The sequence below is a fragment of the Lactuca serriola genome, chromosome 5 (assembly GCF_051521515.1).
Source record: "Lactuca serriola cultivar US96UC23 chromosome 5, Lser_US96UC23_V15, whole genome shotgun sequence".
NCBI lineage: Eukaryota > Viridiplantae > Streptophyta > Magnoliopsida > Asterales > Asteraceae > Lactuca > Lactuca serriola.
In genome coordinates this window covers 65,643,489-65,715,577 of record NC_136412.1, presented here as the reverse complement: position 1 = coordinate 65,715,577, position 72,089 = coordinate 65,643,489, and positions in this window count along the sequence as shown.

Sequence of the window (72,089 nt, the reverse complement as noted above, 5' to 3'; positions counted from 1 at the left end):
TAAAACCACAACCCTAGAGGCTAAACTAAGCCTTAATGATGGAGATAACTAATGGGAAAACCGAATCAACCAAAGATAATTATGTAGGGAACACCTTAACACTAAACAACCATTCATTTCAACAGACTTGATGCCATTAAATATTAGGAGTTTTGATGTGATAATCGGTATAGTTGGATTAAGCCCCCGCCGTGCTAATACTATGTGTCATGAGAGGGCCGTTTGCCTTCACCTTCCTAATCACAAAACTCTAATAATCTATGGTGATAAACATGGCACCAAATCCTCGTCCTATCTCGTGCATCAAGGCACAAAAGTGCCTGCACCATAAGAACTACGTTTTCCTCGCTCATGTTGTGGACAAGACCAAGGAAGATGTAAGCATGCAAGGTATTCCAGTAGCATACGAATTTCCAAAAGTATTTTCCCAAAGAACTTCCGGGAATGCCCCAAGAGACAGGTCGAATTTCGAGTCGACCTCATACCGGGAACCACATCAATTGCCAATTCACCCTATAGGTTGACTCCTGCCAAAATTCAGAAGTTATCCAGTCAATTAAGAAAAATTTTGAGCAAAGGATCCATCGGACCAAGCTTTTCACCTTGGGAAGCTCCCGTCTTGATTCATCAAGATGACGGATCCTTCAGATTGTGCATCGATTCATGGGAATTGAATAAACTCACTATCAAAAAAATGATACCCACTCCCTCGGATTAACGACCTATTTGACCAGCTCCAAGGAGCTAGTTACTTATCTAAAATAGATCTAAGAACCGGTAATCATCAACTTCGAGTCCGAGAAGAGGACATTCCAAAAATTGCTTTCCGAACTCGTCGCGACCGTTTCAAATTCGTTGTGATACCCTTCGGTCTAACGAATGCTACCACAGTATTCATGGACCCTACGAACCAAGTTTTCTCAACCACTCCTAGTCATCCTTTTCATTATTTTCATCGATAGCATACTCATCTACTCACGAAGCAAGAACAAAACACTGTAAACATCTACGACCAGCCTTGAAAGCATCAAAGTCGGAGAATATTGCGAAGAAAACACTACGTGGATGGATAAAACTCTTGGAGTTGAAAGACGAAGCTTATAGGTATGCGAGTTGAATTGGGCGTTATCTGGGTGATCGTCGATAGGTTAACCCAATCTGCCCATTTCCTGTTAATACAGAAATCAAACAAGACGGAAAGATTAACATGGACCTATATCAAGGAGATCGTGAGACTCCATGAAATATCGATATCTACTATCTTGGATCGAGATAACGAGATTACTTCAAGACTTTGACAGTCACTTCAGAAGGCTATGGGAAAATAGCTAAATATGAGCGTTGCTTACCACCCTCAAACCAATAGTCAAAGCGAACGGACCATTCAACCACTCGAAGTCATGCTCCAAGCCTGGGTGTCTGAATCCAGCAAGCCATGGGATACCCGGTTGCCCTTGATTGAATTCTCATGCAATAACAGGTATCGCACGAGCATCAAGGATTCTCTTTTCGAGGCTCTTTATGGTCGTAAGTGCAGACCACATGCCAATACTCTCACAAGACCAGAAACCATTCGCGAAACGACGGCGAAGATAATCCAAAAATTAGAACTCAACTTCAAGCATCATGAGATAGATCAAGTAGAAATACCCTCACCTATTCCCTCGTTCATGAACCTACATTCCGAATAAATTTCGGGACGAAATTCCCTCTAATAGGGGGATGATGTCATAATTGGCATTTTGCTCGGAAATTCTATTCCCTTGTAAACATCATCCATTATAAAAGTGTATACTCTAATCTCATTCAAATACATCTCATATGTTCAACTAAGGGTTGGAAACCTTAGAAATCCCGGTTCAATATTATTATGGACTAGGATTCTCTTATTGGGTCTAACGAACCAATAAACTTTCAACTTGGTTATTTTGGCCTAGAATGATACATCTTATTTCTAATGGGCCTTATTCGGCCATAACAACTCCAATTAACCTTAATGGACCACAGGACCCATTCTTTTATACTTTTGGGCCGTGAACTACCTTAAAGGCCCAATGGGCCGAAAATTTTATGAATTGGCCCCAAAATCCTAACTAAAGTTTAATGGGCCCAAACTATTCCATTTCCCCCTTCCTAGCCCAAACTCTCAGCCCAAAATAATAATAATAATAATAATAATAATAATAATAATAATAATAATAATAATAATAATAATAATAATTTTAATAATAATAATAATAATAATAATAATAATAATAATAAAATAATAAGTAATAGAAAAGATTGTGCATGGGGTTAAATGGTGCCACCTCAAATTTACCTTGTGGTCTTCCATGATAAATACCCTCCATATAATTAACCAATCCCATGTCTCAAGGCAACTAGCTTATCTCTTCTCCCTCTCTTCTTCTACTCTCGGCCAAACCCCTCATTCACCACCATCTTCAATTCCTTTAAACACTCTCAAGAAATATCTCAAACACTCCTCCTACCTCCTCTATATTTTTGGGACTTTGAGTGTGTTTTCAAGAGGTTCTTCTTCAAGATCATCAACTTTGGTAAGTTCTTACTTAGATCTAGGATTTAACTTCTTGATCTCTTCAAAAATCTCCTCTTGCCACCATATTTTGTGGATCATGTTCATTAGAACCATCCAAGTTCAAAAACCTCCTCAAAAGGCTTGCTGAAGTCGAGATCTCTTCATTCCTTCATCAAAATCCAAAATCTTCAAGCAAAGGTGAGTTCATACCCCCCTTGTTTTCTGTTTTTACTTGTTTTTGAGGGGAGAATACAAGTCCTATATGTAGATCTATGTATATATGCATGATTATGTGTGTTTTCTTGAAACATTTGGTGATTATGTGTTAATTACTTCACTAATCTAAAAATATGTTAAGAAACTTGAAGTGTATCACTAGGATCTTCATATGAATCTTGAGAAAAGTATGTTTTATCACATATAATACATGTAAACTTGTAGATCTGGGATTTGTATACGTGATATAGCAAAAATGAGTGTTGTGTTCAAAGATCTATAAACTAAACTCACAAAACAGCCCTTGACAGAAACGTTTTGGTCCAATCTCGGACTGTTTTGAACCTCTTAATGGAAGTATTTTTCAAAACCTTTTTACATGGATAAAGTTCAGATTTATACCTTTAAAATGACTACTCTCACGTTTTCATACGATTTTTCTACAATTTTTGGCGAATTTTACAAAACTGCCTATCAAATTTGAAATAATTTCGGACCAGCCTGTGAAGGTGGACAATTTCACATTTGTTAGAAACCATTAAAACTTATGATAAAAATTGTGAACAAAGTAGACAAAATTTCCAAAATTTCAGAATTTACAGATCCAAATTTTGACTTACGATGATTTTTTTATAAATTTTCCAAAAACTAGGTCGGAAACACCCAAAACCAGAAAAATATGTATTTCCACAAAAATCAAGCCAAAAATGATATTTTGACAAAAATGGGTTTAAAATGTTATTGTTACCACAAACTAGTCATCAACACAAGTTTTGAACAAAATGGAGACTAAAGTGTTATTCTTACAAAAATTGGGCCTTAATTCTAAATTTTTGGCTTATTGGGCCAAGAACGTCATTTTTACAAAAGTGGGCTTTTTATATCAACTTTGAAAATAGTCAAGCTAAAATAAACAAAACAATAGTAAACAGGTTAAAAACGATATTCATATCCTTATATGGCCTGGAAATAATATACATGTTTAGTGGGCCTTAGTGTCATTTTACATGTATATTGGGCTCAGGATAGACATTCATATTCCTTTTGAGCCTAGAAATAATAGACACGTATAGTGGGCCTTAGTAGTCCACTTACATGTTTATTGGGCCTAGGAATGAGTTTTATATGTGTTCTTCTTTCTTTTGATATTTTAGTGAATACCTGAACCAAAACCAACGATAAACTAATAAACGGGTTAATTTGATCATTTTCTAGGTTATTGGGCCTTAGTGGCCCATTTTTATGTGTGAGAGGTCCTGTATACAATTTATATGTTTATTGGGCCTCATTGACCCATTAACATGTGCGACGGACCTTGGATACTATTTGTGTGCTATTTGGGCCTGTAAATACCTTACATGTGAATTGGGCCTTAGTTGTCCTTTCATATATATATTTCGGGCCCATGTTATATAATCTCATTCCATTTGGGTCTTGAAATGATTTACATGTTTAGCGATGCCTTAGTGGTTCACTTACATGGATCATTGGTCCTGGAATGAGTTTATACCTTTTTTTTCTTCGCGTAAATTCGATTAAGGATCTAGTGAGTTTTTGTCGGTTGGCACCTATTAAGTGTACGATTGTAGCCTGTAGTTATAACCAGAATCTCTTGGAGGTAGAGCGGGGATTTGTGTATAGATCTATACGGGGTTGACACCCCACACCTGAGCTGTTCGCTACAGTTAGACTAACTCAGTTTAGGGTGACGAAAACCTTATAATTAAAGTCAAAACCGGCATCCAACGACGCCAAGACAGGTAAACTTGTCATTATTTAGTATGGTTATGATGGCTCACTTAGAGGAATTAACGTTATGAAGTTTATGGAAGACCATTTTTTTACAGGCAACATCGGGTTGTATGGGAACATTCTCTTTACATGCTCTTTACATTCTCTCTAGATTTCTCTTTACCATTTTAATAAAATAAACAAAAACATACATGCATTAATACAAGATCTGACACAAACATTCTAAACAATTTGCAGAAAATATCGGATTTTCTGGTGGTTTCAAAGTTATACAAATCATTTTCACAAACATGCTTATGAACTCACCAACATTTTTATGTTAACCGTTTTTCAAAATTACTTGTATTCTCAGGAAACCGTTGAAGCAGGATGAACGAAACAAACTAATGGATATTGTGTTGTATTTTGTTTCATCATACTCTTACTATTTTGGCATGTAATATTCAAATACAATACTCGATGTAAACAATGAATGTTGTTATATTATATGTGTGATGATGATGATGTTATGTTTCAATTATATTCACTGTAATGATATTTCAAGATGAAGTCACGCACAAGCCCCCGGACGTTTCCGCCGTCTGGTTCGGGGGTGTGACAGGAAGCCGTTGAAGCAGGATGAACGAAACAAACTAATGGACACTGTGTTATATTTTGCTTCATCATAATCTTACTATTTTGGATTTAATTATGGTTACATATTTTCCTTTAAGGAAGTGACTCTTGAACTTCCATAACTTGAGGACAAGTTATGGAGTCATAAAAATTATTCAATGACACAAGACTCTTCATTTTGTAACCATTGCCAACTCTTATGAATTTTATGAGTCTTTAATGTGACTCTTCATGTAACTTGAGGATAAGTTACACAAACACATTTTATACTCAACTCTTAGATTAAAATGGATTGAAAACAACTATTTCACTCAACATTTCTATTAATCTAAGCAACTCATAAGAACAAGATAATTCAAATCAAACTTTTTCATGTAATTAGTCTAAACCTTAAACTAATACAAAACATGAATCTATTGACAATTATCTTTGAAAATGGATTAGCATGAACATTACCACATCAAAAACAAGTTTATAAGTTCAAAAACAACTTAGGGTAATGTTCCTAGTCCATTTCTAGCCAAAAACGTCGAATATATGCTGTCTGGGGCTCCTACTCGGCGAGTGCATGAACCTACTCGGCGAGTAGGATGGTTTTACTCATGGACTCGGCGAGTTCATCAGTGGACTCGGTGAGTCCAGTGCCCAGAAAGCCAGAAAATCGAGTTTTTCAGCATTTTTCAGCAATTTGCATCAAGTATAAGAGAAAGCAAGCCTAGGCTCTGATACCACTGTTGGGTTTTGAGCATTCTAACACTCCTAAGTGTACATGCAACCCTAAATACCTTGGATCTAAGTTTTCTCCATTATACATGCAAATAAGAACTTCCAAGGTATTATCCTAATCTAGCATACAAAAACAATGAATGTAACAAGATAGAATACATACCTCTTGATGTAGAAAGTCTTCATGAAGCTTGAGTGCCTAGTGCCCCAAGTGTGACACCTCAAATGGAATCACAATCATCAAAACACTTAGAATAGCTTGAGAGAATTCTACACTTCATGAAATCGGCTAGCCCTCTCTAGAATAATACTAGTGACCGATTTTGCCAAGAATAATATCTTTATATAGTGTTACAATTAGGGTAAACTCTTAATTGTCATCGCTTTCCATTTCCTTGGATCCATGGGTTCAAATACACCATGGAGCATCCATGAACCATCCTATGGGTTTTAGCCCAACTTGATTATCCATGGAGCATTAGCCCACTATACAAGTATGGATGATTTACACAATCAACCCATATATTTAATTAGTCTTCTTTTGATCACTTAATTAATCCTAGATTAATTCTTGATCAATACTAATTAAATAATCTTATTGTTCTTATTATTAATATACTAGAACTTATAATATATTAATAACCATAAGTGTCTTATTTCTCTCATTATAGTCTATCCAAGTGCATGATGGTATGCAACCCAAATGGACCATGCCGGGTCGGGTCAAATCTTACCAATTATAGTTATGGACTTAGACATTAATCCAACACATTAATCCACCATAAAAGAATTGATGATTGTCATAATCAACCCTTATATATTTAATTAGTCTCACTTTGATCACCAAATTAATAGTAGATTAATACTTGATCAATACTAATTAAATAATACTATTATTAATATATTAGAACTTATAATATATTAATAATCATAAGTGCCATATTCTCTCATTTAGTCTATCCAAGTATTGCAATGCCATGCAACCCAAATGGACCATGTCGGGTCGGGTCAAGTACATACCAAATAAAGTTATGGACTTAGACACTATATCCAACAGTCTCCCACTTGGATAAGTCTAATTACTATATTTGCAAATATGAATTCAAAATCCGACTAGCAATCGTAGCTCTTTCAAAGTCTCTCGGAACTGAGATGATAACGATACGCCATTTAAGATAAGTGATCATATAATCCTCTGCTCTCATGATATCAGCCGGACAAACACATGGAACATGGTCTTACTTATTGTCCAGCATTTGTTTCTCGATCTCCGATTTGTTTCGACATAGAACTAAATTGAACACATCAATTAGGTTCTGACCGGGTCCGGTACATAGGTCAAAACCAAATCATCGAGGGGCCCAGATATCGCTTCTATTTCTAGAAGGAACAGATAAACTTCGACTGATATGCTTGTACTAACTACTTGTTGAATTACTCACAAAGGCATGTTTTATAACATCGAGTTACCAATGCGTTTTCGTACAATCAATGAATAACCAACTCATAGTCAACAACTCATATCTCTAGGTTTGAAGATTTATATGATATTACCGTCTTACTATCACTCGAGATAAATTCCATGAAGTGATGCAAGTGAGCGTGGGTTGAATCCAATACTCAGCCCTTATGAGTACTCATGAATGTTGTAGCAACCATTGCATTGTCTAAAGCACTTTAGACAAATCATACAAGCCAGATTCATGACAGTCTTGAATCAATACTTACTTCCAAAGTTTGACCGACTGTGGATGGTTTGAATAATATGATATATACCATAACATAATTATTCTGGAAGTAAAAAAATGCAAAATTGAAACACAAGAATAATACTTAATCCTATATGGCCCCAACACTTGGGTGTAAATAAAACAACTTTTATCTAAGCACCATATGGATTACTCATTATTTATGTTTCGATTTATCAACTTAATACTTGAATTAATACAATAGTCATGCCATGCTCCAAGCATGCACACTATGTTTTTCCAAACAACATTTATGTCATACTCCAAGTATGCATACTATGTTTACATGTGGTCCTCTCTTTGTGAAATAGATCAATTGACAATATTCCAATGATTCTCATTTCACAATTCCAATCCTTGTTGTAAACGCAAGAATACCAAACTTTTGTCATTTACTGTAATCTGTTAGATTCTAAACTTATATGCAATGATCCCCTTGTAATGACTATGCACAGAAGTCACAAAGACTTGGTAACAAACATTACAAAGTATTCCAATGGAAAACAATTCAATGGAAATGAAGTCTCAAATTCAAAGTACATTCCTTTGAACATCCTTCTTAGCATTAAGTTCTTTAACTTACAAAGATTCAAAGAATAACTTCCACCTATGGAGACAACTCCATACTACCATTTTGACCATCACTTCTGAACAAGAGTTGCCTCTTTTCAAAATATATCAATATGTTCCTTACTCTATACTTCTAATTGTCCATGAGCAACCAATCATTGGTAAACCTCAGATTGTCCTCGACAATTTTGCTTAATCATTTTAGTCATTTCCAGTTCTAATCCCTTTTCCCTTCTTAATGCCCTAAGCATTAGGAAAATTTAGAATGGATGAATATTATAGTACATGAAATCGATCCTATATCCGAAGCATATGTGACACGATTCATGCTATAAAAATTTTTATTTTCCATGTTCTCACAATTCGAACTATGAAGAGGTATGCCGTAATCATAATCGAATTTTGAGAACGCAACATATATAGAAATTCCTTATGTTGAACAATTCCAACATAACATTCATATATATCCTTGACTAAAGTTGATAAAACTCAATCTAAGCTGGTAGAATTGGAATGAAGTATAAAATCCTCTCCCTTAATTATAGAAAACAACTTTTCAAAGCAAATTGAAACTTCTGTTTTCTATAATTAACATTGCTAACTAGCAATACTTAACATAATCATCATGCTCCCACTAGCATAATGATTACCAGCATAATATTTTATGCTCCCACTAGCTTTGACATGTACTCAGAAATCAACTGGACTTTTAGAAATCAATACTTTATTGACTTTCTTACCAAAGTTCATATTTCTGATACTAGATTGCTTTGATAAGACTTTATAAAAAAACATACACCTTTCCTTAGATAGCTCACATGTTTGTCTAGACCTTTTGCAATTCTCACTATTTAGTGTGCCGGTTAACCACACACGCTCCACTAACTATATGAGGATGCAAATATCACAACCGCTATCTACTTAAAATCTTCTTAGTGAAAGAGTTTCCTCACCATCATTTTCATGAATCGAAGAGAAACCTTATGACACTTAGATTTTATAGTGTATTTGTTCTTTTCCATGTGAATTTTGTCAAAACCATAATCACAAGACTAGGTTAGTGACACTTCCAAATTCATATGGACTGAACTTGTGCAATCTTAATTTCTTGCCACCCGGCAGCACAAGGGCCTACCATTGCTTCCAGGTTGTTATGAAAACAGTCGAGAACTCTCAGAACTCCAATGCAAGGCCAACCTTAACTCAGATGAGCACATAATATGTCAACACGATAGGTTACAAACCTCAAGTCGTGGGCTAGTGATTAACAAATCACTTGATTAGTTCTTGAGCCTATCTTAAGATCTTTTAAGACTCCCACTGACCTCTTGACATATATGATTCTCTTTGTCAAGAACCATTCTTTGAAAAAACAAATATTCAATAGTTAGTGCAGATTCTTATAAAGTTAAACACTTCTCACTATTGGTCTTAGCTGGTCTTTGTTTTATCCAAAACATCACAACTTACCAATCTCAAATGTACAAGAATAGGAAACATCTTACTCTACATTTGACAAGTGTTATGAACTTTCTAAAGACTATGTCACTCAAGTTACAATCTTGGAGTATAACTCCACGATTTGTTTTTGGCACGAAGTATGAATTATCTTTTAATTTAACCATTTCAACAATTCACGATTCCTCTCCTCAGGCAACAAACACACTAAGGTGCCCTTAGAGGATCAATTGTGATATGGTTCCATAATCATTAAGATAATCATAAAACAAAGTACACAAGTACTCTCCCATCTCTTCAGATTGGAGAAACTTTTATCTGTCTGCCTTATTTGATTCTTTTTATTCATTCTGCCATACATTGAAACTTTTCCAATGTTTTAGAATTACACTTAAACTCATAAGCATAACCATATTTACTAAACCTTAGTAAATCATAATGAATAATCTTATCAACCTTTATGGTGGACCTGATCAGCACACAACCAAGTGTACCCAATCTTTTCGTCCTTCACTTGACTCACATGCGAATGTGAACAAGGAATTAGTCTTAATTTACCAAAGATGAAAATTCTCATTCATCACACAATACAAGTTGCATGATTCCAAATTTCTATCCAACTGAAACTTGGGTGATGAGAATCTTTGCTTATTTGGTAAATTATGACACTACCACTAATGAAAGAATCAAATCCATTTACCCATATTGCTTATCAATGGAAACATATAAGCAACAACCTTTTTCACAAAAGCCATTGTAAGGATACTTAAAATAAATAAAATCAAAACCATTTTTCTTTTATTTTAAAACTTTGCGGAAAACTTATCCTTACAATCCATATGGAAAACTTGTTGTTATCTATTCCTAAGCAATATATCTCAACTCTTAAATAACAACTCAAAATTCTGATCACCGAACCATGTGATCGAAATCCATCTTCACGATCAGAATCAACATATACTTCCTTTAAGTTTCTTCACTCTTCTTTGATTCTTAAAACATCAATATGTGACCCAGTCACCTCATGCAATAAGAATCTTAGAATAGAAACTTAATAGAGTTAGATAATGGACTTTACCCAAAGCAGAGTCAAACATTTGACTTTAATATCCTTATGGACTTTTAGGTAAATTTTGGCAGCTTCACAACCAATGCCCTTCCTTTGGCAACAGAAACATATGGACTCTTTGGAAACGGTACACGGGACTATCACAGACTTAGCCTTTCTCTTTACCATTTTGTCAACCGAGTTGACTATGGCCAATCCCTTTCAATTGGGAAGAGAAAGTATTTCTGGACTTCCGATGTCATCACTGTCAATGTCCATGGAAGTTTGGGAAGTTGATCTTCCAATCTAATTTGCTTTACCAATGCTCCAAATCATTTCTGATTCAACATCATCAAGCAAATAGATAAGATCATTTAAGGCTCACGTCGTAATCTGTCATTAGGGAGTGACCATGTCAACAGCCAGCTACCTTGAGACTTCGACACCCGACTCTCCCGGCTTGTCAATATGTGGCTTAATCTCCAAGACCTAAGCACATATAGACTTTGTTTGCCAATAGGGATTGAGTGACTTAGAACTTATTAGGTCTTGAAACTTGTGGGACAGAGAGATTTATTGGAGGAGGTGAAGGAAGTGAAGTATGATTTTCAGTCCCACTAATGCACAACAAAGGGATTGATCTTTCACCTTGATTGCCATTCGGGATATCATCTTCATTAGGAAGCTTCTTCCTAAAGATTTGGGAAGACCATAGCTGTCTAAACTAGACATCTATAATGGGAGAAATTCAAGTTAGTTGATTTAAAGTCCTTAATATAATACCCAATATGAAATATTAAGGCTAGGACCCAATAACCTATTTATAACTGGAAGAGGGATGCCGTAATCCAAATTATAAAATAGTTAAAGGTAGGTAAATGACGATTTACCAATTTCCACCATAAGAACGAAATATTTTATTATTAGGTTTTATTGGTTTTGAAACTCCTAGATCTTTTGAGATACATTGAACTTTTCAATGGCATGTTTGAATCTCGATTGTGCCCTCTCAAGTTTGTGACTGGATGTCGAGGATCACAAACAAGGTGTGAATAACCATACAAATTGACTTGGTACCCTCAACAATATTACCTTATCGATGTGCCGGTTAACCACGCACGCTCCACCGATCTATAATAAAGTCAAGTTACCTTTTGCTACTCTTACTAGTCCATGTTAGTGTGCCGGTTAACCACACATGCTCCACTAACGACTTGGTAAGGTACAAAGTGTAATTTTATGGGCTAGCACCAATTTCACATTTTCCTAAAGTAACTTAGATTGGGAATTTATAATGTATAGTTACTTTATAATTCATTATACTTTTAACGAGTATTTAAAGTCATATCCTACCCGTTCGGCTAACGACCCTCCACCGATCAAGGAAGCGGTGGGTGAGAGTGGACACCCATTAAGTCACCATTTTATAGGCAACAACCTGATACCCCCCTTATAGACCGGCTTCGTGAATGAGGCCTACTAACGGTAAGAACGACATATTCTTATACATATCTATATAATAAAATTATAATAATAGTATAAGTGTTGATTTTTAAACTTTTTAAAAATCTAAGGTTTAATTTGGAATTAAAGTATTAGAGTGTAAGACTTTTCAAATTCCAAAACTTGAGGGCAAGAATTGAAACTATTCCAAGTCTCTTCAATTTGTAACTTATGAGTTTTAATGGTTCATAAAAACTCTTCATTTTATGAAACCTCTTTAGTTCTTTAATCACAATTAAAAGAAGTGACTTTTGGTTATCCATAACTTGAGGAAAAGTTATGGACACCATCAATACAATTAAGATCAAGAATTAAACACACATGGTGGTTACACATAATTCCTATGATCTTCTAAAAACTCATAAGAACACAAATTCATGTCAAGCAATTTCAAGAATCATATTAACATATATAATACTTTGAAATTGTTAAAAGTCATGTAAAATGGATTAACATAATCATTATAATTTTGAAAAACAGATTTTACAAGTCCAAAACAGATTGGGATAATGATTCTAATCCATTTCCAGCAACAAAAACTCGAAAAATCTGCCCAGCTCGATCCTACTCGGCGAGTGTATTATCCTACTCGGCGAGTAGGATGAATTTGTTCATGGACTCGGTGAGTCCTCCCCATGGACTCAGCGAGTACAGTCGTCAGAATGCAGAATTTTCGATTTTCAAGCAGTTTTGCATCAAGTATACAGAAAACAATCCTAGGCTCTGATACCACTGATGGGTTTTGAGCATTCTAACACTTCCTAAGTGTACATGCAACCCTAATAACCTTGAATCTATGTTTTCACTATATACATGCAAATTTCTTTTTCAAGGTTATTTCCTAACTAGCATGGCATGGGGATTACATAAACATAAAAACTAGTAGAAATACATACCTTGTTGTTGCTTGGATTCCTTCAAGACTTTGTAAGCCTAGCACCCCAAATGTTGTGCCTCAAATGCTTCACACAACACCACAAAACTTGGAATAACTTGAGAGAATACTTCTACCACTCAAAATCGGTTATGCCCTCTCTAGTAACACTAGGTCATGATTTTGCTAGCCTAAGGGTTCCTTTTATAGTGGTGTCACAGTTAGGGTTTCATTAAGAAGACCCATAATTTTCATGACTCTTCATTTCTCATGACCCATGGGTTTGTAACTCCCATGTACTATCCATGGAGCTCTAAATGGTTATATCCATAACCCATAAACCATGGATCATTAATCCACCATAAAAGAATTGATGATTGTCATAATCAACCCTTATATATTTAATTAGTCTCACTTTGATCACCAAATTAATACTAGATTAGTACTTGATCAATACTAATTAAATAATACTATTATTAATATATTAGAACTTATAATATATTAATAATCATAAGTGCAATATTCTCTCATTTAGTCTATCCAAGTATTGCAATGCCATGCAACCCAAATGGACCATGTCGTGTCGAGTCAAGTACATACCAAATAAAGTTATGGACTTAGACACTATATCCAACAATAACCGGCATGGATGGGATAACCCCCACCATACTGATACTATGTGTCACGAGAAGGCCGTTTGCCTTCACCTTCCCAATCACGAAACTTTAATAATTCATGGTGATAAACCTGGCGCCAATCCTCTTCCTATCTCGTGCATCAAGGCACAAAAGTGCCTGCACCAGAAGAACTACGTTTTCCTCGCTCATGTTGTGGACAAGACCAAGGAAGAAGTAAGCATACAAGGTGTTCCAATAGCATGTGATTATCCGGATGTATTTCCCGAAGAAGTTTCAGGAATATCCCAGAGAGACAGGTCGAATTTCGGATCGACCTCATACCGGGAACCACATCAATGGCCAATTCATCCTACAGGGTAGCTCTCGCCGAAAATTCACAAGTTATCCAGTCAATTGAGAAGAATTTTTGCGCAAACGATTCATCGGACCAAGCTTCTCACCCTGGAGAGCTCCGGTCTTGTTCTTCAAGAAGACAGATCCTTCAAAATGTGCATCGATTTTAGGGAATTAAATAATCTCACTATTAAAAACCGATACCCACTTCCTCGGATTGAAGACCTATTTGGCTAGCTCAAAGGAACTAGTTGCTTCTCCAAAATAGATCTAAGATCCGGTTATCACGAGCCTCGAGTCCGAGAAGACGGCATTACAAAAACTGCTTTCCGAACTCGTCGCGACCATTTCAAATTCGTTGTGATACCCTTCGGTCTAATGAATGCCCCCACGCTATTCTTGGACCCTACGAACCGAGTTTTTCCAACCATTCTTAGTCAGCCTTTTCATTATTTTCATCAATAACATACTCGTCTGCTCAAGAAGCAAGAACAAACACTCTCAACACCAACGGCCGACTCTGGAGGCATCGAAGCCGGAGAATATCGCGAAGGAAGCACTGTGTAGGCTGGATAAAACTCTCGCAGTCAAAAAGACGAAGCTTATTTCTACAAGAATTGGATTGTGCACTATATGGGTGATAGTCGATAGGTCAACTTAATCTGCTCATTTCCTACCAATAAAAGAAATGTACAAGATGGAAAGATTAACATGGATCTATATCAAAGAGATCGTGAGACTCCATGGAGTGCCAGTGTCTATAAATCTCGGATCAGGATAGTAGATTTACTTCACAATTTTGACAATCGCTTCGGAAGTCTATAGGAATACAGCTAGTCATGAGCATTGCTTACCACCCTCAAACCAATAGTCAAAGCGAACGGACCATTCAACCACTCGAAGTCATGCTCCAAGCCTGGGTGTTTGAATTTAGCAAGTCATGGGATACCCGATTGCCCTTGATTGAATTCTCACATAATAACAGGTATCGCACGAGCATCAAGGATGCTCTTTTCGAGGCTCTTTATGGTCGAAAATGTAGATCACTCGCCAGTACTCTCACGAGACTGGAAACCATTTGCGAAACAACAGAGAAGATAATCCAAATCAAAGCTCGACTTCAATCATCGCAAGACCGACAGAAGAGCTATTCTAACAAGCGACGTAAGCCATTAGAATGTCAAGTTGGGGATCACGCGTTTTTAAAGGACTCTCCTTGGAAGGTAATGATTCGTTGTGGGAAACAAGGAAAACTGAACCCGTGATATATTGGACCATCCGAGATTCTTGTCGAATTGGTCCAGTGGCTTATAAGCTGCAGCTACCTGTTGAGCTCTGCAATGTACACCCCGTGTTCCACGTCTCAAATTTGAAATAATGCTTATATTATGAAACTCTCGACATACCTCTAGAAGAGAATCGAAATAAACAAGAATCTCCTGTTCGTCGAGGAACCGGTGGAGATAGTGGATAAAGAAGTGAAGCATACGAAGCAGAGCCGCATTCCGATTGTGAAGGTTCGATGGAACACTAAGCATGGACCGGAATTCACATGGGAACGCAAAGATCAGACAAAGCAGAAGTACGCTCACCTATTCTCTCATTCATGAACCTATCTTTTGAAAGAACTTTGGGATGAAATTCCCTCTAACCGGGGGGGGGGGGGGGATGATGCCACAACTGGCATTTTGCTAGGAAATTCTACTTTCATGCAATCATTCACCTAGTGTAATAATTTGTACTCTAAGTGAATACTATACTCTATTCTCGTTCAAATACATCACATATGTTCAAATAAGGGTTGGAAACCCTAGAAATCCCGACTTAAGTTCATTATGGGCTAGGGTTCTCTTATTGGGTCTAATGGACGTATAAATCTCCAACTTCACCATCTTGGGCCTAGGAACCCTAAATGGACTTTAGTTGGATCCACCTTCATGAAACTTAACATTTAGGGCCATAATGGGCCTAAAATAAATTTGTTTACCTTTAAGGGGCCTATTAGGCCATGACAACTCCAATTAACCCTAATGGACCATTAAACCCATCCATTTATGCCCTTTGGGCCGTGAACACACTTAAGGGCCGAATGGGCCGATATTGGGCTTCATAACTTCGAACCAAGTCAAGAAAGGAGCCCAAAACCATTCTATCATCTTGTCAAGCCCATTCTCGGCCCAACTTATAAAAAAAATGCATAAATCTAACTAATTCATACAAAGACACCTCATTATGGACTATTGGATTTCTAGGCACATTACCCACCATGTAACAAGAAATCCCATACTTCCATGCTAGCACACTTCGACAAAATATCCTTCTTTCCCTCTTCTTCATACTCTCGGCCACCACCACCATCATTTGACTTTCAAAGATCTCTTCCATTTTACTCTCAAACTCAAGGAAATTCACTCACCTTTTCCCTTCAAATTTTCGAGTAATACAAGTGTGAATCAAGAGGATCATTGCAAGTTTTTCTCTAACTTGGTAAGTTATTGTCAAACACAAGTATCTTCTTTCATCTTAACATGAAAACTCCTTCTCACATGGTTTTATTAAATGATCACACCTTAGAAGATTCATAAACTCGAGATCCATAACAAAGGTGTACTAAGACCCAAAAATCTCTTCATTTCTTCATCAAAATCCGAAATCTTCAAACAAGGTGAGTTCATACCCCCTTGTTTTTGGTTTTTACTTGTTTTTGGGGGAGAATACAAGTTGATTTGTGTAGATCTATGTGTATATGCATGACTATGTGTGTTTTCCATGAATTATTTGGTGATTATGTGTTGATTACTTCATTAATCTAAAAATATGTTAAGAACTTGAAGTTTATCACTTGGATCTTCATAAGAACCTTGAGAAAAGTATGTTTTATCACATATATTACATGTAAACTTGTAGATCTGGGAATTATACACTTAAAATAGAAAAAATGAGTGCTGCGCTCAAGGATCTATACCTTATACTCAAAAATCAGCTTTTGACAGGAAAGTTTTAGCCCAATATCGAACTGTTTTGACCCTCTTAATGGAAGTATTTTTCAAAACTGTTTTATATGGATAAAGTTCAGATTTATACCTTTAAAATGACTATGCTCACGTTTTCATACGATTTTTCTATAATTTTTGGTGAATTTTACAAAACTCCCTATCATATTTGAAATAATTTCGGACCAACCTATGAAGGTGAGTAATTTCACACTAGTTTTAGGCCATCAAAAATTATGAGAAAAATTTTGAACAAAGTAGACAAAATTTCCAAACTTCCAGAATTTACGGATCCAAATTTCGACTTACGATGATTTTTCTATAAATTTTACAACAACCAGATCGGAAAAGCTCAAAAACCAGAAAATGTGTATTTTCACAAAAATCAAGCCAATAATGATATTTTTGACAAAAATGGGTTTTAAAATGTTATTTTTACCACAAACTAGTCATCAACACAAGTTTTGAACAAAATGGAGACTAAAGTGTATTTCTTACAATAATTGGGCCTTAATTGTAAATTTTTGGCTTATTGGGCCAAGAACGTCATTTTTACAAAAAATGGGCTTTTATGCTATTTTAGTGAATACGTGAACCAATACCAACGATAACTAACAAACGGATTAATTTGATCATTTTTCAAGGTTATTGGGCCTTAGTGGCCCATTTTTATGTGTGATAGGTCCTGTATACTATTTATATGTTTATTGGGCCTCATTGACCCATTAACATGTGCGACGGACCTTGGATACTATTTGTGTGCTATTTAGGCCTGTAAATACCTTACATGTGAATTGGGCCTTAGTTTTCCTTTCATATATATATTTCGGGCCCATGTTATATAATTTCATTCCAATTTGGGCCTTTAAATGATTTATATGTTAACGATGCCTTAGTGGTTCACTTACATGGTTCATTGGGCCTGGAATGAGATTATACCTTTCTTCGGGTAAATTTGGTTAAGGATCTAGTGAGTTTTGTCGGTTGCAACCTATTAAGTGTATGATCATAGCCTGTAGTTATAACCAGAGTCTCTTGGAGGGAGAAGGGGTTTGTGTATAGATCTATACGGGGATGACACCCCACACCTAAGATGTTCGCTACAGTTAGCCTAACTCTGTCTAGGGTAAGGAAAACCTTATAATCAAAAATCAAAAATCAATGCCGGCGTCCAACAATGCCAAGACAGACGAAATTGTCATTATTTAGTATGGTTATGACGGCTCACTTAGAGGAATTAACGTTATGAAGTTTACGGAAGACCCTTCTCTTTTCTTTTATATTACTCGGAAACATTCTTATACTGGTACTCAACCTCGGGGGTTGGTATGGCCGCTTTCTCTTTTACAGACAACATCGGGTTGTCTGGGAACATTCTCTTTACATGCTCTTTACATTCTCTCTACATTTCTCTTTACCCTTTTAATCAAATAAACAAAAACATACATGCATTAATACAAGATCTGACACAAACATTCTAAACAGTTTGCAGAAAATATCGGATTTTCTGGTGGTTTCAAAGTTATACAAATCATTTTCACAAACATGCTTATGAACTCACCAACATTTTTATGTTGACCGTTTTTCAAAATAATTTGTATTCTCAGGAAGCCGTTGAAGCAGGATGAACGAAACAAACTAATGGATACTGTGTTATATTTTGCTTCATCATAATCTTACTATTTTGGCATGTAATATTCAAATACAATACTCGAAGTAAACAATGAATGTTGTTATATTACATGTGTGATGATGATAATGTTATGTTTCATTTATATTCACTGTAATGATATTTCGAGATCTATAGTTTATGAGGGAAAAATATGTGATCTAGGTGGTATTACACATAACTAGTTACGAAAATCTACCATATAAGGGTTAAAATGAACATGTTACAACATATGACTCATTATTGGGTTATTTTTGTCAAATAAGCAAAAGTTTGGGGAAAGATTGTCATTCACGGTTTTCTTACGGTCTAAAAGAGTCAAAACAGTAAAAATAAATGTTTTTATGGATATCATACTCTTTTAAGGGCAAGAAGTGTAAATTGTAGCTTAATGGGCCAAATTTTGGGCTTTTCGGCCCATTAAGCCAAAACTTTCGAAAATTTCAACTTTCAAGGGAGTGAAATGATAAACTTCTCAAAACAGGGGGTAAAAAGGGTAAACAAACTATTTCAGGGGTTAAAATGATGTATTTTCCAAACAAGGATCAAAAATGTAAACTTTTTGGATTTTGGGCCAAAATTGTAAAAGTTGCAAAAGTTTGGGCTTTAACCGAAAAATACTTTTCTGGAATGGCTGAAACTGCCAAAGAATAAGTTCTAAACTAAAAATATCACTTGAACAAGTTTTTGGGTCAAAAGTGTCAAGAAAATGGTTTAAGGGCTTAAAATGTCTTTTGTTTATATTTAAAGGACTAAACTTGTCAATTTTACTAAAGAAGGGCTGAAAGGGGTTCAAACCAAGATTTTTGAGTCAATTATTTTATTTTTAAGATATTGGAGTTAAAATAAATATACCAAACTACAATTCATGAAAATGGAAAGATGAAAATACGTATAATTCCAAACATCGTTAAAAATAACCGACCGGCCTTGTTCCGGTGCGAAATTAACAATCACCCACTCAAACTTTCCAACAATTAAACTATACCTAAAACAAGTAAACACTCAAATCTTCGGGCTTGAAAGTTCCAATCATGCTTGTTGGGCCTTTGTGACCCATTAACATGATTTTTGGGCCTAAGAGATAATAATAAATGTTATTGGGCTTAGGGATGACAAAAACCTCCGTGGGACCCTGATCCCGTACAGGACTAAATTTTTTAAAAAACCGGGAGCGGGAGTGGGAGCGGGGGCAAAATTAAACATCGCTTATTTTCGGGACCAGGGTCGGGAGTTGGTATTTCCGTCCCCTATTCCCGCGAGGGCCCCGGTTGTATATTTATGTAAAAAATATATATTTAATATAAAATACATATACAAAATAGATTTTCTAATTTTAGGTTTAGGTTAGGTTTTACTTTCCCGCTTCCAATTAATGGATATTGGAGAGGTAGTGATTCGATCATACAATTCTGGACATGTAAGTATTTTATATTTGTAATATTGGATTTGTCGTATTTTATATTTATAAGATTGTTAGAATTGTCATTTTGTAATGTTGGATTCGTAATGTTGGATTTTTAATTTTTTTAATTTCTAAAAGATTAGGTTTTAAGCTTTTAAAGTTGTTAAAAATAGTCTTTTTAGCCTAAACCAAAGTAGTTGTTTAGCAAAAAAAAATCGAATTTTAAGCCTATAAACCGGGGGAACCGGGGGAACGGGGGCGGGACCGGGAGCGATGGAGGTAACCGGGGGTGGGACCGGGGGCTATGTAAACGGGGGAGCCGGGGGTGGGACCGGGAGCGTGGGCACCAACTGATTTCGGGGGCGGGAGCGGGGGCAACTATTTCCGCTCCTGTTTGGTCCCGTTGACATCCCTAATTGGGCCTTCTATGACCCAATTGTTGGAATAGTGTCTAAGGCTGCAACTATATTAGGCAAGTATTTGATCCGGTTGTGCATGGTCCTTTTGGGTTGCCTTCACCATAGCAACTTGATAGGATGATTTATTAAGAGAGAGTAAATATTATTAATATATTATGAGAATAATATAATGAATAATATATTTGTTATTTGATTAATATAAGTCATAGAATTAATTAGAATTAATTTGGTGACTTAAAGAGATTAATTAAATAAAGGGGTATAAACTGTCAATTGTTTGATAGTTAAGCTTTAGACTGTAAATCCATTGGGATATGGTATGGACGAATTCTAAGAGCTTTTGGATAGCTAAAATCGTCCATATGCTTATCTATGGAATGGATTTGGATAGCCTTAAGAGAAGATTATCCAATTAGGGTTTAGGTTGTAACCCTTAAGGAGTCTACAAGTATAAATAGACCCTATGGCATGGGGAATTCGACACTTGACCAAAAGTAAGGAACCTCTGGTCGAAATTCCTCCCCTCTCCTCTCTCCCAAATCATCCTCCTTGCTTTGGTGTTTGTAAGCCATTAGAGGAGTGACATTTGTGACTCTAGAAGCTCCAAGACCTCAAGATCAACAAGGAACTCAAAGGTATGATTCTAGATCTGTTTCAATGTTGTTATTTAACCTAATTAGTAATTGGAAGTCTTGGATTCAAATCATGTTTATTAGAAAGCCTAGATCCAAGCATTAGGGTTTTGCATGCGCACATAGGAAAGTTCTTATGGCTCAAACCCATCAGTGGTATCAGAGCCTAGCTTGGTTTTCTTTAAATTGTTGCTTGATTAACTGAAACAAACCTGCAAAATTCGATTTTTAGGTTTCTGAGTCACTGACTCGGCGAGTCCCAAGGTGGACTCGGCGAGTCCCCTTGTGCACTCGGCGAGTCCAGGCGTCAGGAATGACCAGATTCGGGATTTCTTTGTGTTTATCTTATGGAAACTTACCTTAATCATAATAGATCAACCTAAATCCGATTTTATGATATATATGACTATTATATTGATCTAGTTAAAGGTATTTATCAACTAATTAAATATTTAATTTCCTTATATGATAATTAGTTAATTATTTTGGTAATTATCTTTCAAAGAAATCTTGAATAAAATCAAATATAGATAATTAGGATATTAATTGTTAATTGGAATTATTTGTTATTTGATCCTCCATGTTTTAAATGTTTAAAACTTGTCCTCAAGTTTTGAAATTTATATTTGTAATTAAAAGTTTTAATTTAGACAACTTAAATTTCAAACCCTAGATTTTTAAAAGGTTTAAAATACAACCCTATACTAATATGATATTATTAGAATAATATATATATGTATAACTAAATGCTAGTCTTACCGTTAGTAGGCCTCATTCACGAAGCCGATCTATAAGGTGGGTATAAGGTTGCGGCCTATAAAATGGTGCTTAATGGGTGTACACTCACACCCACCGCTTGCTTGATTGGTGGAAGGTTGTTAGCCGAACGGGTATGATAGGGCAACCTCATCCTCTCATTAAAAGTATAATAAGAAATACAAAGTAACTACACATATTTTAAAATTTCCCAATCTTAGTTACTTTAGGAAAAGTGAATTGATGCAATCCCATGAAATTACACTTTGCACCTTGCTAAGATGTTGGTGGAGCGTGTGTGGTTTACCGGCACACTAATTGGTTCTAAGCGAAGGTGGCAAAGGGTGATTCATTGTTTATCATAGTTCGATGGAGCGTGTGTGGCTTACCGGCACATCGAATAGGTGATCGTTACAATGAAGGCACCATGTGAATTTGCATTGTAATTCACACCCGCTTTGTGATCCTCGGCATCCCAGTCACAAACGAGAGGGGCATATCGAGATTTAAACATGTCATTGAATAGTTTCAATGAATCTCATCCGAACCTAGGAATTCTCAAAAACACTTAGGACTAATAGTTTAGGTTTTTGTGATGGAGAATTAGTGAATCGTCATTCACTTACCTTCAATTTATTTGCATGTTAGATTACGGCATCCCTTTTCTAATATGTAAATGTTATTGTTGGAGCCTAGCCCTAATTTTCTTATTGGGTGATAATTAGGGATTCTTATTCTAATCTATCTTTGTCCTTTCTCTAATTGTAGATGTCGAACGCAAACAACGCTGCTGCTAGTTCTTTCACGTTGATGAGCCTTTGCCAAAAGGTCACCTTCGATGGAACGAACTTTAGCGAATGGATAAGATACATTCGCACCATTGCTCGCTATGAGGACAAGGAGTATGTCCTTGATGAGAAGCTCGAGAAAATCAACACCGAAATCGCTACTCCAGCCGAAATCACCGCCTTTGAAACTCATGAGCGAGATGCAACGAAGGTACATTGCATCATGATCGCCACCATGAACTCCGAATTCCAAAAGTCCTACGAGGACATGTACCCGTACGAGATGCACCAAGACTTATTGGAGAGGTACCACCAAAACGCGAGACAAGAGAGGTATGAGATTTTCACTAACATGATTTCCGCGAAGATGGGTCATAGAGAATCTCTTACCGTGCACTTGCAAAAGATGCAAACGTATGTCGACCGCCTTCGCAAGTTAAATGTTGACTTCGGTGAGGACTTGGCGATCGACATGGTGCTTCACTCTTTGCCTCCGATATACAATAAATTTAGGATGACCTACCACATGAACAAAGAAGAGGTCACCCTAAGCAAGCTCCAAGGTCTCTTGAGGGTTGCTGAGAGCAACTTCAAGGACAAGTCTGTTGCACCTACTCCCAATCCGCCCACTGCTCCTGTCTTGGCTATTGGACAAGGGAAGGGAAAGAAGAGGAAAGCTTCATCGAAGAACTATCGCAAGGTGAAAGCCCGATATGGTGCCTCTTCTAGTGGGACCAAAGTTGATCCCGCTAAGCCCTGCTCTAACCCGAAGGAGGCAGAGTGCCACCACTGCCACAAGATAGGACATTGGAAGAGAAGTTGCCCGGATTACCTGCAAGCAATCAAAGAAGGAAAGATCAAGCCATCTTTCGCAGGTATATACACAATCAAATCTAACGATTCTAATCATGCTATTTCTTGGGTTCTTGATACCGGTTGTGGTTATCACATTTGTTCTAATGTGCAGGGACTAAGAAGAAGTAGGGATGTGGAGCAAGGAAGGATAAATCTAATCATGGGGAACAGAAGATCGTCGCCTGTGACCAAGATTGGAGTGTATTCTTTAGTGCTTAGGAATAGTTTGGTTTTAGATTTGAACAATTGTTGCTATTCGCCAGAAATGGCTAGAAACATCATTTCATTTCATGGTTTATATAGACAAGGATTTAGATTTTCTTTTAATAATGAGAATGGTTCTATTTTGGCTTATCTAAATGGTGTCTTTTACTTTGAAGCTATACCATGTAATGGAATATATGAAACCGTTATGATTGTTGATAACTTAGGAAATGATGTTTTGAATATTGATTCTTCCACTAGTATGGATAAAGCATCCTTGTGGCATTGTCGTCTTGGACATGTCAACAAGAAACGCATAGCCCAACTCCAAAAGGATGGAGTGTTGGAGTCATTCGACCTTAGGGAAGATGACACATGCGAGTCTTGTTTACTTGGAAAGATGACTAAGTCACCCTTCACGAGTACATGTGAAAGGGGCGAGGGTCTATTGGACCTAATACATACCGATGTATGTGGATCGTTTAGATCAACCACGAAGGATGGGAACCGCTTCTATGTGACTTTTACCGATGACTATAGTAGATATGGGTATATCTACTTAATCAAGCAAAAGTCAGACACCTTTGAAAAGTTCAAAGAGTTCAAGAATGAAGTGGAGAATCAATTGGGCAGGAAAATCAAGATGCTTCGATCCGATCGAGGAGGAGAGTACCTAAGTCTTGAATTCCACGATTATCTCAAGGAGTGTGGAATAGTTTCACAATTGACGCCTCCTAGGACACCGCAGTTAAATGGTGTGGCAGAAAGGCGTAATCGAACCTTATTGGATATGGTTCGCTCTATGATGAGTCGTGCTTCGCTACCAATCTCTTTTTGGGAATATGCCTTAGAGACTGCCGCCCATATCCTTAACCGAGTCCCTACTAAGAAGGTTGCCAAAACACCTCACGAGATGTGGACAGGGAAAGCTCCCTCGTTGGCACATATCAAGGTTTGGGGTTGCGAGGTTTTCGTAAGACGAGATACTCACGACAAGCTTGAACCTCGAAGTGAGCGATGTATTTTCATCGGCTACCCGTAGACATCCTTTGGATATCTCTTCTATAGACCGAAGGACAATATTGTCTTCGTTGCGAGGAGAGGAGTTTTCCGAGAGCGAGAACTCATAAGCCAAGGAGACAGTGGGAGGCAAATCGAACTTGAAGAGATTCAAGAGTCGATAGATGAAGGAACCTCTACCGCTGGCACTCAACCCGAGGAGGAAACTCCGGTTGAACCGATTGATGAATCCTTGCCTCTTAGACGTTCCGATAGAGTTAGAGTTCATCCACAGTTTTATGGCTTTCATATTACTACCGAAGGGGACACGTATATTAGTGATGGTACACTAGTAAATCTTGATGAACCTAATAGCTATAAGGAAGCCATGGCAGGCCCGGAGTCTGTAAAGTGGAAAGAGGCAATGGATAGCGAGATCCAATCCATGTATGATAACCAAGTTTGGAATTTGGTTGATTATGTGCCCGGACGTAAGACCGTTGGGTGCAAATGGATCTTCAAGAAGAAGACCGACGTGGATGGAAACGTACACACATATAAAGCGCGATTGGTCGCGAAGGGCTTTACTCAAACTCCCGGAGTTGACTATGATGAGACCTTCTCACCAGTTGCGAAGATTAAATCTATTAGAGTGATGCTAGCAATTGCCGCATTTCATGATTATGAGATTTGGCAAATGGATGTCAAGACCGCTTTCCTTAACGGAAAGTTGGCTGAGGATGTTTACATGACTCAGCCAGAGGGGTTTGTGGATCCGAAGCATCCGGATAGAGTGTGTAAGCTTGAGAAGTCCATTTATGGACTTAAGCAAGCGTCTCACAGATGGAATCTTTGCTTCGATGAGAAAGTCAAAGAGTTTGGATTTGTACGAAGCGAAGACGAATCTTGTGTATATGTCAAAGCCAGTGGGAGTATAGTAAGCTTCCTCGTTCTATATGTCGATGACATATTAATCATAGGAAACGACATCCCGACTCTGCAGGAGGTTAAATCCTGGCTCGGGAAGTGCTTCACTATGAAGGACCTCAGAGAGGCTTCTTACATTTTGGGAATAAGGATAGTGAGAGAAAGAAGTAAGAGACTAATTGGACTTAGTCAGAATACTTACTTAGAGAAGGTACTAAAACGTTTTAGTATGGAAAACTCAAAGAAGGGAGAACTACCGATACAAAGTAATGCCAAATTGAGTAAGACTCAAAGTCCGAGTACCGAAGTTGAGATAGCGGAAATGAGCCGAGTACCATACGCTTCCGCAGTTGGCTCAATCATGTACGCTATGACTTGTACTCGCCCTGATGTAGCCTTCGCTTTGAGCATGGTTAGCAGATATCAAGGGAATCCTGGCAAAGCACATTGGATTGCGGTGAAAAACATCCTCAAGTACCTTCGGAGGACGAAGGAATGGTTCTTAGTCCTCGGAGGAAGTGATGACTTGAAGGTGCGAGGGTATAGTGATGCCAGTTTTCAGACCGACAGGGACAACTACCGTTCGCAGTCGGGCTGGGTCTTTACCCTAAATGGAGGAGCAGTGACATGGAAGAGTTCCAAGCAGGAAACCGTAGCTGATTCAATGTGCAAATCAGAGTACATTGCAGCGAGCGAAGCGTCGAAGGAGGCAATATGGCTAAAGAACTTCATCGGTGATCTTGGAGTTGTACCGGCCATAAAGGAGCCAATGGAGATTTTCTGTGATAACGAAGGTGTGGTTGCCTTGACCAAGGAACCGAGGGATCATGGTAGATCAAGACATATCGACAGAAAGTATCACTTCATTAGACATCGTGTAGAAGAAGGACAACTCGTAGTGAAGAGGATATCATCAGAAGATAACCCAGCAGATCCGCTTACGAAGGGACTGAGTAGGGTTAAGCACTTGCAGCATGCTAGGAGTATTGGGCTGAAGGATGATATTAGCATAGATTAGATAGTATTAGAAACGTGTAATAGATAAATGTAATTGACATTTGATGATTAAATAAAGGAGTTTTATTTATGAGTAATGTTACTATCTTATGTTAATTGTTTAGCTATTGTTTCACTTTGCATGTTTTGACTTCCAGAATAATTGAGTTAATTAGGAATAATCGAATTATTCAAATGGTCCACAATCGTTCATATGTTGGGAGTAGATATGAAAGAAGATTGTCATGAATTGGTGTGTAGAATGTCTAAATGGTGTTAGACATAGCAAAGGATTGCTGCAACATTCATGAGTGCTTATGAACTAGTTTTGAGCATTGGAATAAACCCGCGCTTGCTGGAATCACCTTATGGAATACGATATAAAAGGTGATCGCAAGACGATAATATCATATAGTCTTAAAACCTAGATATATGGTTTATTATTTGTTAATTGATTGTACATTGATAATACGAAAACGCATCAGTAACTTGGTGTTATAAAACGTATTGTTGTGTACAGTTGGTAAATGAATAAGTAAATGCATATAAGTCGAAGTTTATCTGTAACTTTTATCTAAGAAGGTAAAAGCGATATCTCGGCCGCTCGATGATTTGATTTGACTTATGTGCCGGGCCCGGTCAGAACTGAATTGATGTGTTCGATTAAGTTCTATGTCAAATAAATCAGAGATCGAGAAACCTAAATGCTTGACTAACCATTCCATAGGATTGTCAGCATGATATCTAACAGAGGACTGTACGTTCCCTTATCTAAAGGACAAGATTGATTAGATCAGAGTTGACAGCGTCTTTGAGAGCTACGATTGCAAACCGAATTGTACTTGTGCATATAGTTACTAGACTTATCCAAGTGGGAGACTGTTGGAATAGTGTCTAAGGCTGCAACTATATTAGGCAAGTATTTGATCCGGTTGTGCATAGTCCTTTTGGGTTGCCTTCACCATAGCAACTTGATAGGATGATTTATTAAGAGAGAGTAAATATTATTAATATATTATGAGAATAATATAATGAATAATATATTTGTTATTTAATTAATATAAGTCATAGAATTAATTAGAATTAATTTGGTGACTTAAAGAGATTAATTAAATAAAGGGGTATAAACTGTCAATTGTTTGATAGTTAAGCTTTAGACTGTAAATCCATTGGGATATGGTATGGACGAATTCTAAGAGCTTTTGGATAGCTAAAATCGTCCATATGCTTATCTATGGAATGGATTTGGATAGCCTTAAGAGAAGATTATCCAATTAGGGTTTAGGTTGTAACCCTTAAGGAGTCTACAAGTATAAATAGACCCTATGGCATGGGGAATTCGACACTTGACCAAAAGTAAGGAACCTCTGGTCGAAATTCCTCCCCTCTCCTCTCTCCCAAATCATCCTCCTTGCTTTGGTGTTTGTAAGCCATTAGAGGAGTGACATTTGTGACTCTAGAAGCTCCAAGACCTCAAGATCAACAAGGAACTCAAAGGTATGATTCTAGATCTGTTTCAATGTTGTTATTTAACCTAATTAGTAATTGGAAGTCTTGGATTCAAAGCATGTTTATTAGAAAGCCTAGATCCAAGCATTAAGGTTTTGCATGAGCACATAGGAAAGTTCTTATGGCTCAAACCCATCACCAATTTCATACTTAAGGGACCCTCAATGGCTTTTAAGTGCTATTGGGCCTAAGTGGCCCATCAACATTGCTAGTAAGGTCCAAGTAAATCAAATGCGAAATGGGCCAGCGTGACCTTCGTATAACCAATAGCCATAAATAATACGCGGGAATAGTAGGATCTTGTAATCCTCTTCTCCTCGTTTATTAGGCCGGTCGTCAATCCAAGTAAATAAATACAGGTCGATAATCAATAGTAATCAAAGTCAATTGGGATTTAGTGAGTAATAACGGGTGGCACCAACGTGTGTTGGTCGTAGTCTGTAGTTATAATCAAAGTCTCCTGGTGGGAGAGCGAGAGTTTGTGTATAGATCTATACGGGGGTGACTCCCCCACACCTCAGCTGTTCGCTACGGTTAGACTCGGCCAGTCTAGGGTTTACAGAATCTTAAGATCAATTTTGGCGTTCACTAGAGTGCCAAGACAGAAGAACTAGTCATTATCATGCACGGTTATAACGACTCACATAAATAAATCAAATATTCAAATTTAGTCACGTGAGCCCTCGGACATTTCCGCCATCTGGTTCCGGGGTGTGACAATCACATATCAGGCCAATCTATCGCTGACTACTCAGCGCTAGCATGCAAGTCTACCAGATCATACAACATATAAAGGCATCTCTCCTAGCCCTAACTAGCATGTAATTCATAGATTCGTAAATCAAGTCATAACAAATATAGTAAATTACATGAATGGTCCATATGGTTTTGGGTAATTTGCGCACATGGTCCCTAACTTATTTTTTAAACTTGGAAGGTCCCTACTATTTGTTTTTGTTACGCGTTTGGTCCATACTGTTTGTTTTTGTTACGTTCTTGGTCCCTTTCTTACCTAAAAAACTATTATTTAAATAGGGAAAGATGGCGAGGTAGGTAAGATAAGGTGAGCGGGTGGGGTTGGGGTGTGTTTGTTTAAATAAATTAAAAAATCAAGGGCAAAATAGTCATTTTAGGTAAGACAGGGAGCAAGCGTGTAACAAAAACAAACAATAGGGACCTTTCGAGTTAAAATATTTAGTTAGGGACCAAACGTGGAAATTACCCTAAACCATAGTGTCACAACTAGGAATTTTGGTGCTTATAACAACAACAATGATAACAATTGTGAACCAAAAATGTGAAAACATGTATGATGCTTACTTAATAACAACAAAACTTCCATCAAACACTTTATTCAAGCACTGCAAATAGTCAATAGAGAATTGGAAACCCTAAAAATTCCGGTTTAAGTCCATTATGGACTAGGATTTCCTTATTGGGCCTAATGGACCAATAAGCTTCCAATTTGACTATTTTGGGCTTAGGACTCGTAAATGGGCCCTAATTGGACTCACTTTCATGAAACTTAACATTTTGAGCCATATTGGGCCTAGAATGAAATAAAATACCCTAATGGACCTTATTGGGCCATAACAAATTCTATTAGCCCTAATTATCCATAAATAAATATTTTTAGCTACATTGGGCCAAAAAATCATCAAATTGGGCCCACAATATGAATTTAAGCAAAAAAGGCCCAAACTCTCTTCTTTCTTCCTTTTTCTCGGCCCAAAAAGAAAACAAAAAAAAAGAAATAAGAGAAGAGTTGACTTTAAGAGGTGCCACCTCCTTATTGCACACTATGCACCCATGCATGGACCAACATGTATCTAGACTAGTCATCTCACCCTCTCTCTTCCCCCTTTCTCTTTTCCTTCGGCCGAAGACACCAAGCACACACACACCTCACAAATTCTCTCTAAACCACTCTCAAGATCATCCTCTTCTTCTTTGAAGATCTAAAAAAATTTGGCTAGAAATCTAAAGATTTTCGTCAAGTAGTTCACATCCTTGGTAAGTTATTGCTTTGATTCATAACATATCTTCTTCATTTCATCAACAATCTCACTTATCTCATACAAAATTCGTGATCTTCCCTCTTAGAACACATCTAAGTCAAAAATCCTCCAAGAAGCTTGCTAGGCTGAGAATAGCATCAAACTTCTTCTATTCTTCATCAAAACCGAACCCACAAACTCAAGGTGAGTTCATACCCCTCTTTTTTGGTTTTTACTAGTTTTATGGGGGAGAATACAAGTAAAATGTGTAGATCTATGTGTATGTGTGTGTTATGTATGATTTTATGCATGTATGTGTGATTGTATGTGTTTATGTGGTAAATATGCAACAAAAAGAGTAGAAAACTCGAGATCTATGACATAAGAAGTAAAACAAACATGATCTAAGGTATACCACACTAAACAAGTCAAGAAAAATGCCCTCTAAGATTTAAAATAGACACATTGTAACATAAAACAAATTTTTGGGCTTAAATTGTCAAATAAACAAAAGTTGGTGGAAAAGTTGCTTTTCACGGTTTTCTTGAGGGACAAAAGAGCCAAACCAGTTAAAATAAATGTTTTTGTGACAATTATGCTCTTCAAAGGACATGAAAAGTAAATAATAGCTCAATGGGCCAATTTTTGGGCTTTTCGGCCCATTAAGCCCAAGGTTGCGAAAAATATGATTTTCAAAGGGCTAAAATGAAAATTTTCTCAAAACAAGGGATGAAAAGGGTAAACAAAACCATTTCAGGGGTTAAAATGCATTTCTTTACCAAAAAGGATAAAAAAATGTAAAGTTTTTGGATATTGGGCTAAAACTGTAAAAGTTGCAAAAAGTTTGGACTTTAGCCGAAAAATACTTTTTCTGGAAGGGCTGAAACTGATAAAAGTAAATTTTGAGCTAAAACCATCACTTAACAAAGTCTCTGGGTCAAAAATGACAAGAAAATGGTTTTTAGGGCCTAAATGTCTTTTTATATATATAAGGGGGTAAAATTGTAAATTTTTATCCAAGAAGGGCTGAAATGTTCAAACCAATATTTTGAGTCAATTATTTTATTATTAAGATATTTGGGTCAAAAATACCAAACCACAACTTATGAAAAATGGCAAGATGAATATACATAAATTCCGAATATCGGTCTCGTGTCGATACAAATTTAACAATTGTTCAATTAAACATTCCGACAACTATACTATACCCAAAACAAGTAAACATTAAATTTTTTGGGCTTGAAAGTTTCAAACATGCTTATTGGGCCTTTGTGACCCATTACATGAATTTTGGGCCCAAGGGGTAATTAAAAATGTTATTGGGCCTTCTATGACCCAATTTCATATTTAAGGGACCCTCAATGGCTTCTAAGTGCTATTGGGCCTTAGTGGCCTGTTAGCATTGCTAGTAAGGTCCAAGTAATCAAATGCAAAATGGGCCAACGTGTCCTTCAAATACGCAACAGCCTAAAATAACTCATGAAGGTAGCAGGGCTTTGTATTTCCTCTTCTCCTCGTTTGTTAGGCTTATGCGTAATCAAAGTAAACAAATACAGGTCGATAATCAATAGTAATCAAAGTCAATTGGGATTTAGTGAGTAATAACGGGTGGCACCAATGTGTGTCGGTCGTAGTCTGTAGTTATAATCAAAGTCTACTGGAGGGAGAGCGAGAGTTTATGTATAGATCTATACGGGGGTGACTCCCCCACACCTCAGCTGTTCGCTACAGTTAGACTCGGCCAGTCCAGGGTGACAAAATCTTAAGATCAATTTCGGCGTTCACCAGAGTGGCAAGACAGACGAACTAGTCATTATCATGCATGGTTATAACGACTCACATAAATAAATCCAATGTAAACCAAGTAAACAAGGTAATTCGAAATCATTGACGTGATGCATAACCATTCAAACCGTTATAAGATATGTTTATTATGGAAAACATCGGTTTTTTCGGGGAAGTTCAACATTTTCACTTGTACGTTAATATAAAGTTTTTCAGTTATACATGTTTTGAAATCATCATGCATATATTTACGGATCTTCACACCTTTTTACAAACAATGGTCTTTTCAGAAAATATCGGATTTTATGGGTTGTTTTCGTTCAAACTACACAAAACATTTTCCTACCAAACATGCATATGAACTCACCAACATTCCATATGTTAACCGTTTTTCAAAATAACTTGTATTCTCAGGTAACATGTAAGCTGAGGAATAAGTGCCAAGTATATCATTGTGTTTTGCTTTTGAAAACTATCAAACCATTTATGTATGGATTTGTAATGTTAAATGTCACACCCCCAAACCAGAATGGCGGAAACATTCGGGGATGGATGACTTCACGTAGTACCATAACAATTGAATATTGTAAAGAAAGTAACACAACCATCATATATATAATAAAAACATACATTGTTGCGTTATACATGTTTCCAAAAGAATATTACAATATGACGATTTAAAATGTTTGATAATAAACGCCTTAGTGTTCCTTCTTCAAAAGCTGGTAGTTACCTATATTACTAATTCCCTGATAAATACAAGTGGTTTTGAAAAAGTGTCAACAATAAAGTTGGTGAGTTCATAAGTGTTTTTGTACTGAAAAATTATGTCTTTTTGGAAGAGAATAGATGAACGTAGTTTCAAGAAAATCCAATATTTTCCACATAAATAGTTTGAAAAGTTCCCAAAGTTGGAGGGTGTTAGTATCTTTCGTACTTAAATGTTAAAGATAAATTTTGTACTCAAAATAATGTAAATACTGAATGCATATATGAGTCTCGTAAATCAAGCTTGTTTTTATACTTTCATCTGAGTCTTATAACCATACTATTGACACAGACTGCCTGCAACAACATTCTTCAGGTGTTGTAGTGTTATGACATTTGTCACCCCAGACCTGCCAGTCTAACTGTAGTTAACAGTTTAGGTGCGGGATTGTCAATCCCGTATAGATCTATACACAAATATCACGCTCTCCCTCTAAGAGATTATGGCTTATAATACAGGACTTGAAATGCATACTTAAGAGTACGTTGAAGTTTGAATATCTCACATCACTTAGTATAAATAGATTTACGATAAGAAAGTCTTTATTACACTTTAGGTGAAAGTATTTCGTTTTCAAGATGTATACGTAAGAATGTATGAATAACTCGCAAACTATACCCATTATAGCTTTTCAGAAAGTATGTTCCATTTGGTGAAAATAACTTGGTGAAATACTAAACTTTATACGTAAAGTAAGATGTTGGGATCGGATAATAATAAGATAGATGTTGTATTTATATAAAACGATACGTTTTCTTGTATTGTACTTGTATTCCCCCCCCCCCCCCTAAAACATGAAAAGACTTGAAAGGTAGGGGTATGAACTCACCTGTTCGGTTTGAAGAGAGTGAGGCTAGAGTCGAGCAGAACTTCAACTGCGGAAAGTTGCGTCTTCGAGCTTCTCGAGGATCTCGGTAGCGTAGAACCTTCGTCGGGGGCTCGGGTGTCGAACTGAGGGTGTCGGGATGGCCTCTGGTGCTTAAAAGTGTGTGAAAGTGAGTGGGAGTTTGAGAGAAGTGTGCCAAAATCCGGAGTTCATGCCCTCTATTTATAGGGTTGAAAGTGTGAGTACGCTAGGCGTACTTCGGTTACGCTGGGCGTAACTTTGCGTCATGGCTTACGACTCGAGTCTAGCTAGGCATAGAGCCTGCAGCCAATGGGACTCGACCCTGCACCTGAGTACGCAGGGCGTACTCTTGAATTACGCTGGGCGTAATTCCGGCTTCAATCTTCTAAATTCCGTAACTTTCGTGTACGGGCTCCGTTTTTCGCGTTCTTTATATCCACGCGTAGGTGAGACTATGCTCTACAACTTTCATTTAGACCCCGTCAGCTAGTTTTGATTTTATTTTTAATAGGACAGGACTGCTAAAGTCCGTTAAGAATTCGTAACTTCTTCATACGAGGTCCAATTTGGGCGATCTTTTTATGTACGTTTACAGTTTAACGAACTCTATGACTTTTGTTTAGATACCTAAGGCTAAAATGCATTTTATTGGAATTTCACTTTTTACGTTAAATAATTCTTTACTGGTGTGTCGTGAATATTTGAGTGGTCATAATTCCTTCATTATGACCCGGTTTCGAATGTTCTTTATGTTTTTAGAAATCTTGGCACGATATCTAACATTTGATGCATCCCAAATTTAGATTTTTCAACACTTTATTTTTGAGGTTAATTTCGTTGATTCCAAATAGTTTCGTTGTATTTGACTTTTGAGTGTTACAATGCTTTGGAAAAATATAGGGTTGTTACATTAAAACAACGTACTTGATGTGAACAATGTCAGTTGTAATATATTGATGCATGGTGATGTGTATGTTATGATTCATGTATATTCATTGTGATGATATTCAATTTAAGTCACGCGAGCCCTCGGATGTTTCCGCCGTCTGATAGTGAATTAGTATATTCATTGGTATCAGAGCTCTGTTTATAGTGAATTAGCATATCTAACCACACATTGATATGTAACTATAAACCAAAGAGGGACAAAACAACTCTGAACAAAACAAAAAAAATAAAACACAATGATAAAAACTCTCCTACTCGTAAGACACAGGAAAAATAACATAATACCAAGTCAAACAAGATAATGCTAGCATCTCGGTTAATCCGAGACTATTCATAGTCGTATTAAGGAGTGAATGTAGCCTGATCAACTACATTTCCTCTAAGGTACAACTATCACATGCCCCGAGGAAACCGCGATGGTAGGTAAACCTAAAAACCTACCCCTTTATTACCAAGAAGAGAACATCAACTCAATTTATGCAATAGTTAAAACATCTTAGGAGTGATAATAGTTTATTCATATACCTCCTCTCAGTCGCTATGGAAGGGGAGCACCAGGTCATTCAGTTTTATCAGGCCCTAGTGGCCCACGGGATGATCGAGGACGAGCCCGAGGGAGAAGCACACGACATTGGGTCTGTCGAGTACACAGACACCGACTACGTGTTTGATGAGACCGATGATGACATGAAGGAAGTACAAGACTCAGGCGAGGACTCTGCCACATCACCTGTCAGAGTGGCGCAGCAGGACCCCCCCCCCCCCCACCAGGAAATCCCGCAAGGGAGAATCGCTCTCCAGAAGCTGAGATTGCTGCTCTGCGGCAACAACTATTCAACATGGAAGCACGAGCAGTGCAAGCTGAGCAGGAGAGGGATGAAGTCATTGGAGAAATGACTGAGATGGCCCAGTTGTTGGCACAACACTTTGGTATATGACCTCCTGGCAATCATAGGGCGCCCATAGAATGTTAGGAGTAGACTTACCTTACTAGTACTATGATATATGATATGTACCGTCGACTCTATGTTTAAGTGATTACACTACTCATAGAGTCGTTATGCTGTCGGATTTGCACCACTTATATATGCTCTTTCAAGCAAAATTTTCATGTATCAAAGTGCGGATAATACTCATGGAAAAATTTTATGTGTTCTACTGTGATGTTGTAATTTGCTATGTGTTATATATCCATGATTGTATGCTAATTTGTGAAACTACTTGCCACACACCTTGTAACGCCCGGTTTTCAGGGCTAAGCATTTTTGACGATGTAATAGTCTAGGTCAACTATTGTAACTTTTTTTAATAAAGATGAAATATTTGAGTATTATGTGAATTATGTGAATTTTTATGCTTATTATGTATTTATAAATATTTAATCATAAAAAGATAAAAATAAGCGTCAAAATTAAAGTGTGAGATAAGTCTTATATCTCTACATAAAGTCGTAGTGGTCGAAACAAGGATTCCGAGGATATAAAGAACGCCGAAATTCATGTTATAATGAGGAAGTTATGACTCGCCGAAGTTTTACGGCAAAATCGGCACGGCACCGGGAGACGTAAATAGTGAATTTACGATGGATGACTTTTTAGCCTTAGTGATCTAAAATAAAGTTGTAGTATATGTTAAATCGAGAACATCCATAAAAAGAACGCCCAAATCCGACTTCATATGAGGAAGTTATGATTTTTCTAAGATTCGGCTTAGTAGTGCACGACCCGAAACTCGAATTTTAGTTCGAGCGGTTTTTGACTTACGCGACCTAAATGAGAGTTGAAGATCTCATTAATAGGAACTCAATGGTAAAAAGACAGAAGAAAACAGAGTTCGTATGTAGAAGTTATGAATTTTACGCGGACGTTTAACAGTATAATCTCCTAGTACTGTTAAATTTAAGATGGTCGAGAATTAGACAATGGAGTAAAAATGAAAGTTGTAGATATTATTTTTACCTATGTGTGGATAATAAGAACATCAAAAACGGAGGTTGTATGTGAAAGTTACGGATTTTAGAAGTCGGAAGTGTGTTGTGCGAAAATGGGTGATGTGGCACAATCTTGGCCATTGCTTTCTCCCCAAGTCCTGCCACTAGATGGTGACATGTGGCACCAAGTGCAGCCAATTTTCACCTTATAAATAGAACCCTCCCACCCTCATTTTCTTCACACATTTCTCATTCTTTCTTCTCTTTACTCTCTCTCTCTAGAACCTTTCTCTAGCCCCGAAACCCCCCGAAAAGCCTAGGGAACCTCCCTAGCACGAGGCGAAAGCCCCGGAGTGCTTGAAGGCTCCGAGAAGAAGAGCTTTTCGGCTCGGGAACGCTGCTCCAAGCAAAGCCCGGTTTTCTATAAAACCCGCTATAAGTGAGCTACGCCTACGCTATTTTTAATATATCGTTTATTTAATTATAGTAACGTTATTAGGAACTTATAATAAGTACTTGGGCTATTATTATGAGCTATATAAGTATTGTTTGACGCTTATATAATAGTAATAATAGCTAGACTATTAATTAGTCTCGGAAAATAATAGACTAAACTCTAGTGATAATAATACTAGGTTTCGTTGAAGGAAATTACTTTTAAGAAGCGAAGCGCTATCTAAGTTCGGATTCACCACCTTTTCAAGTGAGTGCATAGTTACTTTCAGATTAAACATAGATATGAAGTATTTTATATAAATTACGTGCTATGTGTGCATATTACCTGAATACTTGCTATCTATGCTAGATGAACATTTTTATACATGTTTTCAATGATTTAAACTGTATATTTATTTCATATCTACGAAAATGTTGGGGTAAAACATGGGTAGATGTATTAGTTGCTGTGTGATAAAATGAAATAATTAGAGGCCTCGTTATAGATGTTATTGATGATCCAGTCATTTAGCGGAGTATAGATGACGACCACAGACTATTCTAGACACTCCAGTGGAACACTAGCAGGCTCGCAACCTGTAGGTGTTTATTTGAATTGTGTGTTCAACAGATGTACTCCATCCCCCCACATGGTTGCCTTAAGGACATTTATTTCTGAGGAATCCCCTTAGCAGTAGTGTCCGTCCCGATGATAATCTTTAGGATAGGTCCCTTATGATAGATGCTTAGGGACGTAATGTGAGGATAACGGGAACGGGTAATCGGGTTACTGTTGGTTGAGGAAATTAATAAACTTATTTATTGTGGGTTGAAAACCCTATGTGCTCACCAGGCTCCCAAGCCTGACCCACTCAGTTTCTTGTATTACAGGTAGTGGCGCATGAGCATAGATGTGATGTCTTGGGATGCGAGATTAACGGATTTTAGGCCTGTAAATACGGAATAATGTAGTAAGACCTATGTTGTATTGTTTACGCTTATGATCTGTATCGAACATGACATCCCGAGTCTTTTTAATGAAATACATTTCTACGGAAATGCTTTTGATAAATCTCTATCATATTTTGTTTTGGGACAAATTCCGCAACACTTTTATTTAAAATGTTACTCTGATTTTTAAACAAAGCATAAACAAAATCGGTCTTTTCTGGCCATGATTTTGGGGGTGTCACAGTTGGTATCAGAGCATTAGTTTAAGCGAACTAGGAATTTGTAGGATTTCTAGACTTAAACTTAGAATGCTAAGCGATGATTGTGAGGTGTGAGCACTAGCTTATTTTAGGAAATATGCCTAAAATGCTTTTACGTGCTAAATGCTTTGTGCCTCATATGCTACTATTTGTTCGGATCTATGGTCTGTTGCCGACCGGATCTGGAAACCTTATGTGTTTAGGATTCTAAACGTACGACTACGATATTAGAACTAGCATATAAACGTTTCAGAGAGATAAGGATGATTTGAACATCAGTCCTAAATAAAGATCTAAATTCACCTTATTCGGTGTATAGATCAAGATGGCAAGGACCCGTAGCGGAAACATGAATGCAAATGGAAACAGAAACCAACCCCCAGTGATTGAGAAAATACCGGTTGTGGAAGCCACTGCTAAGCCAATAATGATGGCCGGAGTGCAAGCGGTGATCCAGGCGATGTTGGATCGTCAAATGGAGGAAACTAGACGTTTGCCCCAGCAAAATCGAGAGGAAGCGACTATACAGATCGAACGGCCCGAGTCGAACGAAGGGTAGACTGAGGAGGGGAACTACAGTGGAACCGTTGGTCAGGTCAACCCACCAATAGTTCGAAAAAACAACCAAGATGACAAAGTCGAGAGGAATGGATGCAAGTATAAGGATTTTTTGACTTGTAAGCCATCGACTTTCACTAGAAAGGAAGATCCGATCGGGGTCATGGATTGGATCTCGGAGATGGAGTTAGCTTTCATGACGTGCGGTTGCAGAGGAAAACAACATACCACATTTGCAGTGCGTCAGTTTCGAGGAGGCGCTGTACATTGGTGGAATACCTTGGGGAAGACTCTGAGCCCCAGTGAGCCCCTGCAACTGACATGGGCAGAATTTCTGGTGCAATTCAAATGAAAGTACTGCTCAGCTCAAAACCTGCTCGAGCTAGAGAACCAGTTTCTAACCCTGAAGAAGGGAAGCATGTCAATCGATGAATACACGAACAACTTCACAGAAAAGATGGAGTTTGCCTTGTGTCTTGTTCCGGATGAGCTGACAAAGATCGACAAGTACGCTAAGGGAATCCATGGGAGTATGCAGTGCCAGTGCGTCAGGCACCTACTCTGGAGGCAGCTATCTGGGCTGCCAAGTCTGTGGAGGATATGATTAAGGGAAGAGCTGCCAGCAAAGTTGAGGTTGGCGAGAAGAGGAAATTTGAAGGGTCTGCTAAACCCAACAAAAAGAAGAGCAAGTTCGGTTCAAAGAAGCTCGGGGGAGGAGGAAATGAATTTAAATGGTGCGAGAAGTGCAAGAAGAAGCACTTGGGAAAATGTAGCGAGGAAATAACCTGCTACAAGTGTGGGAAAACGGGGCACTATGCCAATGAGTGCACCATCAACAAGAGGGTGTGCTACGAGTGCTGTGAAAAAAGGGCATATTGATAAGGATTTCCCAAAGAAGAAAGATGCAGGAAGGCCCAACATACCACCAAAGCCGAAGGCGAGAGCCTTCCAGATGACGCTAGAGGCTGCGAAGGAGGCAGCAGACGTCGCTTCAGGTACCTTTCTTGTAAATGGTTTGCCTGCAAATATATTATTTGATTCCGGAGCCAACTATTCCTTTGTATCGCATAGATTTGGTGGGAAATTAGCATTGCCTGTAGAAAAACTAGATAATGCCCTGATTGTAGAAGTTGTCAGTGGCAAATTCGTACCTGTTAGTGATCATATTAGGAACATCGTCATTGACCTAAACGGAAACGAATTCCACGAAGGGCTATTAACCATAGAGTTAAACGGTTTCGACATCGTTTTGGGTATGGATTGGCTAAGCGCCAATGATGCCGAGATATTATGCCGAAAGAAGATAGTTAGGATTAATCCCCCTGGAAAGGAGTCATTTATGGTGTACGGGGACAAACATAGAGTGAATTCTGGAATCATCTCCCTGATGAAAGCCAAAAAAATCTTTGTCCAAAGGATGTGCATCATACTTGGCATTCGTAATCGATGCTAAGAAGGAAAAGAAAGAGGTGCAAAATATACCGGTCGTATGTGATTATCTGGAAGTCTTTCCTGAAGATCTTCCCGGATTACCACCTGATAGACAAGTGGAGTTTTGTATAGACTTGTTACTAGGAACAACACCGATAGCAAAGGCACCTTATCGACTAGCACCAACGGAGATGAAGGAGCTTATGACGCAACTCCAGGAGCTGTTGGACAACAATTTCATTCGACCTAGTTCATCACCCTGGGGAGCTCCGATGTTATTCGTGAAGAAAAAGGACGGAAGCATGAGGATGTGCATAGACTACCGAGAGCTGAATAAGGCAACAGTGAAGAACAAGTATCCATTACCGAGGATTGATGACCTATTCGATCAGCTGCAAGGTTCGAGCTACTTCTCAAAGATCGATCTTAGGTCAGGATATCATCAGTTGAAGGTAAGAGAGCAGGATATTGAGAAGACTGTATTCAGAACTAGATATGTACACTACGAGTTCTTGGTTATGTCATTCAGACTAACCAATGCTCCCGCAGCATTCATGGATTTGATGAACAGGCTTTGTAAACCATTCCTTGATAAATCTGTGATAATGTTCATCGACGACATTCTGATCTATTCGAAAATCCAGGAAGAGCATGGCAAGCATCTACGAGAAGTGTTGGAAGTGTTAAAGAAGGAAAAGCTTTACGCTAAGTTCTCCAAATGCGACTTTTGGATACGAGAAGTCCAGTTCTTGGGTCACATGATTAACCAAGGAGGGATAATGGTTGACCCCGCAAAGATCGAGACTGTGATGAAGTGGGAATGTCTGAAAAGTCCCACGGAGGTTCGGAGCTTTCTAGGATTAGCCGGATATTACCGACGATTTATCCAAGGCTTTTCTTCAATAACTGCTCCATTAACAGCTTGGACCCATAAAGGAGCTACGTATACATGGAGTGAGAAACACGAAGAGGCATTCGAAAAACTAAAGAAGAAGTTATGTGAAGCACCAATACTTTATCTACCCGATGGAGTTGAAGACTTCGCGGTATACAGTGACGCATCTGGAGTCGGGTTGGCTTGTGTTCTGACCCAAAGAGAAAAGGTGATAGCATACGCATCTCGACAATTGAAAGAACATGAAAAGAACTACCCCACTCATGATCTGGAGTTGGCAGCGGTAGTATTTGCCTTAAAAATATGGAGGCATTACCTCTACGGCACGAAGTGCAAGCTTTTCACTGATCATAAGAGTCTACAGCATCTCTTTAATCAGAAAGAATTGAACATGAGGCAACGACGCTGGCTAGAGTTGCTCAAGGACTACGACTGTGAGATACTTTACCACCCTGGTAAAGCAAATGTTGTTACTGATGCTCTCAGTCGAAAAGTCAACCTTGAAAGGAAGAGGCCAAGAGCGTTGAGAATCGAAGTCGTCTCGACAATTATGGAAAGTAACAGGAAAGCCCAAGAAGAAGCTTTAGGGAAGAATACCCGAAAGGAAGAACGTTTGGGCAAAACGTTAGTAATCGGTACAAACAGTCGAGGACTGCAGGTATTCCAAGATCGGATTTAGGTACCTAAGACGGGAGGAATAAGAGATCTTCTGATGGAAGAAGCACACAAGACCATGTACTCAATTCATCCCGGTAGCACTAAAATGTATAGGGACCTAAAACCCTACTACTGGTGGCCGACGATGAAGCTCAATGTTGTGAAGTACGTGGCCGAGTGTGTAACATGTGCAAGAGTTAAGGCACAACATCAAAAACCGTATGCGAGTTTAGAACCTTTACCTGTACCCATCGGTAAATGGGAAGACATCACCATGGATTTTGTGACTAAACTACCCAGGACAAAGAACGGACACGACATGATTTGGGTGGTCGTGGATCGTTTCACCAAGAGTGCACACTTCATAGCAGTCAACGAGAAGTGGTCTATGGATAAGCTCGCAAATGCTTACGTGAAGGAAATTGCAAGACTTCACGGTGTTCCTCTTACGATTGTATCAGATCGTGATATTCGTTTCATGTTGAGGTTTTGGAGGAGTCTACAAGAGGAGTTGGGTACAAAGTTGTGTTTAAGTACTGCTTACCATCCGCAAACTGATGGCCAGAGCGAAAGAACGATTCAAACGCTGGAAGATATGCTGAGAGCATGTACCCTCGAGTTCCAAGGGAACTGGGACGAGCACTTACCTCTGGTATAATTTTCGTACAACAACAGTTTCCACTCGAGCATCAAGATGGCACCTTATCAAGCCTTGTATGGACAGAAGTGTCGTACGCCGTCTTGTTGGCTTGAAGCCGGAGAAAAGCAGTTTATGGGCCCCGAGATAGTCCATGAGACTGCTGAGAAACTAAAGGTGATTAGGGAAAGGATGTTAGCAGTTCAGGATTGTTAGAAGAGCTATGTTGACAAGAAAAGACGACCGATGACCTTCGAAGTTGGGGATTCGGTTTTGCTAAAAGTCTCACCGTGGAAGGGACTTATAAGATTCGGGAAACGAGGAAAGCTAAGTCCAAGGTTTATTGGACCGTTCAAAGTTCTTCAGAAGATTAGGAACCAAGCTTACAAGCTGGAATTGCCCAAAGAACTCGATGGTATTCATAACACCTTCCATGTGTGTTATTTGAGGAAATTCACGGGAGATGTTCCAGACATAATTCCAATCTCATAGTTAAGGATGGATGAGAATAAGAGGTTGATCGAAGAGCCTCAGGCAATTATTGACCGTAAGACTAAGAAGTTACGACGCAAGATAGTCGACTTAGTGCTAGTCCGATCGAAACATTTGAATGGGCCGAATCTCACTTGGGAAACAGAGGATGACATGATGAATCGCTATCCATATCTGTTTGCTAATGCATGATTCCGGGACGGAATCATCCTAAGGGGGAGAGAATTGTAACGCCCGGTTTTCAGGGCTAAGCATTTTTGACGATGTAATAGTCTAGGTCAACTATTGTAAATTTTTTTTAATAAAGATGAAATATTTGAGTATTATGTGAATTATGTGAATTTTTATGCTTATTATGTATTTATAAATATTTAATAAATAAAAGATAAAAATAAGCGTCAAAATTAAAATGTGAGATAAGTCCGATATCTCTACATAAAGTCGTAGTGGTCGAAACAAGGATTCCAAGGATATAAAGAACGCCGAAATCCGAGTTATAACGAGGAAGTTATGACCCGTCGAAGTTTTACGGCAAAACCGGCACGACACCGGGAGACGTAAATAGTGAATTTACGATGGAGGACTTTTTAGCCTTAGTGATCTAAACTAAAGTTGTAGTATATGTTAAATTGAGAACATCCATAAAAAGAACGCCCAAATCCGACTTCGTATGAGGAAGTTATGATTTTTCTAAGATTCGGCTTAACAGTGCACAACCCGAAACTCGAATTTTATTTCGAGCAGTTTTTGACTTACGCAACCTAAATGAGAGTTGAAGATCTCATTAATAGGAACTCAACGGTAAAAAGACAAAAGAAAAAAGAGTCTGTATGTAGATGTTATGAATTTTAGGCGGACGTTTAACAGTATAATCTCCTTGTACTGTTAAATTTAAGATCGGTCGAGAATTAGATGATGGAGTAAAAATGAAAGTTGTAGATATTATTTTTACCTATGCGTGGATAATAAGAACGTCAAAAACGGAGGTCGTATGTGAAAGTTACGGATTTTAGAAGTCGGAAGTGTGTTGTGCGAAAATGGGTGATGTGGCACGATCTTAGCCATTACTTTCTCCCCAAGTCTTGCCACTAGATGGTGACATGTGGCACCAAGTTCAGCCAATTTTCACCGTATAAATAAAACCTCTCCCACCCTTATTTTCTTCACACCTTTATCATTCTTTCTTCTCTTTACTCTCTCTCTCTAGAACCTCTCTCTAGCCCCGAAACCCCCCGAAAAGCCTAGGGAACCTCCCTAGCACGAGGCGGAAGCCCCGGAGTGATCGAAGGCTCCAAGAAGAAGAGCTTTTCAGCTCAGGAACGCTGCTTCAAGAAAAGCCCGGTTTTCTATAAAACCCGATGTAAGTGAGCTAAGCCTACGCTATTTTTAATATATCGTGTATTTAATTATAGTAACGTTATTAGGAACTTATAATAAGTACTTGGGCTATTATTATGGGCTATATAAGTATTGTTTAACGCTTATATAATAGTAATAATAGCTAGACTATTAATTAGTCTCGACGAATAATAGACTAAACTCTAGTGGTAATAATACTAGGTTTCGTCGAAGGAAATTATTTTTAAGAAGCGAAGCGCTGTCTGAGTTCGGATTCACCACCTTTTCAAGTGAGTGCATAGTTACTTTCAGCTTACACATAGATATGAAGTATTTTATATAAATTACGTGCTATGTGTGCATATTACCTGAATACTTGCTATCTATGTTGGATGAATATTTTTATACATGTTTTCAATGATTTAAACTGTATATTTATTTCATATCTACGAAAATGTTGGGGTAAAACATGGGTAGATGTATTAGTTGTTGTGTGATAAAATGAAATAATGAGAGGCCTCGTTATAGATGTTTTTGATGATCGAGTCATCTAGCGGAGTATAGATGACGACCACGGACTATTCAAGACAGTCCAGTGGAACACTAGCAGGCTCGCAACCTGTAGGTGTTTATTTGAACTGTGTGTTCAACAGATGTACTCCATCCCCCCACATGGTTGCCTTAAGGACATTTATTGCTGAGGAATCCCCTTAGCAGTAGTGTCCGTCCCGATGATAATCTTTAGGATAGGTCCCTTATGATAGATGCTTAGGGACGTAATGTGAGGATAACGAGAACGGGTAATCGGGTTACTGTTGGTTGAGGAAATTAATAAACTTATTTATTGTGGGTTGAAAACCCTATGTGCTCACTAGGCTCCCAATCCTGACCCACTCAGTTTCTTGTATTACAGGTAGTGGCGCATGTAGTAAGACCTATGTTGTATTGTTTATGCTTATGGTCTGTATCGAATATGACATCCCAAGTCTTTTTAATGAAATATATTTCTACGGAAATGCTTTTGATAAATCTCTATCATATTTTGTTTTGGGACAAACTCCGCAACACTTTTATTTAAAATGTTACTCTGATTTGTAAACAAAGCACAAACAAAATCGGTCTTTTCTGGCCGTGATTTTGGGGATTTCACACACCTAGTTTATAGGACCACAATCTCACAAAAACCATAGGCACTCAACATCTTTCCGTTCCATAACAGAAATATGCCTCAACAACCAACTCGCGGAAACCCTAGGCCAACCCCACCCGAAGTCAACTCAGTTGCATTCCAGGCAGCTGTATCTGCTGCAGTCACCGCGTCCATGGCACAAATTCACCAAGGGAACAATGGAGGAGTCAATGGACAAGAGGCTGGAAGTTCAAACAATGGGATAAATCAAGGACCTACCAAGGCATGCTCCTACAAAGACTTCACCAATGCCAAGCCACGAACCTTTAATGACACTGGGGGAATGTTAACTCTAAAAAGGTGGATCGAGAAGATAGAATCAGTGTTCGAGATATGCGAATGCCCCGAGGAAATGAAGGTGAAGTTTGCCGCATGTACTTTCATTGATCAAGCTCTCACTTGGTGGAATGGACACGTAGAAGCCATGACTCTTCCCGTATCCAACTCTATGCCATGGGCGAAGATGAAAGAAATGCTGATGGCCGAGTACTGCCCGCGAGGCGAAATTTAGAATATGGAACAAGAGTTGTGGAATCTCACCGTCCGAAATTCCGACATTGACACATACATATCAAGGTTTAACGAACTGTCTTTGTTGTGCCCTGGCATGATTACTTCGAAGGGAAAGAAAATCGAGCGATTCATCTGGGGACTAACCTCCCCAATCCAAGGAAATGTGATAGCTGCAAATCCCAAAACCTTCGACAGTGCCAAGAGATTGGCCAAGAAACTGCACGAACACAACAACAAGAAGGGTGAGAAGCCTGTGGAGGCTGAAGGCAAGAAGGAGAGTGACAACAAGAAAGGAAAGAACAACAAGAGGAAGGGACGTCAAGGCTCAGAATCATCTAAGAAGCAACAAACAGTGACAGTCAATGTTGCAACCATCCAAGTTCCCTCCGCACCACATGCTCCAGTCTCAGCTGCCCCAAGTGCTCCTAGGTAGTATTCTAGAAATCTCCCAAAGTGTAACAAGTGCAGTCTCCATCATAATGGTGAATGCAGGGAGATGCACTGCACTAGTTGCAATCGCAAGGGTCACACAGCAAAATATTGCAGGATCTATCCTCCCCGAAATCAGCAGCAAGGAAACAAAAACAGTAACAACCGCAACAACAACAACACCAACAACAGCGACAACAATGCAGGACCGAGCCACACCTGCTATGGATGTGGAAAGACTGGGCATTTCCGTCGAAACTGCCCCAACAACGACAACAACCGTGGGAATGGAGGAACAGGAAGAGTGTTGACCATGGGCCAGGGAGAAGCGGTTCAGGATCCCGCTGTTGTCACCGGTACGTTCCTCCTAAACCAAACTTATGCATGCATCTTACTTGATACCGGAGCAGAACGAAGCTTTGTGAGCAATAGATTTAAACACTTGTTAAAACAACAACCCCAGAAGCTTAATGAAACCTTTACGGTGGAAATGGCCAATGCGAAAACAGAATCCACTGGGGAAATCTATATCGGATGTACCCTAACCTCGAACCAAAACGTCTTTCGAACAAACTTAATGTCTGTTTCCATTAGGAGTTTTGATGTGATTCACTACTAGAAAACAGCCCTTTAATGACGCGCAAACAATGACACGCGGTCATTTACGATACGTAAAAGCAGGCGCTCTAAAAATAATGTCATCTCTTCTAAAATTTGAAGGATAAAGGACACAATTTTGTGCGTGCCCTAAAATTATTGTCCAACAAAAAAATTAAAAACATGGAGGGCACCTATTTAAAAGTGGGCGTCGTCTAGAAATGTCGCTTTATATTTTTTTAATGAAAGGCGCGTTCTTTAATTTTGCAGCTGGGGGGAAACGAAAATCCCAAAAGTTTGAAAAGCCGCCATTGTTATCCTCTACCTTATTTCCTTATTTCTTTTCTATCCCTCTCTATATCTCTCTCACTCTAATACCCAAAAAAAACCCTAATTTCATCACCACTCCTCTTTTCTCCCGCAACAAAATCGCAATATCACCAAATCTCTGATCCCGTCTTTTGAACAGATCAAACCCGCAGGGGTTCTCGATTTCTCTATGTTGATGTGTGGTGACACGAACAAAAAAAGAGTGTAGCGAGTCTGCCTTTCAATTTCATTTGTCGGATGCTTCAAATCGACTCTTGTTTTGTCTCCTACAGGGGTTTCTTTATGCGTTCCCTTCACCTCCGTTGATGTCGTTTCCCAAGGCCAATCTGGATAATCAGCATCATCAGTAAGTGGATGCTTGTGTTCTAAATTCATCTCAACCCTACATCAGCCTCACGTGATAATGTGATTCACGAAACGGCGTCGTTTGCTGATGAAAGTTGCCTTCTTGCTTGCTTCCGGTCAGCCTGACATCACATTGAGATGGAAGACTTGGTGGTGGGTTCTCCTTGTGGTCGGTGGAGTTTCTCCCAATGATTCTTTCCACTCTTACATTCCCTTTAGTCGACACCTCTTCTTCTTTGCTACTTACTCACCCTAAATCAGGTAATACCGACACCGACCTAGCAGTGGGGTTTCCTTCTTGACGGTGGTGGAGTGTTTCCCCAAAGCTACTTTGATTTAGTTCATCTTTATATTCTATTTGATTAGGGGTTCTTGTTACTAACCAAACAGTAGCCGGATGGGGAAGAAGCCGAATGGTTATTTTTCTTTTTTCTTTTTTCTTTTTCTTGAACCAGTGACAAATTGACAATCAAGTAAGTTTGTTTTGATCAGGTTCCATGTATGCTATACAGACGTGTGGTAATGTATATATGGCTTTCAAAAACAAGGTACTTACTTACTTTTTATTATCCATTTCTCTTTAATTATTGCAATTATATCATAATATCACTGGTCTTTCAGGATGCCAGCATGGTTGTCCCATTGCTCTCACCTGTTCTTTTACCAATGGCTCAAAGCATTAGACCAATCCTCTCACAGATTGCATCAACCCCAACTATCTATTTTGGGGTAACAATTAAGAAACAATTTTTTTAAATATAAAAGGAGTGATTCCATTTGTACAGGCAGAAATGACTTTAAAAAACTTAGAGAACCTTAACCCTCGCATTATGAAACAAATTATACCATTGATTGAGCAACTTCCTCCTTTGTACATGGAGTTGGCTAATGGAAGAGACAATTTCTCTCCACAACCAGAAGAAACTCAAAGACTGGTATCTATTATTAATTATGTAAATGTAAATGTAAATCCTTTTGTTGAAAGTTGAAACATTATGAAATTGTTGTGCAGATAAAATCTTAATATGGAATCTCAAGGAATCTTTTAATTAAATTCAAAGATGATACGATTGATCCACCTTAGCTCAGGTGCTTAGCTTAGAGTATGCCATTAGTTCAGTGCTGGATATGTCAATTCGTTCACTCCCTGGTGATCATGGACTTCCTTTACAAAAGGTTTGGTTGTTGTTGTTTCTGTTTGACTTATTGAATTAATAATATATCTTGTGTTGTAATTTGTAAACCCATTTGCATTGATCAGGCTTTGCCAGATGTCCCACCGGGAATGGTGGATGTTGTAAACAGGGGTGGAGAGCTATTTGCAAATTTAACTGCAGGGACACTTGAATAGATAACTTAAATGTTCCAAATAAGCAGTTAAAAATCCCAAAATCTCCCCCTATAAATGATGAATTGAGAGTCTGAACTAGCTCAAGAACTCTTGAACTTGTTGCATGTAAGTAATACTGTTTCTTATTCTTTTACACTTTTTAAAATAATCTAATTTGGTTTCAATATTTGTTCAACGACTTTTTGCTTTTGCCCCAATTTTTTTCATTGTTGTTTCATTTTAGAGTATAACATTAACATATACCCGAAAGATGCATCATTTTTTACCTGTTACCATGGTTGTGGAAAAACTGAAATGTTGTTGTTGCAAAAATGACCATTTTACCCTTGTGTTATACCTTAAAAATTAAGTTGCCACAAATGTCTGTTGCAGCAGAAGGTCTGATTCGAGGAAGATCATACAACATTAGGCTTGATGACCAAGTTCTACTAAGATTCTCACCCACAAACCCTGAATCAACTTATTACTTTGGTGACATGGTAAAAATAAACCTTTGTAATTGTTTTTTGACTTAATTCAGATAGAATTGCTTACTAGGTTAAGCAAAAAAAAACTTGGCTTAATGTATTTAGGCACTACTTGTTTACCTATTGACATTTACACCCCCCCCCCTTTTTTTCCTCCAGACAACTCCTCTCATGTTCTCCCTTCATGGTGGCCTAAGAAGGTTTTACATTATTTTAACGATATTTTTCTTATAGTTGGATTTGAAAACTGAAGTCTAATAGCTTCTTAAGATCAAAACTAGTGTAAAACCTTCTTAGGTTAACATATTTGTTAGAGTTGAAATTTATTCACAATCAAAACAATTTGTAACTACTATGTCCGGTTAAAACTACTATTAATAGTATTTATGATTAAATTTCATGATCAATCTAAGTTGCTAATCTTATTGTAATTAAATATATTTTCATCTGTATTGTTATTTATAGAAAGTAAAATCTGATTTATAACTGTTCTTAAATAAAGTCATCTGTTATTTACCATCATTTCTATATAGGGTAAAATGTTCATTTACTCATTTTCCGACGGTTCATTCAGTACGGCACTTTATTCAGACATACATCATTACCCATTCAACCTCTTTTCAATGTTAAAACTACTATTAATAGTATTTATGATTAAATTTCATGCTATTTTTTTGGGTACAATTCTCTCTTTTTTTGGTGGACTTATGGATTTGACTTGATGGCAAAAAGGAGATAGAACTTTGCCTCATGAACCAGTACAAGATATTGCCCCACCTCCCCTTGAAGTACAGTTGCAACAGGTGGCTTCCCCTTCCGTAGTTTTAACATGTTTAACTTGAACCAGTACAAGCTAACCATGATAGAGCTTCAGTTAGAAGCCCTGTGGAGTCCAATAACAAGGATCTTCAAGTTGTGACTATGTCTGTTGGAATAAACACCTTGAAAAGAGAAGCGTATGAGGATAAAGCAACAGCTAATGCACAAGCCACACCTACAATAAAGGAAACTCCATCGGTTCCTCCCCCTGCAAAAGAAGAGCAGAGAATTATTGCATTTCCTCCTAAACAGGAACATGAGGTAAATGAGGGTGTAACGTACAAGGGTAAGGTAGTTGCATCAGGACCTGATGTTGTCCCTGAAACTGTCCAATCTAGATTGACTTCACAACCAGGGAACTTACCTCAAACAAAAGATCCGGACCCTTCCAGAAAGTACCATGGTCTACTGTTTGCTGGATTTGAATCTAGAGAGAAAAAGGATAAGGCTGGATCTTGTTTTGAGGTTACTTATATACCCCTGAATCAACTTATTACTTTGGTGATATGGTAAAAAAAATCTCAAACCATCTTATTTTCCTTAATTCATATCCTTTCTTTGGTTAAATTACTTATATACCCCTGTGGATTTCTGATCACAGATAGGTGGAACTCTTACCTTTTTACACGAGGAAGAAACCAGAAGATGTCTTGAGGTACTAACATAACAAGTATAACTTGCATTTTTTGTTCCATTGACATCAGTACAAGGGTATTTACGTCTTTTAACTCGTTTGGTTCATCTGTTCCAGCTTTCAGTAACCTTGGAGTTATCCGAGACTATAAGTCGTCGCTCAGCACATCCTTCTAGAAAATATTCCCCAACAATTACAAAGGTTTATCATCTGATTCTGTCGGATTTTTTAATTTTATTTAACTTATCTGAATTTATATATACAGATATCCTAACAACCATATACATTACATCTCCTTCATCCTTCTCTACGTGTTCTCAGAATCAAATCAGGTCTGCTATCTCACTTTCAATAATAATGATTATAATAATAATTATTATATGGGTTATAATAATAATAATAATAATAATAATAATAATAATAACAACAACAACAACAGTAATAATAATAATAATAATAATAATAATAATAATAATAATAATAATAATACATGGATGATATAATTTGTATAATTTGTATTATTGTATTACAAAAATAACACCATTCCTGTTTACAATGTGATGAATTGTCCAAGAAAGGAAGAACAATAATGCCAATTGAATTTCAGGTTCCATTTTGTATTATTGGATTACAAAAATAACACCATTCCGTTAAAGAGGTACTGTTTAGAATCTTGCATGTATATATGACTATATGTACTTCATACAAGTTTACATGATACTCTTCAATAAATATAGTTACTTTCTACTACTGTGTGACTTTTTATCCCCTGACACTTTAAATAACAGGGCAAGGAGAGCATTCTAAACATTCTGGAAACTTTAAAAGAAGAGGGATATGGGTATACAGAAGATTGTGGAAGTTTTATTCATGTTTCTTGTAGATGACTTGGTCGTTCACTTTGCAACAAAGCCTCCATCACTTGGTATGTGTTGTTATCTTCTCTCTAGTCTTTACTTACACTGATTTTACTAAAAGTGGCATATTTCTATATGTGCTTGTGCTTGACATAACAAGTGCTATTGGCTACTTGTTGTGCCTTTGAAGGGGTATGATTCTCATCACATCACTGAAGAACATCTAGGTGGCAAAATAATATCACGTTCTGTTCTTCTTTCTGCCTTTGAAACTGCAAGAGATGTTGGAGCCCTTAGAGAACCTAAGGACAAACTGGAGAAGTGAGTTGAAGAGCTGACATGGAGATTAGACTTTGAAAAGCATTTGAGGGTATATTTTTTTTCATATTTCTTGTATCTAATTAGTTTGTAAATTTTTGTTACAACTATTGATTTGTTTTATCTTTCCATGGAATGATTATTTGTTTGACATTAAATTTTATATAACGGATCTTATTTTTTGTATATGATATTTTATTTTCTATTATGAGACATTAAATACAAATTTAATTTGAAAATTAGTAATCTATAAATAATATTTTTTCTAAACATTTAAAATTATGATACGCAAAAATGTGTGTCATCTTCATTTATGACATGGCCTTTCTTGACAGGGGCTTTCTTGATACGCATTGTGTGTCATTAACACGCGCGTCCTAAGGTTACTACACGTGAATGCGTGTCGTCTTCCTTTATGACAGGGCCTTCTTTGATACGCATTGCGTGTCATAAACGTGCGTCGTAATTGCACGTCGTAAATGAGCGTCGTAAATGTGCGTCGTCTCTCTTTACGACAGGGCCTTCCTTGACGTGCATTTGCGCGTCGTCTGAGCCTTTTACGACGCGCAATGAGCGTCGTAAAAGGCTGTTTTTCTAGTAGTGATTATTGGCATGGATTGGTTAAGCCCCCACCATGCTGAAATTATGTGTCACAAGAAGGCCGTTCTCCTTCACTTTCCAAATCGCGAAACCCTAATTATATACGGAGACAAACCCAACACGAACATTCGCCTTATCTCATGCATTAAGGCACAGAAGTATCTGCGAAAGAAGGACTTGACGTTTCTGGCTCATATAGTGGATAAATCCAAGGAAGAGGTCAACATTCAAGAAATTCCAGTAGCTTGTGAGTTCCCAGATGTCTTTCTTGAAGATCTTCCGGTGATACCCCCAGAAAGACAAGTCAAGTTTCGAATTGATCTTGTGTCAGGAGCTACTCCCATCGCCAAATCGCCTTACAGATTGGCTCTTGCAGAGATGCAAGAATTGTCCAGCCAACTCAGTGAACTTTTGGACAAAGGATTCATCCGACCCAGTTTCTCACCATGGGGGGCTCCAGTTCTCTTTGTTAAGAAGAAAGACAGATCTTTTAGGATGTGCATTGAGTATAGGGAATTAAATAAGCTCGCTGTCAAAAATCGCTATCCACTCCCGTAAATCGACGATCTATTTGACCAGCTTCAGGGTGCAAGCTACTTCTCTAAGATAGATCTGCGATTTGGGTACTATCAAATCAAGGTCCGGGAAGAGGATATCCCCCAAAACCGCTTTCCGAACTCATTACGGACATTATGAATTTGTTGTAATGCCCTTCGGTCTAACGAATACCCCTGCCACATTCATGGACCTAATGAATCGAATCTGCCGACCATTCCTCGACAACTTTGTCATCATTTTCATTGACGACATTCTAGTTTACTCTCGAAGCAAATAAGAGCATGGCCAACATCTCCGACAAATCCTGGAGAGAAGCTATATGCAAAATCTATAAGTGTGAGTTCTGGCTCCGTAGTGTGAAATTTTTGGGTCATGTTGTTAGTTAAGAAGGGATACACGTGGATCCTTCTAAGGTCAAATCCATCGAAGGATGGGCAGTCCTAACAACACCCACAGAAATTCGCCAATTTTTAGGCCTCGCAGGCTATTACAGGAGGTTCATCCAGAAATTCTCTAAGACAGCCAAGCCACTTACCATGCTTACACAAAAAGGCGTACTCTTCGAATGGACATATAAGCAAGAAGCTGCATTCTGAACTCTGAAGTAAGCACTCTGCAGTGCACCGGTACTATCGCTACCAGAGGGAACAGAAGACTTCGTAGTTTACTGCGATGCGTCGAATCAAGGTTTAGGCTGTGTACTCATGCAGCGTGGGAAGGTCATAGCTTATGCATCCCGACAGCTAAAGACACATGAAGTGAATTAACATCCCACGATCTGGAATTGGGAGCTGTGGTCTTCACCTTGAAAATTTGGAGGCACTACCTTTATGGTACAAAGTGCACAATTTTCACGGACCACAAGTGCCTCCAACACATCCTAAATCAAAAAGAGTTGAACATGAGGCAACGAAGATGGGTTGAGTTGCTAAACGATTATGAGTGTGAAATCAAGTACCACCCAGGCAAGGCTAATGTGGTTGCTGATGCCTTGAGTAGGATAGAATACTCGAATCGTCGAGTGAAAACACTCTCGATAACCATCCAATCCCACATGACCTCGCAAATCAGAACAACCCAGTCATATGCCATGAAGGCGGAAAACAGAACGAGCGAAGCATTACGTGGAATGGAAAAGAATCTCGAAGTGAAAGAGGGCAGAGCGTATTATTTCATGAACCGCCTTTGGGTCCCTAAACTTGGGGGATTCAGAGAAGTAGTCGTGAATGAAGCCCACAAGACACGATAATATATCCATCCGAGTTCAGACAAAATGTACTTGGATATTAAGCAACACTATTGGTGGACCAACATGAAGGCAGAGATTGCCACCTATGTTAGCAAATGCCTTACTTGAGCTAAAGTAAAGGTGGAATATCAGAAGCCCTTGGGATTATTACAGCAACCAGTAACTCCCGAGTGGAAATGGGAAAGGATTACTATGGACTTTGTCACTAAATTGCCCAAGTCAACAGATGGATTGGACACCATATGGGTAATAGTCGACAGATTGACGAAATCTGCTCATTTCCTGCCAATAAAAGAATCCTACAAAATGGAGAGGTTGGCGAGGATATACATCAAGGAAATTGTGAGACTCCACGGAGTGCCAGTATCTATCATCTCAGATAGAGATAGTAGATTCACTTCACGTTTTTGGCCATCACTTCAGAAAGCACTGGGAACACATCTCGACATGAGCACTGCATACCATCCACAAACGGATGGTCAAAGCGAACGAACCATTCAAAAACTTGAGGACATGCTTCGCACATGTGTGATAGACTTTGGGAAGTTGTGGGATACCCACTTACCCTTAATCGGATTCTCGTATAACAACAGTTACCACACGAGCATCAAAGTTGCTCCTTTCGAGGCATTGTATGGACGCATATTTAGATCACCGTTGTGTTGGGATGAGGTAGGTGACACCCAGCTAGCAAGAGGACAGACACCAGGCGATGCGTTAATGGGACCGGAGATCATACGCGAAACAATGGAGAAAATAGTTCAAATCAGGGCTCCACTACAATTATCACGCGACCGACAGAAGAGCTACGCTGATAAACGGTGAAAGCCCTTGGAGTTTCAAGTCGAGGATCGGGTGTTGTTAAAAGTCTCTCCCTGGAAAGGGGTTATTCATTTTGGAAAACGGGGAAAGCTGAATCCATGATACATTGGACCCTTCGAGATTCTTGCCCGAATCGGTCCAGTGGCGTATAGACTATAGCTACCCACTGAGCTCAGCAGTGTACACCCTGTATTCCATGTTTCAAATTTGAAAAAGTTCTTATCCGAAGAAACCCTCGTCATTCCCCTTGAAGAAATACAAATCAACGAGAATCTCCTGTTCGTCAAAGAACCAGTCGAAATCATGGACAGGGAGGTGAAGCGTACTAAGCAAAGTCGCATTCCGATTGTGAAGGTACGGTGGAACGCGAAGCGTGGGCCAGAATTCACATGGGAACGCGAAGACCAAATGAATCAGAAGTAATGTCACCTATTCTCGCATTCTTGAACCTACCTTTAGAAAGAATTTCGGGACGAAATTCCCTCTAACGGGGGGATGATGTCACAACTAGGAATTTTGATGCTTGTAACAACAACAATGAAAACAATTGTGAACTAAAAATGTGAAAGCATGTATGATGCTTACTGAATAACAATAAAACTTCCATCAAACACTTTATTCAAGCACTGCAAATAGTCAACGGAGAATTGGAAACCCTAGAAATTCCGGTTTAAGTCCATTATGGATTAGGATTTCCTTATTGGGCCTAATGGACCAATAAGCTTCCAAGTTGACTATTTTGGGCTTAGGACTCTTAAATGGGCCCTAATTGGACTCACTTTCATGAAACTTAACATTTTGAGCCATATTGGGCCTAGAATGAAATAAAATACCCTAATGGACCTTATTGGGCCATAACAAATTCTATTAGCCCTAATGATCCATAAATAAATATTTTTAGCTACATTGGGCCAAAAAATCATCAAATTGGGCCCACAATATGAATTTAAGCAAAAAAGGCCCAAAACTCTCTTCTTTCTTCCTTTTTCTCGGCCCAAAAAGAAAACAAAAAAAAAGAAATAAGAGAAGAGTTGACTTTAAGAGGTGCCACCTCCTTATTCCACACTATGCACCCATGCATGAACCAACATGTATCTAGACTAGTCATCTCACCCTCTCTCTTCCCCCTCTGTCTTTTCCTTCGGCTGAAGACACCAAGCACACACACACCTCACAAATTCTCTCTAAACCACTCTCAAGATCATCCTCTTCTTCTTTGAAGATCTAAAAAATTTGGCTAGAAATCTAAAGATTTTCGTCAAGTAGTTCACATCCTTGGTAAGTTATTTCTTTGATTCATAACATATCTTCTTCATTTCATCAACAATCTCCCTTATCTCATACAAAATTCGTGATCTTGCCTCTTAGGACACATCTAAGTCAAAAATCCTCTAAGAAGCTTGCTAGGCCGAGAATAGCATCAAACTTCTTCTATTCTTCATCAAAATCGAACCCACAAACTCAAGGTGAGTTCATACCCCTCTTTTTTGGTTTTTACTAGTTTTATGGGGGAGAATACAAGTAAAAAGTGTAGATCTATGTGTATGTGTGTGCTATGTATGATTTTATGCATGTATGTGTGATTGTATGTGTTTATGTGGTAAATATGCAACAAAAAGAGTAGAAAACTCGAGATCTATGACATAAGAAGTAAAACAAACATGATCTAAGGTATACCACACTAAAAAAGTCAAGAAAAATTCCCTCTAAGATTTAAAATAGACATATTGTAACATAAAACAAATTTTGGGGCTTAAATTGTCAAATAAACAATAGTTGGTGGAAAAGTTGCTTTTCACGGTTTTCTTGAGGGAAAAAAGAGTCAAAACAGTTAAAATAAATGTTTTTGTGACAATTATGCTCTTCAAAGGACTTGAAATGTAAATAATAGCTCAATAGGCCAATTTTTGGGCTTTTCGGCCCATTAAGCCCCAGGTTGCGAAAAATCTGATTTTCAAAGGGCTAAAATGAAAATTTTCTCAAAACAAGGGATAAAAAGGGTAAACAAAACCATTTCAGGGGTTAAAATGCTTTTCTTTACAAAAAAGGATCAAAAATGTAAAGTTTTTGGATTTTGGGCCAAAATTATAAAAGTTGCAAAAAGTTTGGACTTTAGCCGAAAAATACTTTTCTGGAAGGGCTGAAACTGATAAAAGTAAATTTTGAGCTAAAACCATCACTTAAAAAGTCTTTGTGTCAAAAATGACAAGAAAATGGTTTTTAGGGCCTAAAATGTCTTTTTATATATATATAAGGGGCTAAAATTGTAAATTTTTATCCAAGAAGGGCTGAAATGGTCAAACCAATATTTGAGTCAATTATTTTATTATTAAGATATTTGGGTCAAAAATACCAAACCACAACTTATGAAAAATGGCAAGATGGATATACATAAATTCCGAATATCGGTCTCGTGTCGATACAAATTTAACAATTGTTCAATTAAACATTCCGACAACTATACTATACCCAAAACAAGTAAACATTAAATTCTATGGGCTTGAAAGTTCCAAACATGCTTATTGTAACATCCGGATTTTCAGGGTTATTATTGTGTAGTTTAATCTTTTGATTAAAGGAGAGACTCGACGAGTTGAGGATCCAACTGGCCGAGTCGAGTCGGGTTTCTCACGCAGGTTTAATGAGTGGACTCGGTGAGTCAAAGGAGGGACTCGCTGAGTAGGTGCTGGCCAGAGAAACCCTAATTTCTCGGGTTTCGGACCTATTTAAAGGTCCTTATGGCCTTCATTTGTGGCCACTACACCCTGAGAAAACTTGGAGAGCAGAGAGGAAGCTTGTAGTGCAAGAGGAGGGTTAATTCATCACCCTTTGGAGTGTCTTAGCAAAGGGAAGGAAGGATTTCGATTTGGGCTTTCTTGTGGGACTCAAAGCTTCAATCATTTCGTTCAGAGCTGCTGTAAGAGGTAAGGATTCATGTCCATCTTCGTTGTTTAGTAGATTTCATGAATCTAGGGTTTCTTCATGCTTTATTTAGCTTGAATCCAGAGTATGAGAGGTCCCATGGTGAAATGATTCCTAGATCTGGACCTTAAGAGGTCCAGAGAGCCCCTTCCATTCTTCTTTATGCCTTTTCCTTGGAGTTATGAGCTAGGGTTGTCATGATAGGAAGGATTTCACCAAAATAAGCATAGAGAGCCTTGCATGTGTACCAAGATTCGACCTTTATGTGGTTATCGGTCATAGGGAAGTCAAATCTATGGATTAGAGGAGCGGATCTGACCTCATAAGGTCAGATGAGTGTTGTCATGGGAACAACTTGCCGAGTTCATGATAGGACTCGACGAGTCGAGTCGGGGTTGCCCTGCGATTCGTACCAGGTGTAACTCGTCGAGCAAGGGGTTGACTCGACGTGTCAAGCGAGGCTAGGAGGAGGATTCCGTGGACACGTGTGGACTCGCCGAGTCGCCCATGTGCACTCCACGATTCGGGTCAAAGTTTGACCGTTGAATTTCATTGACTTTAGTGTTTTGGTCAAGACTGACTTAAGAGAGTTCAGGGAGGGGTAGAATGGTCTTCTACCCAATCTTTAGAGCTGAGACAATGAGAGAGTATTGATCGGGGATGTTATTGGAATAATAGGAGGAGGCCAGGTCGGGACGTTGCGCACGAGAGTTTATCCGACTTCGTTGAGGTGAGTCTTCTCACTATACTTTACCTAGAGTGGTAACAGAGTTATGTGACAGTGTATCTTAGAGTTATGTTCCAGTGTATTTGTATGCTATTTATGTGTTAAGATTTATTGCGATATGTGATATGCATGATTCAGAGTTTTCAGAGTTAGGACCAGTGGGTCCATAGAGTTAGGACCTTTGGGTCCATAGAGTTAGGCCAGAGGGCCCACAGAGAGTTGGGACTAGAGGGTCCCACTGAGACACACTGACCAGAGGGTCAATATAGTTATAGCCTTGAGTGGCTAATATGTGTTAGAGTGGTATTTTGGGGAACTCGCTAAGCTTCGTGCTTACAGTGTTTTGTGTTATATGTTTTAAGTTTTCTCAGTATCACGGGACGGCACCGGCTCGGTTGTACACACCAGAGGAAGCGTTTGTTTTGAGGATCTTGGTTTATTAATTAATTGAACAAAAGAGTCATGTATTGTAATTTAAATAAAAAAGGGGGTTTTTATGAAAAGTGTTAAAGAGATAAGCGATTTTAAATGAAAATTTTGTTTTGAAAAGTTTCGGTGTTACAAGTTGGTATCAGAGCCTTGGTTTGAGGGATTTGGATGCACCTTCGGGTAAATCTGGACTCAATCTGAGGAAGTAAGAAAATTTTCAAAGAAATGATTTTCTAAAAGTGAATAAGAGTTCAAAGAGAAAGCGTGAAAGAGCAGTGTGTACAATCAGCCAGAGCCCAAATGGTGATTTCCCAAAATACCCTTACTTTTGTGTTATGAGATATTTATGATGCATTTTATGAGATATTATGCATGCTAGAGACAGGCTAGGTACTTCATATCTTAGGACTAGAGTGGCCTGATTTGTGATGCCTTAGCCTAGGAGTTGTTGTTATATGTGATGTGCTTTTGAGTATGTTATGAGTGAGAGTATTCAGTTGGAATCCTTTTAGGGGATTTGAGTAGAGGAGTAATCTAGGAGAGATGCCTAGATGAGTACCGTGGTGCTTATCGAAAGAATAGTTAGAACCCGCGAGGGGTAGAGTTGCAGAGTTCGATGGTACTTTTGAGGATGAGCAGAGCAAGCGGAGTTATCACCCAGAGTGAGTTCTATGTATTCTTCGATGCCCGAATGTTGCTTGCTTCGTGCTTTGTGGAACTCTCGATGATGGGAGTCAACTACCAAGTGAATATGACGATATTCAGGAGGTAGATGGCTGGCATCATTAGGAGCTCTTCAGTAGCTAATGGCGGAGAAGTGGGAGGACCAAGGAAGAGCATAAGGAGTAACCTTAGCCAGATGAGTACGTTGGCGGAGTAGAGCATTTCTTTGAGGAGCGAGCACGCGTGGAGGAATTAGTGAACGAGAAGGTTGAGCAGCTACTTAGGAGCTCTGGGATGGTCTGTGTTGAAAGTATGGGTAGATGTGGCAGGTAGTATGGGCTCGTACTACTGAAAGCAGAGGACCCATACTCGATACAGGGAGTATTCTGAAGGTTCTAAGTAGCAGATTAAGGAGTGATGTTATGGTTCGAGTACCATACATTGGAGCAGATTGAGGAGTGATGTTATGGTTCGAGTACCATACATTGGAGCAGATTGAGGAGTGATGTTATGGTTCGAGTACCATACATCGGAGAAGATTGAGGAGTGATGTTATGGTTCGAGTACCATACATCAGAGCAGATTGAGGAGTGATGTTATGGTTCGAGTACCATACATCGGGGAAGATTGAGGAATAATGTTATGGTTCGAGAGCAGATTGAGTAGTGATGTTATGGTTCGAGTACCATACATCGGAGCAGATTGAGAAGTGATGCCATGGTTCGAGTACCATGCATCTTAGCAGATTGAGGGGTGATGGTATAGTTCGAGTACCATGCATTGTAGCAGATTAAGAAGAGATGTCATGGGCTGAGTACCATGGTTCTTAGCAAATGATGCTTGTGATTCTCCGCTTGTCCGGTCAGGATTGACTGATGGAGTTAGGACGCGATGGGGTTTTAGGCCTGAGGGCCATGATTGAGTCCGAAGAGGCATCCCTGAGAAGGAGGTCGAGAGCACTTCAGAGTATTTTGGTAAGATGTCAAATGTAGTCGCAAGACTCAAGGATTAGTAGAGAAAGCATTTATGGGGGATTGCGATCTGAGTGAGCAATCAGCCGATGGAGGAGATGTCACCTTTTGTGACCTGATGGGTGTTATTTATGTTTCCTGTGGGAAACATGAGAGGCATGAAATTTCAGTTTTGGGTTTAGGAGTAAACCCTACGGGTTGACATCGATGACGATTCTTCCACCAGAGTATCACGCAACATGTCTGCCGCGAGGAAATGATCTACCATGAGCCGGTAGTCAGTGGGGACTGAGATGGTCAAGGACCACATTACACCCTAATTGAGTATAGTAGGGTGTGTGGTAGCGGTATCAACGGGTAATCCAGACGAGTATATCAGAACGGTGGCTCTTCTGTCTATGATGGGTATTGAGTATGGTGGTGGAGTCCCTGTCCTTGTGATGATCCATGTGTTGGAACGGGGGTTGAGAAGTCGAGGATGAGGAGTATGATGATCTATTGTTTCAGTCTAAGAGTTAGTGATAGTACTGGACAGTTGAGATGTTCGGTATTGGGATGGTATGAGACTTCGAATGGCTAGAGGCAGTCGTGATGAGAAGTTCCTGAGGATTTCATCGGAGATATAGGGTATTTGAGGTTTCTTTATCTCTATGTGGGGAGATCATTGGGCGTTGTGTGGCACCTTCCAAGCGTAGGTGTGATGTTTCTAGTGGAAACCGTCTGTGGGGTAGATTGTTGATATGTCAATTGGTGATGGTTCGAACCCTAAGTGGGGAAGAACCAGGTATTTTATAGAGAGATCCAAAGATTTGTGCAAGAGCGGATAGGGGTTGGATTCAGAGACATGCGGCTCGAATTCATGAGACCAGGGTCATTGGTGATCAAGGAGAGTTGCAGAGCGAGATAATGCATGTGGTACGTTTTTGAGAAAGGATGAGTGTCTCCACGGCAGGTGGTCAATGATCGGGAATCTGGTGGTGGTCAGGGCTGTTCCAAGTGGAAGGCTCGTAAGGATGGTATGGGCAGTTGAGAACTTCTAAGTCGAAGTATGGATTGTATATGCCCCTTTTGGGGTAGATAGAAGATGATCGAGCAGCCGACTCCCGGGCCGGTATGTGTATTCTTGCCTGTATTTTGAGCAGTAGAGGAAAGGATTTCAGAGGATAACCAGCGTGTTCTGAAGCGATAGAGCTTTCTCTGTATTCCAATTGAGTGTTTGGATACACCGAAGTTGCGCATTGGGTAAAATGAAGAATTAATTATGGGGTTTAGAGAAAATTTATTGTTGTATCTGTATGGTGTTGGGAGTAGGAGATCAGCGGTTGAGGCAGGACATTGTGATGTTCTGTAATGGTGTTCCGTGGTACCCGGGTATAATATCCCGATTTCGGAGTTATTTAGAATCTTGAGTTTGAAACGAATAGTGGTGTATCATGTATCTACGGTTCCAGTGGGAGCCCTTCGAGTATTGGCATCAAGAGGGATTATTTAAGAAAGTGGATCTCCACAGAGGTAGGTATTTTGTTATGACGGTTGCCTCCAGAGTCTGTGATGCATATTCGGGTCGAGTATGTGTAGCTATCTATGATAGTCTGCAGAGCATGAGTTAGTGGACGTAGTGTGGTGTTGTGATGCTACGGGGAGTCATAGTGCTCACAAGTCAGAGAGAGGGAGTTGTGATACTACGGGAAGCCGTAGTACTCATTAGTCAGTGGGTGTTGTGATACTGCGGCGAGCCGTAGTATTCATTAGTAAGAGGGTGTTGTGATACTGCGAGGAGCCGTAGTACTCACTAGTCAGAGGGTGTTGTGATACTGCGGGGAGCCGTAGTACTCACTAGTCAGAGGGTGTTGTGATACTACGGGGAGCCGTAGTACTCACTAGTCATCGAGAGGTTATCGTGATGTTGCGGGGAGCCATAGTACTCACTAGACGACAAGAGAGTGTGATGATGGAGTGTTCTCCGATCAGTGTATGATGCGTAAGAGTTTTAGGCTTGAGTAACCCTAGTATTGAGTTTTTGGAGCCTGGTGGTTGAACCAGGGGCGAGACTAGGGTCTCCATCTCTGTCGGGAATAATTATATTTTGTTTTGAGTTGTGATTGTCGCAACATGAGGGAATTGGAAAAGTGGTATTCGCACGGGGCGCAGGTCGAGTCAAGATGAGTGTCTCATTGGGAAGCGAGGTTCCAACTTTGGGTCGGACCAAACTATTGAGTTGAGTTTGGCATTGATGGAGTGTGGGTAAACGAGATGAGATTCTAGAATTCTGAGGTAAATCCTTGGATGAGGGGTATTGTTGTCATCAGATGTCTAAAACCTGTATAGGTCAGTACTCGGGTATGGGAGATTCGGCGAGATGCGCAGCAGACACCAGAGGCCAGAGTTGAGTCGATCCTTGGTTGGATTGTATTTTTCGTATGATGAAAAGAGAATTTTGTGACTTGCGTGTCACTAGGCCGGGATAGTGGTCACGGGGAGGAAGTTAGTGAGATATTTTGTATCATGTTATGGGTGACCTTTGGAGGTTCAGTTGTGGAGTCAAAAGCTGACCTGGTGCTCAGTATTTAAGAGGGATATGAGAAATGAGCTAGAGCTTATCATGGTGATGTCTGATGACACTTCAGAGCGAGCGAACGATTCAGATGCTCGAGGACATGCTTTGGGCATGTGTATTAGATTTCGGAGGGAGTTGGGACACGTATTTACCTTTGGCTAAGTTTTCCCATAACAACAGCCATCATTCGAGCATCGGTATGCCACCCTTTGAGGTGTTGTATGGGAGGAAGTGTCGGACTCCCATATGGTGGGGAGAGGTCGGGCAACGTGTGATGGGCAACACTGAGATAGTGCTTCAAACGACCGAGCAGATTTAGCAGGTCAGACAGTGGTTACTGACGGCCCAGAGCCGTCAGAAGAGGGGAAAGTTGGGACCCCGATATATTGGTCCATTCCGAGTGATTGCGAGGGTAGGCCGGGTAGCCTACCGGTTGGAGCTACCTGCAGAGTTGGGCCAGATTCATAACACCTTTCACGTATCACCGCTGAGGAAGTGTATAGCCGACAAGTCGGCAGTGGTACCATTAGAGGATATTTAGATGGATGCGAGCCTGAACTATGTTGAGAGACCAGTTACGATTATGGATCGGAAGATCAAGGTTCCGAGGAACAAGGAAGTGCCCCTGGTGTAGGTCCAGTGGCAACATCGGAAAGGGTCAGAGTTGACTTGGGAGCCGGAGCGAGAGATGCGTGAGCAGTATGCAGAGTTGTTTGCGGAGTAAGACTTCGAGGACGAAGTCTGATTCTAGTGGGGGAGAATTGTAACATCTGGATTTTCAGGGTTATTATTGTGCAGTTTAATCTTTTGATTAAAGGAGAGACTCGACGAGTTGAGGATCCAACTCGTTGAGTCAAGTCGGGTTTCTCACGCGGGTTTAATGAGTGGACCCGGCGAGTCAGAGGAGGGACTCACCGAGTAGGTGCTGGGCAGAGAAACCCTAATTTCTCCAGTTTGGGACCTATTTAAAGGTCCTTATGGCCTTCATTTGCGGCCACTACACCCTGAGAAAACTTGGAGAGCAGAGAGGAAGCTTGTAGTGCAAGAGGAGGGCTAATTCATCATCCTTTGGAGTGTCTTAGCAAAAGGAAGGAAGGATTTCGAGTTGGGCTGTCTTGTGGGACTCAAATCTTCCATCATTTTTTTCAGAGATGCTGTGAGAGGTAAGGGTTCATGTCCATCTTCTTGTTTAGTAGATTTCATGAATCTAGGGTTTCTTCATGCTTTATTTAGCTTGAATATAGAGTATGAGAGGTCCCATGGTGAAATGATTCCTAGATCTGGACCTTAAGAGGTCCATAGATCCCCTTCAATTCTGCTTTATGCCTTTTCCTTGGAGTTATGAGCTAGGGTTGTCATGATATGAAGGATTTCACCAAAATAAGCATAGAGAGCCTTGCATGTGTACCAAGATTTGACCTTTATGTGGTTATTGGTCATAGGGAAGTCAGATCTATGGATTAGAGGAGTGGATCTGACCTCAGAAGGTCAGATGAGTATTGTCATGGGAGCAACTCGCCGAGTTCATGAGAGGACTCTACGAGTCGAGTTGGGGTTGCCCCGCGATTCGTAACATGTGTAACTCGTCGAGCAAGGGGTTGACTCGACGTGTCAAGCGAGGCTAGGAGGAGGATTTTTTGGACACGTGCGGACTCGCTGAGTCGCCCATGTGCACTCGACGATTCAGGTCAAAGCTTGACCGTTGAATTTCGTTGACTTTAGGGTTTTGGTCAAGACTGACTTAAGAGAGTTCAGGGAGGGGTAGAATGGTCTTCTACCCAATCTTTAAAGTTGAGACAATGAGAGAGTATTGATCGGGGATGTTATTGGAATAATAGGAGGAGGCCAGGTCAGGACGTTGCGCACGAGAGTTTATCCGACTTCGTTGAGGTGAGTCTTCTCACTATACTTTACCTAGAGTGGTAACAGAGTTATGTGACAGTGTATCTTAGAGTTATGTGCCAGTGTATTTGAATGCTATTTATGTGTTGAGATTTATTGCGATATGTGATATGTGTGACAACCCGAAATTTCCATTTTGTACAAACCATTTGAAGCCAATAGAAGTAGAACAGTTACAGTGAAATTCCAGACTTCGAGTATAAGTTTGGCAGTTTTTCAGGATTTACACTTAAGGAGATATCAGGAGAGTGGATGCACTAGGGTTTCGTGCAACACTATTATTCCAACACTCTGTTATATTAGAAATCATTTCGGGAATAAAAATATTTTCTGCCAAAAATATCTCAAGACTATAAATAGAATTCTGAACCAAATTATGTCATTAGTTACATTTCCAACTAGAGAAAAGTCATTTTCTCTCTCACGGATCTTCGAGTGTTTATCCCAAATCGTGAGTACACTTCTCTAGTTGCCTTATAATGCTTATAATGTGCTTAATAACTTAGATTACATAGCAAATCTGTGAGATTCGGGAGTTTACCGCCCAAGAACGTTCTTGGAGAGTAAACTCCTATATGTGGCTTAAATGCTACCTAGTCTTTTCCCCATGTTAGGTAACGAACTTAGGCTTGTATATAAGTGTGTTTAAGACTAGAAAACAAACAAGAACACCAAGATTAGGGTGTTCACGGCCCAAGAAGTTCTTGGACCGTGAACTCCAAAATCAAAGGCTAAAGAGTGCCTAAACCACTCCTAAAGCCTTGGACATTAGACTAGAATTATTCCTAGCTAATTTGTGGACCTTAAAACATCAAAAACCCATCCCCATGAGAGATTATGGCCGTAATATCTAAGGGAAAAGGTTCATGGGCCATGAACATCAAGGAAGGGTACCATAGTATGCCTAATGCCTTCATTAGCCTTAGATAATTGTCTAAAACCTTTCCTAAATGAGTTTGGGACTTGAAAGCACAAAAAGACCCACTTCCATATGAGTTTACGGCAGTAAAATCAAAAGGAAATGGCCTTAGGGCCGTAAACTCCTAAAAGGAGTGTTTTAAAGCCCTAAACTAGTCCAAGGATTAAACTACCAAGTAGAACTCCTTCTAGAAATCAAGTAACACTTCAAAACAAATAATGTCATTATGTTTGAGAGCTTACGGCCATAAACTCAAGGGTTTACGATCGTAAACTCCTTGTGTGGTGTTTATTGAAGAGTAAACACACATATAAGGGCCTTTGGAACCCTAAACCCCTTTAGCCTTGTCCCACAACAACTTAGAGGCAACCCTTAGGACTTATAACACTTATACAAAGTGTGTTCATGTTCTAGAGTTTCCTAACTTAATTTATGAGTTGTCATTTGTCTAATTAGTTATATATATACTCATTATATGATAACTAGGCTCGTGCGTGTGAACAAGTCTCCGTTTGCCACCTAGCACAGTATCTGACACTTCAATCCAATCTACTCACCACAAGTGAGTTCATACCCCTTAATCAATGTTTTAACTATTTTAAATGTTTTATGGGGGGGATACAAGTAGAATCATGCTACTTATTATATCAATCACATGTGATTAATAAGCAGCATTCAAATGATTTAATACTCATTAGCCGTTTTACCAAACAGTTTCCTTCAAATGTTTTTCATAAATACTTTATGTGTTTAAAACTCCTTATTAAACTGTTCATTTTACTCAGTATATTACATTTCAAACTTATTTACAATTGTGTTTCAAACAAATGTTTCTTTATACTAAACTGTTTTATCAAACCCATGCCTTCAAACCGTTTTATAGATTGACATCAAATCGATCTTTTCTTAAGATAATAATTATGTTCAAAGGTTTTACAAAACTTTTTTATGCTTTTATATTATAAATTGCATGCCTCTATATGTATAGTTATATAATAAATGTTTAAAAGACTTAGGAAGGCTATCCACCCTATTTCCTTTTCGCGCTTGAGATGTGGTCTGGTGGGATATCGGGTACTCGTCCAAAGGTCGTTTAAATATTAGTTATATAACATATGTACATATATAGTCATAAAGGCCCTTCCAGTTCATCCCATGCCCTTGGGTAGCAAGGGTGTACATCCATGTCCATACTTACCAGTTAGATTACTAGTAAACTACCTTAGGGGTGGTTTAGAAAGATACTAGAACTATTACTAGAACACAATATCATACTATGAGTCAGTTCATTCATGAGTCAATACTTACTACTATGAGAACATATACAACTATATTAGAGAAGAACATATACAACTATACTAGAGAAGAACATATACAACTATACTAGGAAGAGAACATGTACAACGATACTAGAACGAGTACATTACTATACTTGCTAGGTAGAGAGCACGTACATTACAGCTAGAACAGTTCATTACATATATATATATATATATATATATATATATATATATATATATATGAATACGTTAATAATTGTGATCCACTGTATCGGAGCATGCCTTAAATGTCATGGCCCGAGTTGTAGCCAGAGTCTCTTGAAGGGAGAGTGTGAGTTTGCGTATAGATCTATACTGGATTGACTATCCTACACCTTGCTGCTAGCTACAGCCGGACCTGCAGGTCTGCGGGTGCCAAACGTTATTCCGTTTTTACGACCTACATTTGTCGTTGTTTATCCAGTCGATAGTATGGTACAATTAATCACATGATGCCTTATTATAAATCTGGTTTAAGGTAGTTAGTACAGTAGTAGTTCCTATAATACAACACTACAGTACTACATTAATTTCCCCTTTTCATATTTTAGTGATCATTTCACTTAAACATTAAATGTAAAAACTATATTTTGTAAATGACAGTTACACTTGGGAAAATTACACACTTTTACAAGAATCGAACATTTAGAACAGTTAAGTCTTGGTAGAAGACTACATTGAGAACAGTTAGGTCTTGGTAGAAGACACACTTTACATAATAGTAGGAATCATAGGGATTTCTAGGGTTTTTCAAACGTTTACAGTTGTTTTACAAACATTTTTACACTTACAGTTCATATACATTTTAATACTTACAAATTCTTACATACAAATTAAGACACTAAAATACTTATGATCTCACCAGCTATAAAGCTGATACTCGCTTTCAAAATTACTTGTATCCTCAGGTCATCATAGACAGGTACCGATGCAAGGATTAGGGAAGATGGAGCTCGTTGAACACTCATCTTTCATTTTGATTTATGCTTTAGTGTTTATCAAAATTTGACAGAACACACTTGTATAATAATTATATTATTAACGCAATGGATGATGTTGTTGCTTGTTTACTACTTTACATTGTTGTGATACTATACATGACGTCCTCCGCCCCAGAACGTTTCTGCCGTTCATGGTTTTGGGGTGTGACAATATGCATGATTCAGAGTTTTTAGAGTTAGGACCAGTGGGTCCATAGAGTTAGGACCTTTGGGTCCATAGAGTTAGGGCCAGAGGGCCCACAGTGTCACACCCCCAAACCAGAACGACGGAAACGTTCGGGGGCTGAGGACGTCATACTCAGTATCATAACAGTTCATAGAAAGGAAAGTACACACCACCATACATACATATATATATATATATATATATAAAGATTTCAAAAATGTTTACATCATTGTATTCATTACATGCTCAAAAGATAAATGCATAAACATCTTTCAAAAGAAATAATTAACGTCAGCGCGTTAATCCCCAAAAGTTGATTTCCAAACTTGCTTAACGGTTCCCTGAGAATACAAGTTAATTCAAAGAAAAAGTGTCAATAATTAAGTTGGTGAGTTCATAAGTGGTTTAGAAACATTGAATGCCATTCCAAAATGAGTGTATATTTTCCAAGAAAATCCCTTATTTTCTTATAAAAGAATGAAATGCATGAGAGTATTTGTGTTGAAAAATGTAGCTAGTTGAACCAAGAAAATCCCTTATTTTCCTAATAGTTGTTTGGTTTGTATACAGGAAAAACCCTTATTTTCCTAACATAACTGGCAGCCTCTAAGACCGAAAATCGCAAGCAACCGACGTGCTTAAAAGTTGTGGCATAGTTTTATATAATAAAGCTATACGAAGACCGCACTTGTTAGATGAAGAATAGTTTTAATAGCTACTCATTCATAAAAGAATAATACCATAATAATTGTATATCCGGTGAGTTTTATAACCATACTAAACATAATATGCCTGTAGCGACGTTCTTCAGGCGTCGTAGCGTTATGACAACTGTCACCCCAAAAGACGGACTGTAGCTAACAGTCAGGGCGCGGGATCATGACTTCCCGTATAGATCTACACACATTTGACACGTTCTCCGAACGGGAGACTCTGGTTATAGACAGGACTTGAAGCGGTACCTTTTCACAAAAAGGTATGATTTGAAGATGTACACGTCTCACGGATTCTCAACTAAGTCTGTATTAAAGTAGTAGTTTTGTATGCAAAGTTTATCCTTTTTCACAACATTTGACAAAGCATAAATCATAAGTTCTTTGGATGTATAAAACGGTTTAGTAAAGAATGTTACCCTTGATTTGATGTATTTGTATGTAAACGTATAAATAAAACATATTTCTATTTATAAACATATTGTATCCCAAGAGGGTAAAGTTGTGTTGTGAGGTGTTTTGCATGATAATGACTTCATAAGACAGTTAAAACAACAGTATGAAAAGTATATAAAAAGATCGATGTTTCACACGATTTTAGTCGTGTGTTTACTTGTATTCCCCCCCCCCCCCCTAAAAGAGTATAAAAAGCATTTAAAAACGTATTTAAAGTGTGTTTGCAGGGGTATGAACTCACTTGATTGAAGTGGTTGATTTGAAATAGTCGAGAGAAGAATCGAGCAGAACTTTGACAGGAAGAGTTGAAAGCGGGGGAAAATCTCGGGAACACAAAACCTTCCTTCGGGACTTGAAGGTGAAAACCGGTGCTTCGGGAGGGCTTCGGGAGCTTAACCGCAGAGTTTCAGCACGAGAGATGGAAGAATGGAGCACCTAAACCCGGCACCCCAAGAGTTCTATTTATAGGGGCATTTCTGGTGTGCCACGCCGTGGCTAAGGTTGGCCACGTCGTGGGGAGCAAGCCCTATCCCCTTCCGTTGATTGGACGCCCTCAGTCGCTTGCCGGGTCGTGGCCAAGCTGTGCCACGTCGTGGGGGCCTGACAGCCTCGGATTTTGGACCCCGTACTTGTAAAATCCGTAACTTTCGCATACGAGCTCCGTTTTCGACGTTCTTTATATGCACGCGTAGCTGAAAATGTTATCTACAACTCTCGTTTAGACTTCATTGGCAAATTTTGAATTTATTTATAATTATTTATTTTTAACGGGCCGGAACACGAAAAGTCCGTTAAAAATCCATAACTTCTTCATTTGATGTCCGTTTTCGTCAGACTTTTCGCCGTTGTGCTACTAATGTTGAGACCTTCGATTCTAATTTAGGTTGTTTTGGTCAAAAGTATCTCGAGCTCTATTTCGAGTTTTTAGCTGTCTACTGATATACCCGAATCTTGGAAAAATCATAACTTTCTCATACGAAGTCAGATTTGTACGTTCTTTTTATGTACGCTCACGGTTTGATGTTATCTATAACATTCATTTAGATACTTAAGGCTAAAAACTATTGTATTGAAACTTCGTGTTTTTCGTTAAATCGGTGTTGCTGGTTTTTGTCGGAAATCTTAGAATGGTCATAACTTTTTCGTTATAACTCGGTTTTTAGTGTTCTTAGTATTTCTATAAACCTTGACACATTATCTAGCAAAATAGACATCCTTATAGAGACTTTTACACATTTTATTATTTCAAAAGTATTTACAATACTTGACTTTTTAGGTCATTACATAGAGTTGAAATATCGGGTTGTTACATCATCCCCCCGTTAGAGGGAATTTCGTCCCGAAATTTTAATACAAAAGAGAAGTCTTAGGGGCTGAGGAAGAGGTGCGGATATTTCTGTTGCATTTGGTCTTCCCGTTCCCATGTGAACTCGGGTCCTCTCTTAGCATTCCATCGAACCTTTACTATTGGAATGCGACTCTGTTTAGTTCGTTTAACTTCCCTATCTATGATCTTGACGGGTTCTTCCACAAAGTTAAGATTTTCATTTAGTTCGATTTCATCGAGTGGGATTACAAGTGTTTCGTCGGACAAACACTTCTTCAGGTTCGATATGTGGAATACTGGATGTACTTTGTTAAGCTCGATTGGAAGTTGGAGTTTGTAGGCCACTGGACCAACTCTTGAGATGATTTCGAAGGGTCCAACGTACCTAGGATTTAGCTTTCCATGCTTTCCAAAGCGTATCATGCCCTTCCAGGGTGAGACCTTCAGTAGTACACAGTCGCCAATCTGGAATTCCAAGGGTTTACGTCTTTTGTCGGCATAGCTCTTTTGCCTATCCCTTGACGACTTTAGTCGTTCTCGTATTTGCACGATCTTTTCAGTCGTTTCTCTGATGATCTCCGGACCAGTGAGGGTGCTATTAGGGACTAGACCTTTTGCCAATTGCGTGTCGCCCACTTCCGTCCAGCACAGAGGTGATCTGCACTTACGGCCGTAAAGGGCTTTGAATGGAGCGGTCTTGATACTAGTATGGTAACTATTGTTATAAGAGAACTCGAACAAAGGTAAGTGAACATCCCATGCCTTACCAAAGTCAATTACACATGCTCGCAACATGTCTTCCAAGGTTTGGATCGTCCTCTCGCTCTGTCCGTCAGT